General features: G+C 38.6%; 4 protein-coding genes and 3 pseudogenes across 6 annotated transcripts in view; 2 read left to right on the top strand and 5 right to left on the bottom strand.

The window, feature by feature from the left end:
- LOC143559634 (protein yippee-like At4g27745) overlaps positions 1-760 on the top strand; it is a 3243-nt gene extending 2483 nt beyond the window's left edge. Inside the window, exon 3 of the mRNA XM_077048149.1 lies at positions 360-760. Within this exon, the coding sequence (XP_076904264.1) occupies positions 360-587 (228 nt within the window). The 3' untranslated portion in view covers positions 588-760. The remainder of the gene's footprint in view (positions 1-359) is intronic.
- A 1039-nt stretch (positions 761-1799) lies between these two features.
- On the bottom strand, positions 1800-5579 carry LOC143559633 (serine/threonine-protein kinase WNK8-like). 2 transcript variants are annotated; one of them, XM_077048146.1, is made up of 7 exons: positions 5465-5579; positions 4596-4633; positions 4204-4431; positions 3895-4115; positions 3648-3805; positions 2828-3200; positions 1800-2309 (listed from the first exon to the last, which is right to left on the bottom strand). In XM_077048146.1, the coding sequence occupies exons 1-7, from the start codon at positions 5543-5545 to the stop codon at positions 1804-1806; spliced, it is 1605 nt and encodes a 534-aa protein (XP_076904261.1). In that variant the 5' UTR covers positions 5546-5579; the 3' UTR covers positions 1800-1803. The 2 variants fall into 2 exon arrangements, with proteins under 2 accessions (XP_076904261.1, XP_076904262.1); XM_077048147.1 differs by lacking the exon at positions 4596-4633 and having other exon boundaries at positions 5465-5540.
- A 1101-nt stretch (positions 5580-6680) lies between these two features.
- On the bottom strand, positions 6681-7230 carry LOC143559640 (plant UBX domain-containing protein 10 pseudogene; annotated as a pseudogene).
- Positions 7231-8778: 1548 nt separating this feature from the next.
- LOC143559619 (uncharacterized) lies at positions 8779-10606 on the bottom strand (annotated as a pseudogene). The gene is made up of 5 exons (XR_013139971.1): positions 10518-10606; positions 10367-10439; positions 9932-10103; positions 9829-9870; positions 8779-9752 (listed from the first exon to the last, which is right to left on the bottom strand). The product of XR_013139971.1 is annotated as an uncharacterized LOC143559619 (transcript).
- A 640-nt stretch (positions 10607-11246) lies between these two features.
- Positions 11247-18130, bottom strand: LOC143559639 (L-2-hydroxyglutarate dehydrogenase, mitochondrial-like). Its single transcript, XM_077048152.1, has 6 exons — positions 17981-18130; positions 15531-15559; positions 13724-14171; positions 12337-12764; positions 11469-11628; positions 11247-11366 (listed from the first exon to the last, which is right to left on the bottom strand). The coding sequence occupies exons 1-6, from the start codon at positions 18128-18130 to the stop codon at positions 11247-11249; spliced, it is 1335 nt and encodes a 444-aa protein (XP_076904267.1).
- Positions 18131-18159: 29 nt separating this feature from the next.
- On the bottom strand, positions 18160-18534 carry LOC143559638 (secreted RxLR effector protein 161-like). Its single transcript, XM_077048151.1, has one exon. It carries the CDS (start codon positions 18532-18534, stop codon positions 18160-18162), a length of 375 nt encoding a protein of 124 aa, XP_076904266.1.
- Positions 18535-29737: 11203 nt separating this feature from the next.
- On the top strand, positions 29738-68515 carry LOC143559618 ((-)-germacrene D synthase-like; annotated as a pseudogene).
- Positions 68516-72089: the final 3574 nt, after the last annotated feature.

Genomic DNA, 72089 nt, shown 5'->3' with positions numbered 1-72089 from the left:
CAGGGACGCAAACAGTAATTTTCTCTTAAAACAATTCAATAAATGACCATTTCACTCTTATCTTTCTAAAACTTATTAAATTTATGCATGCCCATCTTTAACTTTAAATTTTGATTTTTTACCAATTTATAGCTTGTTTATTGAGGATTTTAATCACAATTCAAATAAAAAATAGGGTTTAAACAAGTATAATGGAAACGGGTAGGGTGGTCACCAAGTAAAAGTTGTTTAAAGTTGGGTATATATGATATCTTTAGTTTTGGTTGGGTATATACGAAAATTTTCAAGTTTATAAGGGTATGTATGAAATCATTTTTTTTTCCTCGAATCAAAATTGTTATTATTTATTTATATGTTAGGGGAGGAACGGTAGAGCGTTTTTGTTTTCTCATGCAATGAATGTTTCAATGGGCCCGAAAGAAGATAGGAACTTGATGACTGGGCTCCACACGGTTGCTGACGTGTACTGCTTGGATTGCCGTGAGGTATTGGGCTGGAAATACGAGCGGGCTTATGAGGAATCACAAAAGTATAAGGAAGGCAAGTTTATTCTTGAGAAGTCCAAAATTGTCAAAGAGAATTGGTAGCGGTAATTGATGATTTAATGATCATATGTTTATATAATGTGTTGGTAAGTGCATGAAATGTAGTGGTGTTCAATAAGTGATTGCTGTTTTTGGCCCGATTTGTTGGCGATTCGTCTGTTCCATTGAAGCCTGTGTTTAAGATGGTAAATCAAAGGTGTATATAATGTTAAATATTTGGACATATACATGTTATCTTTCATGGTGATGCTCACTTGATTTTAGAAGCATTTTTTTATGTTATAAGTTGGTTATAATTTCAAAGTGATCTTATGATTGCAATAAATCTAAATATAGAAATGAAACATTTTTATGCAGTTAGAAAAACATTTAAAATCAAATGTACTAATTGTAAATTTGTTATGATTTAAAAATAAAAGGTTGTGTGGTTAGAAAAGACTTTAGATGACTTTCACCTTATTAAAATCTTGTAACCCATTCACCTTGTGTAACTCTTCTTCTAGCAAAAATAAATAAAATAAAAGATTTGATTGGTTTCTCCTCGAATTCTTATCTTGGCTATCGTTCTTTTGGTTTAAAATCCTTGTTCAATCCGTTTAACTCTTCTTTTAACCAAAATCTTTGACCTAAAATTGCTATTTGACTTGCTTCATCTTTGCTTAACTCATTCTTTAGCTAAAAATAAAATCTTTGTTCAACCCATCTTACCTTGTTTGACTCTTTCCAAAATCTTTATTCGACTTGTTTTACCTATATATATTCTTTTAACATTTCAGCTTGTTTAGCGCTTCTTTTAGCTAAATTCTTTTATCTGTTTCGCTTGAAATCGTCATTCAACCTGTTTCTCTTTTAGCTAAACTCTTTATGCGACCCGCTTTACCTCTATCAAGTTCTTCTTTTAACTAATATCTTTCATTTGACTCGTTTTCTTTAGCATAAAATCTATGTTCACCCGTTTCACATCAACCCTTGCTCAAATCTGTATTCGACCCATTGCATCTTGTTTAACTCATCTTTTAGCTATTGGACCCGTTTAAGATTTAACACAACCCAAAACTAGTAAACAGAAAAAAAAAACCGACACCTGTAGTTTGTACCTATTATTATTATCATTGACCTGGGAAAAAATTCGAACAATGGACCTTGCAATCAAATCAATCATCAACAAATTGATAAGTTCTAAAAACAAAACCGTAAACCCAACTGTAAATAATTCAAAACCAACGCACGAATCAAAAAACAAACCTGTGTACCAAACTCAAAAACCCGACTCTTTCTTCTTCGACATCCATCTCCTCTTTGCTTCTTCAATCGCAGCTTCACGAGACTTCTGCAACTCACTATACCAATGATGATACCGAGCTTCAATCGCATCAAGTTCTTGCTTCAAATCTTCGCACACATCTTTCTCTTCTTCACACAGTACTGAAGAATCACTGGTTATTGTTCCCGAGCTCCTCATCCAATCACCAGAATATGTAGACGAAGAATAATCCGACCCAATATTATTATTATTGTTTTCAGCCTTTGTGGGCCCACTTGCAGTTTGACCATTTTGAACAACTACAGAACCGCCACTGGAACCAGACTTCTTGAATGAGGGTTTCCATGTTGGCACGAACTTCAAGATCATGTCATCAATCAGTTCTGCTATGATAGCAACGTCTTCGTGCAGTAGGTCAAGCTGTTCAACCATTTCTTGAGCAATTGTATGCGCAGTGTCGGAATCCAGATAAAATGGGAAATGAATGTTCCTCACGCTACCTGTTAACATAAAATTAGAGAATTTAGAACATGAATAACAAAATAAATAGCATCAAATAATGGTTGTTTGGGCCGGTTTTGGGCTCAAACCGAACTGAAAACCAAGAATTCAGTTTTTGGGTTTTTGATTTTCGGTTTTTGCAACGAGTCCGGTTGCTAAAAATTTTGGGCCCAAGATAATAATTTCAGGCGTTTTTTCATTAATAATTAATTGTTATTACACATTCGGATCTAAAATTTTTAAGGCATATCATTTGTTAGTTTCTTATAATTTACTTAAAATTGGTTTTTTCCGGATTTTGGTTATAGCAAAATCAAACAAATAATAGTTTTTTTAAACATTAAATAAAATCAGATTTAACTTAAACCGGATTGTTCGGTTTTGATTTCTGTAATTTCAGTTTCTTGAGCGCCCTTCGGTTTTAATTCAAAGTGGCAACCAAACCGACCCATTTTGGTCAGAACAAAAAAAAACGATCGAAACCCATTTTAGCACATTTAAGATAAACGAATCTTACCACTAAAATCAGCAATTCTCAAAGTTAGCATGACCGAGTGATCTTCGTTCTTTTCGCCTTTCAATCTGATATCATTCCTCTCATTGAGACACTGAAGCTCAAGTATGCTAGTGTTGTTCTTCATACATGAGCTACCAGATGAAACCTTATCATTACGGTCAATGTCCATGGTAGAATCGTTGGGTGTTGGCAGGTTGACCAAGTCAAAGTTGACCGACTCGTGTACATGCTCTTTTACAATTTCAAGGTCAAGAAATGGGTCTTTCAGAAGCTCTTTTGCAGACAATCTTTGAGGCAGTGGGACCAAACACTTCTCTATGAACTCTTTCACTTGTGGATCTTTGACTTTCAAAAGACCGGCAGGCTTTATACCCTGCAACAAACAAAGACCAAGATCACACATCCACATTCTGGATAACACAATTAACACATTATGTGTGTTTGAATCAACTATAACTACTTATAGTTGTAATAAGCATACTGGTAACCGGTTATAGCTTTAATAAATATAAATGGATGCTACTTGTTTAACAAAATTCTGAATTATGAATACTAGTAACGAACAAAATGAAGTTTTTTTTTTATTTTTTGCAAATGTATAGATGCCCCACAAAATATGAGTAGATTTCTCTTAAAAATAGGTTTAAAGAAGTGGTAAACAGGTTTGTTGCAGCCGGTAATTGATATGAAACTAATTTAGCCATGAATAATCAGATAATCAAAATCAAACACTGTTTATCCAAACATTGAAACTGATTATTACAACTTTAAGTCACAATAATCATATATATACTCCCAAAACACATGGCAGGAAACTTACTGAAGTAACTTTTTTATATATTTGAGCTTGATTTCTGCATTCACTATATGGATATTCACAAGTAATCAGCTCCAGTATGCACATTCCAAACGAATAAATGTCGACTAGTTCATTATATTCCTCTTCATATAGCTCTGGAGCCATGAACTCAGGTGTTCCTGAAATCCAATTAATCAATTACAAATAAATATAAAATATTATTTTATCAACTTTACAAAAAATCCAAATGAATGCCTGTCTCAGTTACCAATCAAGCTTTTGGCAGTGGGACGCAGCATCAGGGTTGCAAGTCCTAAATCTCCAATCTTCACTTCACCATGATTTCCATTGACAAATATATTGTCACATTTTAAATCTCTATGAATAATAGGCGGTTCATGACTGTGAAGATAAGCCAACCCTTTAAGGATCTGTCTAGCCCAATTCTTGATCGCCTTCAAATCAACACTCTTATGCTTCTTTCGGTATCTAAAAGATAAAAAAAAACATAGTTTTAACCTTATTTGAATAGAGTTTAAATAAAGTATAAAACAAGAGAGACCGAACTTTAACTTACTGCCTCAAATTTCCAGAAGTGAACAATTCGGTAATCATGTTAATAGTTTTCTTCTCATCATCCACCCACGAAACATATGACTTGATTATGTTTTCATGTTTCAGTGTCTTTAACAAGTGAACCTCTGAATAAACTCTCTCCAAATGTTCGGGAGATTGCATAGCATCATCTAGCATCACTTGGTTCCAAGCAACTTCAATGCCTTCAACTTCATCGAAACCCTTATATCTGTCAACACCAAACAAATAAAACAGAAAACATAAGTATAATCATGTAAAAAACACAAAAGAATATAGACCTACATTAGCAAAAAATAAAGTTATATCTACAAGTATGATATGATGCACAAACTTATACATAAGGAAAATAGAGTATAAGTCTAGAAGTCATACACAGTCTTGAATGCTCCTCTCCCCAGCATTTCATTATACTGAATAAAGGACACAAGAAACACTAAGAAACTGGTAAATAAACAAAACAAAATAAATCATGTAACAATTCATGGCAGTGTTGTAGAACTCACTAATCGCTAGCCGGGCAGTGGGGGGTACCGACTAGTGATTAATCAGATTAGAATTTTAATATGTAATTTTCACTTTTATATTATAAACATCTTTATGTGTAACTTTTTTGTAGTAGATAGATTTTAAACCGTCCTCGACCCGTTCAGGACTGGAACTTACATGGTGTGGCTTGTTTGGCCAGAATCGCTGGGCCTGACTGCCTAGCGATTAGTTGTCCAATTAGATGAAAATTCCATAGTGAACCTCCGATTAATAGGGGAGTTCAAAACCGGATATCCGATATCCGAATTCTGGAAAAAAAATAATTACAAAAAATTTTAAAGAACTATTTTTAAAAATATTTCGGATATCCAAAATTTATAAATAATACTTATTATTTAATAACTAAAAAAATGTTTCGGCTAATTTGGATATCTGAAAATTTTCAAAATCACTATCTGAATCTGAAATTTCAAATATCCAAATATTCGTACAGTTCAGATTTGGATTCCGAATTTTTTGAACACCCCTACCGATTAGTGATAAGTCACGATTTTGACAACCATGATTCATGGCCATAATCCGGTTCATATCACACGTTTAAAAACCCAATTTAATACTGCTTCAACAAAGCTGATAAATACGTTATAACATAATAACCACAACAATCAAGTTAAACCTTATTTTATTTCTTTTAAGCTTCAACAAGTACATAAAAAAAACAAAAGAATAGGAAATGAAAGTTGAATCTTACTTACCCTCACGTATCGATTATTGGGGCATCTTTCAACAACATCAGGATCCTCAACCTCCGGTCTCAATTTCAAATCCAAACCCATATTCAACTTCTTAACCAAATCATTATTATTATTATTATTATTATTATTATCAGCCCCCACAAACCCTAATTCAGAACCCATTAATAATACCGACAATTAAACCGTAAAAGATCGAAGAAAGAGGAACAGAACCCTAATTAGAGTTGCGGGGTCTGTTCAGAGAACGCTTCGCATGCAACGGAGAACGAATCAATTGACGATCGGATCATCAAATAATTGCCGCCAAAACTCATAGGCAACAACAATGCGTGTGTACATTTATGTATGCAATCGTCTCGTTGGGATAATAACAATCTAGCCATACCGGAATACCTTCAGATCCCCAATCATTTATGTATGCAATTGCACGAATTGAAGCGGCAATTGAGGGATTTAAACGCACGAAATGAGCGTCGTGTATGCGAATTGAAGCGAATGTATTTGATGATTGAAATGCAGGCGTGAGTTATTATTATTATTATTATAAAACCCTAATCCCCAATTTTTCTTTCTAGCGATTTCAACGCGAGATTATGTTTTTTAATCTAAACTTTTAAACTTTATTGGGGATGAGTGGATTAGTAAGGTCCCTATTCTATTGGGCATAGTTCATATTTAACCCAACAACTTTCTCCTTTTTATATTTTTTCAAAATACTTGTTTTGTTTATTATGCTAAAATATCTGTTTCGTTGTAACGATTTTATATTTTATTCTTTGAATGTCTGTTGCAGGCATACATGGTTAAGGTTTTATCAGCAAGTTCAAGGGAGAGTATTGTTTAATCGAAGGTTGTTCGGATTAAAGTGAAAAGATCATGTGAGGTGAGTGGTAAATTGGTCATATAGTTATATATAGAAATGATAAAAGTGAGATAGAATATTCATGTTTAAATTGTTTAATCGATATTCCTTTGTAGAGATGTCTAAAAACGTAAAAAAATCAATTATAATAACTGGTTAAGAAGATAAAAAAGAAAGAGAATCAAATAGAATGAGTTGATCATTGAGCATAAATGCAAGAGGACGTTGGTCTCCATTTCGTACTATAGTTGCCTTACTTTTTTATTTTTATTTATTGACTTTAACAAAACAAATTATTAGAAAAACATAATTTGGTTTCCGATGCTACTCCCTGTCTAGTTGGGTAGAAAAATATCAGAAAAAGGAAGTAGACAACGACCACGTCGTATCCGGATGCTCGGGCGAGTGCAAATACACAAACAGCAGCTTAAATTCCCTCCGCGACCGCTCCAGCGCGTCCATAAACCCCTCGGTAACAAAATTCGGCCGCCTGTTTCCATACTCCCTCTCAAACTCACTCACAAAATCCCTCGCCTCGGTTACTAAAGACCTGGACGCCGATCCACCGGAGTTAGTTAATCCGATGATGTTAAGCGAGTACGATAGAACGCCGCCTACGGCCCATAAGCCGAGTCCAACGGCGCCGGAGACTAAGCCTAGGCTGCCGGAAACGATGGAGATCGGAAGCGTGATGAGCTTCCATGCTAAACCTGTAGGTGCAGGTGCATCAGTGGTGGTGGTTGGAGGAGTGACGTGTTAGAAGTCTGATGGTGACGTAATGGTGGATATGGCTTGCTGAAGGTCCCAGTCATGAGCGGAGAGGATCTCGGTGCATAAATCGGTGTCTTGGAGACCGGTGATTGCTTGGAATTGAGCGACTTTATCGCCTGTGCTGCTCATTTGCTTAATCTGTTTGATGATTGATTGATTGATTGATTATTGGATTAGGGTTTGGGTTTGGTGTCTTGGGGGATAATTTTTCTATCAACTGAAACTAAGACGGAGTGGAGTCATCATCATCATCATCATCATCATTATCATTTTAGCTTTAAATATTCATTCTAGACTTAATTATCCAAATATATCATTTGATTAGATTTTAATCACGTTATTAAATAATAATAATAATAATAATAATAGATTCTATAGATTTTTTACATTTGCATACAACATTAGGACTTAGGAGTCTTTTTGTCATGTGTTTCGTATCCAACCGGTAGTTTGTGAGATTTTATTATATTTGTAGGGGTAATGAATAAGCTAGTTGATTGTCATAAATGCACGTCGTATGGGTGTGATTCGAAATTTTTTATTGTGAAGATAAGAGATAATAGAATATTGTGATAATTTGGCGCTATTTTCAGTGACGCTAGTGTCGAGAGGTGCTCCCGTGTATTCAAGTGTTTGATCATAATCACGGTTGAAGTGGGTTCAAGATGATGTGAAAGATTAATTTTGTTTTAGTTTAATTTTCGAGGTGTTAAGACCTAGATAATTATTTGTATTTTATTTAAGTAGGTTATGTTTTATCTAATTTGGGTTTAGTATTTATTTAAACAGGTGATTGAATCTTATTATCCTAGTAAGTTTAGGATTAGGTCTTTATAAATAATTTATAAAGTTTTATTTAATTATTTTTGTGTGTTGAATAATAAAAGTGTTCTTGTGTTTGTTTCGGCATGATTTTCCAACATGTATATTACAATAACTCACTATAGTTAGGTAACGTGAACTAAGACATGTAAAATCTACCTATCCTTTATGAAGGATAAAATGAAGAATATGTTGTTGGTGAGAATTGAACTAAATACCTAACTTTTATAAAATGTTTATGGCTTACCAACTCAATTAGGATTAATTAATGTTAGTTTTCTCTTTTTCTTAATTGGTATAAATTCACAACCTTTCATTTTATTACTTTTAAAATACAAATACAAATTATTCTTACTAATTTATGTATTTTAGTAAATTATTTATATCTTATGAATCCATAAGATATGTTAATATGTATATTATTAAATTTAACTTTTTTTATTTTACTTTTTAACAACCCGTGTATTACACAGGCTCTATCCTAGTGATTTAATATAACCAAAACTCAAGACATAAGATTATCCAAATAATACAAGATGATCTTGAACATGCTTGAAGTTCAATACATGTTATTAACATGGCTTTGGGTGTATGGAATGATCTTGATATGCTTTTCTTTTTATCCAAACGACCAACAAAGCCTAACTAACAAGGTATACACATTGACAAAAGGTCATAATATCATAAGCTATTACTTATTAGTATGTAAACAACTTAACTGTTAAATAATATAAATACATAACAATGAACATTCAAAAAATTTATAAAGATAACAACAAAATGAACCATAGCTCCTGTTTCAGGTAATATAGCTGCAACCCAACTTAAAACGGCAATATCATTAACCTTAGCTCCTGTTTCAGTTCTTTGGTTTCATAGATACGCGCCAGTTTGGTTTGTCTTTTCTCAAAACTGTAGTTAGCAGTCCCGCCCAAAATTTTGGTCAAAACAAGTCCAAACCGGACTATAAACACCTGTTGCTTACAAGACCTCTTCAATTATAACCTTCCCCTTCCTCTCTTGTTTCTTCTGGTCTTTCCAACCACCCTTTGTATTATTATTATTACCTCCTAAATAGCCCATGGTTGCATTCTTCTCAGCCATCACCAAACCCACCAACGAAGACCATGCCTCGTGTGGCTGCTCATGCACCCAACACATCAAAAAGTAAACCTTTCTCTCACCAGCTTTAAGCTTCGCCTTCATTTCTGCCCGTTTCACATCCCGAGCCTTCTCCATCTTTAACCCTTCCAAACCCGCTTTCAGCATCCTATGCAAATCACAAACCAACCCATCACCACCAAGACCCAGCATGCTCGCCACATCATCAACCACCCCCAACCCCAACTGTGGCCCGCCCATGTGTCGGTAAGCAGGAGATCACGCTTGTTCTAGACAGTACGACAAGGCTTCGGTAACCGTCTCGGGTTGACCACTTTGACCCAAGACTGAAGAGACGGTCAAAACCACCATTGCTGAGTCAACCGGGTCTGATTTCCAATCTCCGTTGTATAACTTACTTAAGAGTGAAACAATAGCTATATAAGATGTCCACAAGATGAATAGCTAAAAGTGGGGACGGTTCAGTTTGTTGACCGGGGGTAATGCGGTTAGGTGGGACCTCATGGGTGTGTTCTGATAGGTCTGGCTCGGCTTTTGTCATGGGTTGGACACGTTGGGCTCCTTCACGGCTCAGAGATATGGTTCTAGCCGAGGACTTTAGCCACCATGGTTCCCATGGCTCGATCAGCTTGCTTAGCTCACCTGAAGCCACGGCTCTCTGAAAATGTTTCTTTTCTTGGTTGGTTAAATCATCAAAGCTGATTTCAAGTCCTGTTGACCAAGAAGTTGACTTAAATTGAGAGCATATGTGTTTTAAAGAGACTAAATGAATTATATCAAAACGTACCTGACATGATTTTTTGAATGGTTTCCTCTGATAATGTCGACTCTGGTGAACCTAAAAACGCATATTATTAAGTCATCTTTCAGAAAATATTTATGATACAAACAAATTAATAACTTGCCATCATCATCATTCATGCTTTCAGCTTCTTCCTCTGAATGAAACCGTTTAAGAATATCCAACATATTTTGCTTCGTGTCATCACCGGGCTCTAATTGTTGCATTTCCTCCATTACATTATCTCTCATAAAAGATTCTGTGCATCTTAGACTGTGTGACTACAAAGATTATTAAACAAAATGAACATGAATTTAGTGTACAAACGCAGGATTCAATAATACAACTAAAAAGCATAAACAAAATCATCTCAATATTGGTAGGTGGTAGTCAGGGATTGGAATTTTTATATGTAATTTTTCAAACTTATACATACATACATACACGCGTTTGATCATTTTCTGTTTCATTTTTACAAACCTCAGCATTTTGAAATCGCATACCAATTGACGATGATAAAAGAGTGATGCAAATAAAAGGTCACCTTGTAACACGGAAGTGAACAATAACGAGTGTTGCATCTAGGGCATGTATATTGGGAAAACTGTTTTTGGCATCTGCAATTGAGCATTAAAGTTATACATATGTATATTATATTATATTATATTATATAGTTGTGAAATTGAAGCACATACTCGCGACAAATGGTACGGGATGGAGGATTCAGGTGGGACGAATCGGAAGTAATGATTGTATCCGCCATTGTTTAGAAGCAAAACTGAAGAAGAAGAAGAAGACAGATGGATATGATACAGACATAAGAGTTATAAAAACTCCCATTCCCAAAGAATACCAACTTTTAAACTCTATTGTAGGTTTCTTGGGAAACGTTTGGCAGGGGTTTTGGATCATTTGGTGGTAAGGCTTTCTAGCTATAGATCATTGTTCTAGGCCAAAATATTTCATGCCCAAAGCCTATACGTAAAACCAAGAAATAGCAAATATTATAATTGAAGCTTTCAACACTGCATAGGAGAGCTTGCCTTCATGGCTTATGACTAGAGAACATATGCAACTATAGCCCATCACTTATTGCAAGTATTGAGAAATTACCAAGACAAATGATAACAAGGTTGTTATGTTAATGATATACTAAAAAGCACATCATTTCTAGAAAAATGATAAAATTAAAATGCTTGAAAAAAGCCACACTCTTGTCTTCAAAGATAAAATTGTTTTCAAGATTTAATTCTTAAAATGTTTATATCAGGTGTACAAATTTGTCATTTACATGCTGATTTCTTCAACAACCTAGCATACATACAAAACAACAAATAGATTAAAACTCAATATCAAAAAAATCAAATGGGGTCTGCACAACACAGAGAATGAGCATACATTTGGTGTTATTGGCAATTCAGGTATTAAATTAAGCTTGAAATCTTGGCAGCAACATGCTCTGCAATGGCCATACTTGACGTCAGACCAGGAGATTCAATCCCAAACAGGTTTACAAGTCCTGGTATCCCATGACACTCCTCTCCCTACAACACACATTCCGTAATCATCAATCAGTAAAACCCAAAATTCATATCAATTATGAACTGGTGTGTTTGGCTATTGAGATAACATATTCAAGTTATAACCTGAATAATAAAATCAGCAAAGCCCTCTCCTGGGCCAGAAATCTTTGGCCTGATGCCAGAATAACCGGGCTGCAGAGAATCGTCCTTCAGTAAAGGGTAATACTTCCTGATTTCTGGATAAAATTTCTTCACCCGGTCACCACATACTGTATAATCAAACCTGGAATTCACCAAGCAAGAATCATACATGTGCCACACTTTATGAACAAAGTTCCAACTAGGGGTGTAAATGAGCCAAGCCGCTCATGAGCTATTTGAGATCAGCTCGCTAAAAGCTCGAATCGAGCCGAGCTTGAACAAGTTCGAGCTAAGCTTGTGTAACAAATGAGCCTGGGCTTCCCTTATAGAGCTCGAGCTGGCTCAGAAGCCTATTTTTATACATAACACTATGATAAAAATAACTGAATAATATATATTGTGTTATATATAAAATTATATTTAAATATTTATAAAGGATAATTATAAATGTACATAAACAAGTTAATAAATAATAAACGAGTTGAGCCCAAACCAAGATTGAAAAACTATTGACGAGCCCAAGCTCTCATAAGTTTAAAAAAAACCATGCTCGAGCCTAGCTGCCTAGCTGAGCTTATTATTTGTTTAAATTTTATTTAATATATTAGATATATATATATTTTAATAATCACTATGAGATATAAAATTATGACAAAATAACTAAATAAAATAAATTATGTTTTATATATAATACATTTATAAAAAATAACTATAAATGTATATAAACTAATTAATAAAAAATAAATGAGCCCAACCCAAGCTGAGCTCGAGCTTTCGTAAGTTAAACGAGCCAAGCTAGGTTAGGTAGGCTTACACCCCTACTCCCCTAGTACCACTTATTTAAACTTACTTGTTTTGTAAGCTCGAGACATCATCTATAGGATCCAACCATTCAACATCCGGCCCAAATTTGACTTGACCATCTAGATCCAAAGTGACATGCACCCCGAGCCCACCGTCCTCGGGTATAGGATATATTAAATGTTTGAATGGTGGAACCCTAGTATTTGATAACGAGAAGTAGCATCCGCGGGCATAATAATAGGAAGGGATTACCCGGGGGTTTATGCCACTGAAACACCTGGCAACGGCTGCAGAACTCAAGCCTGCAGAGTTCACTACAAGCTTAGGGAGAAGTATAATATCAGGGTGTAGTTGGTCCCAGTTTTTAACAGATTCGGTTTCGGAAATGTGAAGATGAATTTGGTTTCCTTCAAGATGAGCGCCTACAACAGTGTTGTTGTAACAGAATGTTGTTCCATGGCTTTCGGCTTCACCCTAAACTCACAGTGGATAATATTCCTGTCAATGTATGCAAACTTGAACATGAAAATTTTAGAGTGTTGACTAGAAAATTTGATTTAGTTAAAGGTGTCAATTTAAGTTTTTAACCAATTTAATAGACAATAGGTTGATTTGAATTATGTTATACCTCTAAAGCCAAATCAGAAAATATTACTTAAAAGGAAACTGGCCAAAAAGTAGAGTTGTTCAAAAAGCTCGTGGCTCAACGAGCCGAGCTAAAGTAAAGTTCGGCTCCGGGCTCCGGTGGCTTGCTTGTTGGCCCATTTAAACTAAAGCATATATGTTTGTAGCTTAAAGCCATATGACAATTTTTAATAAAAGGCATGAAAATATATTGAGACTTTTCATTTGGCCAATTTTAATATATACAAACTATGAATATGTAGTTTATAAGCTCTATTATGTGAATGCTACTGTTATTATTTTTACTTTTTTTATATATCAGATGTCGGTTCAAATGTCAGTTTATTCGGTTTTGAATATTTTTTGGCCCTATTAGAAAACCAAACAAATCCAAATTAGAAGTCTAGCTGAACCGAATTCAACTCATTATACCAATTTATTCTGTTCAGTATCCCCTAAAACTGGTTATTAGAAGATTTGTGGAACCAAAATTGAAATTCGCAATTTGGTTCAGTTTTTTTCCAGTTACAGATGCGGTTGGTATGTGACTATGTTTAAATAAATAAAATTTTGCAAAAATTCTAAATATAAACAAGGCGGCTCGACAGGCTTTCAGCTCGCTAAGATAAACAAGCTAGGCCCAAGCTCATCCTGGCTTGAGATGGGCTTGTTTACAGCCCTAAGAAAAAATCAACTAAATTGTTTGTTCGGTGCATAAGACCTCCTAACTCGCTTTATGTAAAAAATAATATTCATATTGTAATAATAGTTTTCTAGTCATATCTAAAGCCGTAATTAGTGAAGTAAACAACGAGTGATACCAATTGTGATATGATCCCAGAAGCAGGCGACCTAATGCACTGCAACTGAGGCTCCATTGCCATTGCTTCAGAAGCCTGGATCATTTTCAGCCCTTCAACTCCATTTTCATTTCCGCGATTCAGCAAATAACTCAACTTTGGAACCTCTTCATTCCTAGTAGCCACAATCAACTTCCCAATTTGGTTATGTGGAATCTCGTGTTGTTTACAGTAACCGTCTTCCTCTGACACGAGTTTTGTGTACTGTAATAATGATACCTTGGGAGGATAATAGATGCCCGCATGAACGACTTGGCTGCTACGCGAACTGATTCCGGTGCCGAAAGTGGGAGCCGACTCCAACACCAACACATTTCTTCTTCTTCCGTAATTCAAACTCAGTTCTCTGGCTACGGCTATCCCCACAGCACCCGCCCCGATAACCACACAATCCGCCCTCTCCCATCCTTTTTCTGCCAAATTCTTCATTATTTTCATTGTCACTGCTAAACAATTGATATTAATGGAAAGTAAACATGTGATGCGTTGTTATGTTTAAAGGAAAATTATTATTAATTCCCTTCTGTTTTGATTAAAACCGATAACAAAAGAAAATTATTAAGATATAATAATTTCTCTCAAGATCTATAACCAGCAACCACTATTAAATGCCATCTTTGCCTGAATAACCGAAACAACAAAAGATAACAACCAATAACAGTATCAAAATGCATAACCAACATCTACTAACAATATCACATTTTTGCCTCAATTACCAAAAAAACACACCGCATCTAAAGATTACTAAAAAATCAGATCCATAACCAAAAACTACTAATGATACCACCATTTCCTAAACCCGCTTACTTAGTGTCCCTTATCATACCTTTCAATATACCCACACGCATATGAAGAGGACAACTAAATAATGTGTCACACCCTCAATTTTCGACTAACAGGGTTTTATCGTAAAGCACGTTACACACTAGGATCCAGCCATGTGTCATACGAAAGAACAATGTAATAATGATAGTTTAGCCTTTAATATTGCTCATCATTAATGAGAAAAATATCGTTACAGTACAAATTGCGTTGGCGAGAGCTTAAAACAAGTAAAATATTTTAATCCAGAATGCGTAACTAGGCGCCCAGACATAACGTTTCATTAAAAGCTCTGAGCATGCTTCGATTCTTGATGAAATCCGTGCATTCATGAATCACTATAAGATATGTGCCTTAGTAACTTGAGAAAGACATGCTAAAAGTGGTAACACAATGGTTGGTGAATTCACATGTTTGCATAAAATTTATTTAATAACTATTTAAACTTAACTTTTGTAATAAAAATCGAACTTTAATTATACACTCGTTAACCATAACTCATTGTTAAAGTTTAATTTTAAATAAAGATTTGTTTAAACCCTAACTAAAGAACCGAACCTATAGAATGCAATACTCGTTTTTACCATCTTCTCAAACTCATACCTAGACCTAGTTATTCTACCTAGGATTTCTCATCAACTCGTGTCAATCGGTTCGTACGCTTGAGCTCGTCTTTTACTTCTATACGCTATCATGTGAGTACATCATAACCCTTTCTTTTATCCTTTTTATTTTTTTGGGATGTGACATGTATACTTACAAACTACAAACTCGTTTATTTCATGTTTTCAAATTCAATTACGATTCATGTTAATGTCAACGTGGTTATCTTTTCATAATTATTCATACTTTACATGATACTTGCTAAATGTTTGTGTTTATTATTTTTGGTTGTTGGTGCCTTGGTGGTGGATATTCAAACACAAACACAAACTCAAGAGTGGGAAGGTCCTTGTGGCGAACCTGCGATCCTTAGTAATTTGGTTTTATGTCAAAAAGAATGGGATTAATCTATATTATATTTCATTCATTCTATGCATTTTACTTTTATGTTAGATTACACGCTATGACATATAATTCGTAACTTTTTATAATATAAATAGTAAACTTTTATGATTGCTTACCGACATTCGTGTTAAAAAAATTATATTTTCATACATGCTATAGGTTGAAGTTGCTTTCAAGATGGAAAATAACATAGTTGGACCGAAAGTTTATTTTCAATAAACTAGTTATTTGTTCAGATTTGTTTTGTAAATTCCAAGTTCTTGTAATGTGACCATTTAATGAATAATAATATGGATAAATTTTATTATCACTTTAATAGAGTTGCGAGCTACGAACAATCAATGTCTCGTCTCGACATATACCCCTTTGATTGAGGTGTTACAGTGTAGGTGCATGTTAACCTTGTTCTATAAATTATGTAGGTTGTTAAAAAAGTTGTGTAGGTATATGTTGGTTGTGTAGTGATATGTTATTTAATGGTTTTGTATGAGTAATTTCATATATTGGCTGCTTTCTTTTAAATGTAGGTGAATGTTTTTATATCGTCCGTAATTATTATGCTTTGTAAAAACTCTTTTATCTTATATTAGGGGTTTATTAATAAATATTTTTTAAGTTTATTATTAATTTGTCAAACTCATAATCTTTGTATATTCTGACGGATTTAAATATAACATAAATATATATGGCTTGACTCAATTTGTTAACCCTAAAATAACATATTATGTATGCGTCATGTATACATGACGGAGGATTTTTAATCATTTTTAACGTTTATTAAATCAATATTTTTCTTATTTTTTTAAGTATTATAAAGTGGTCTTATAAATTATACAGGATGATCAAAAAATATTAATGTTTTTTTTTCTAGATTTGATTAAAAAGTACATAAATTAATCATATACTACTCTTCTTAAAAAATAAAATGTTTAAGATGAACTAATGATTGATGATGTGCCAATCCTATGTTTTTTCCTGACCTTTTTTTCCTTCCAAAACTCCTAAACTGTTCTCGCTCGCATTTACTCTAGATATTCAGAAGTTTTTTTAAAACTAGCTAGGGCCTTATTGATACTTTTGATCACATGGGGGTTTAGTTTTCTTTTTAATCACAAATGGGGTTGTCGACGTTTGTAGTGGCGACTAAGATGGAGAGATAGGTGTGTAAGGAGGATGGCAAGAAATGTAAGAAAAGTTGGCAGGGATGAGAGTAAATTGGGTCTAGTAGTGGCGCTTAAGGGAAATTGGGTTTGGTAGTGACGGTTTGCATGCACCCTTGATCGCCACTACTAGACCCAATTTACTTTCATCCCTGCCAACTTTTCTTACATTTCTTGCCACCCTTCTTACATATCTATCTCTCCATCTTAATCGCCATTACTAACGTCGACAACCCCATTTGTGATTGTAAAGAAAACTAAACCTCCCATGTGATCAAAAGTCTCAATAATGCCTTAGTTTAAAAAAAATATATCAGATATTAATAGGTCAAAACATTTTAACAATGAGTTATAATGCTGAAATCGGGTATGTTATGCATCCCATCTATGCTAAAAAAAAGTCATTAACGCCTACGTATTATCCATCCATCTCTAGCAGCCACCGGCCACGAAAAAGTATGCTTTGTCCATCGATCTCGATTGCATCTCTCTGATAATCGGTCATGGTTTGATAGATGAACTATACAATCATACATATATACATCTGAACTCTAAAGTATATTAACTGATATGAATACATGATTCATAATCACGAATTCTAACATTTGGTGTTTCACGCAATGGTTTTCAAGTTGTGAATCGATAATCACAGGAAGCAATGCCAATGACTGATATTTAGCTGCCTCACGCAATGGTTTTCAAGTTGTGAATCGATAATCAGAAGTAAAACACAAAAACAAAATTACCAAACTTGTGAAAATATTTTTATTAATCAGAAAAACTCTCTCTCAAAAAACTGATTACAAAGAATGAATATATATAAGAATTTGATGACTCCCAATACTACTCAAACTCAAACTATCTTTATCTAATATATTTAAATAAATAAACCAACATGTTTGTTTATTCCTTAATATTGGAACAAGTTTGATTACAACTCGAACTCCCGGTTTGGCCCAACTCACTGAAACCGGTTCGATTATTCTCAACATTCACCCCATGCATTTCTTAACCGTATTCAGGAGTTCTTCAATTCCAAGCAAATCTCTCATATTCTTGAACTTGATCTTTGCTAATGCCTTCGTTAGTATATCAGCTCGTTGTTCTCTTTTCTGACGTGAACAACATCTACTTCTTCTGCTCCGTAGCATTCACGAATAAAGTGATATCGTGACTTTATATGCTTGGTTCTCTTATGGAATACGGGATTCTTTACCAATGCAATGGCTAAGGTATTATCTATCTTCAAGTTGACTTTCTGAGGTGGTTCACCTAACAACTCATCTAATAAATCTCGTAGCCAGATCGCTTGAAATGCTACATCAGTAGCTGCCATATACTCGGCCCCACAAGATGAGAGAGCCATTGTTCCTTGTTTTATTGAACATCAAGAAACTAGCTTGTTTTCATAGTAGAAAATCCAGCAGTGCTCCAACCATCATCGGGATCAATATTGTGACTACTATCACAAAACCCAATTAATCTCCCTGTACATGTACCTCCTCGTTTATATTCAATTCCGAATCCCGAAGTACCTTTCACAAACTGAAGAATCTGTTTAATAGCCAACCCATGTGATTCACAAGGACTTTGCATATATCGGCTCACCACCCCGACTGAATAAGCTAGATCAGGTCGGGTGTGAAGCAGATATCTTAAACAGCCCACCACCTTTCTATGCTCTGTTGGATCGACTTCAATCTCCTTCTCGGCCTTTGAAAATGCCATACCCGAATCCATAGGCACATGAATCAGATTACTCGTTTTCATTCCTATTTGAACCAATACTTGGAAAATAAAAGATGGATTAAATGATGGTGATAGACCTTAAGGTTCATGGGCTTGGGAGTATTTAAACACCCTTAAACCTCCCTAAAACCCTAATTTTCATCATCCTTGCCTCCATATACTCTCAAAAACACAAACAAATACTCTTATCATTTCGGACCCAGATCCGAGCTGAAGAAAGGGTAGATTTCGTGTCGAATCATCATCAAACAACAAGAAAACGCATTTGATTCACGAGTTGAATTAGATCTGAACCGAGACGAACCCAAGAGGTACGTTTTCGAATAAAAGGTTGAGTATTTGAGGTCGGATCGCTATGAAACTTGGTAGGATAGTGAATCGGACCTTAGGGTGTAGGAAAAACGTAAACTTGATCATAAACTAGTTGTTTGGAATGAATCGGGATGAGCAGGTGGTGTTCGGACCGTGTAAAAATGAGTAGATAAGGTTGTTAAGGCTGCAACTCGTTAAAAAAAGGTAAAACGGGCCTAGGAGGAATGAAAGAAAATGATTATAATTGAAAGGAACGAAAATCAGTTTTGAATTGAATTCATGAGAATTCGTTTCAATTGGAAGAAAACTCGATTCAATTCGTTTTCGAAATTCGATTCGTTTGGAAGAAACCTCGATTCGGTTCGTTTGAGATTCGATTCGTTTTGGAATTCGATTCGATTCGATTTATTTGGGATTCGATTCGTTTTGGAATTTGATTCGATTCGTTTGGGATTCGATTTGATTCGTTTGGGATTTGATTTGATTCGTTTAAAAAGTTGATTTTTCTAATGAATTTAATAAAGACTTATTAACGAAAATAAAATTTTTCCAAGTTGACCTGCTAGGGGCTTAATAAAGACTTATTATCTACAACTATTGATCACATTGGTAGAGTCTCTGGCTGGGGTTAAGCTGGTTTATTTTCGTTTAATAAAGACTTATTATCTAAAATAAAATTCGTTTAATAAAGACTTATTATCTGCATCTCTTGATCACACACGTAAACTCAACGTTATATATTATTTACCTTAACCTTTTTTAACATAAGAATAGTCTTCGCTAACCTTGACCGCTCTTTTTCCTCTTATCATACTCATTCTTCCACTATGACACGGGTTGAAAGTGAACTAAGACATGAAATGACATTTCAATAATTATCATCGTATCACATGTTATGAAAATCTAAACAAATAATATAAACTTTTCATTCAATTTAATCATTTATGAAAATTTCTTAATAAATAGTATAACAATTATAAAAAACTAACCGCTATAAATCAATATTTACATTTTTCTTCATTTTAATATAATATTTTTATAACAAAATTGCCTTTCAAATTTTCAATGGCAGTAGTAAACAATTCGAACCCTTGATTTTTCACTACAAGCGTACAACGTTTTTAACTTTCTGCAACGTGATCGTGTACGACTCTGTTTCCATAAGTATTGAATATCTGTAAAAAGAGTTAAATTTACAAAAAATAAGAAAGTAGCCTAAATAATGAAACAAAAACCAAATATAGTGATACCATGCCGTGTGACTAGGGAGAGTACTAGTGGTGTAGTGAGTGAGTTGTCAATTCAAATGTCCTGCAGTGGCGAAATTTTAAATGTAGAATCTTTTATTTATATGGAAAAAGGACATATATAGGCTTGAAGAATATGAAGGATAATAAACATATAGCTCCAAAACTAATAAACCATAGGTCGTCTAGCAACAAGAGAAGACAAATCTTGGTAGTCATATTTCCAAGAATGTAGAAAACAAATCTTTATTAAACTAAAACAAATCAGTTTAACTCCAGCCACGACTCTATCCTTTGGAGTTTGGACCTTGCTAGGGGCCCCCGCCCAGGACCTCACTACGAGGGGCGTTGTCTCCGAACCCCTGTTCGTTAGTGGCTTTAGTAACCTAGAAGTATAATTTGGTTAGAAGTAGTTAATTGGTACTTACAGATTATTAAACAGTTAGCCGTGCGCAACTAAGGAGAGGTGTTACAGTTAACTCCGAAAGAAACAGAATTCAGGTGAGTTTCTAGTCCCTTTATGTTAAATGGTTTCGGGGTTGTGTCCATACTTGTAAGAAAAGAAGTGATGTAAGATGATTGAATATAACTATGTATTGTGAGATATTGTCATATATTTTTAATTATAATTATGCTTATACAATATATGAATGTAAGAATTAGGGTGGCAGAGCCTTACAATATCCGTGTAAAAATGAGAGTGGCAGACCCTTATAATATCTGTACAAGAATTAGGGTAACAGACCTTTATAATATCTATATAAGAATTAGAGACTTAAGGTGACAGACCCTATAATATATGTGCAAGAATAAGGGTGGCAGACCCTAACAATATATGTGTAAGAATAAAAGTATAAATATGAAATGACAAAAGCATGAGAATGAAAGAAGTAAAAAGGTAAGTATAGTTTGCATGTAAGAACGGTATCTTCGGATACGAAAGTGTATGTTTAATGCGTAAGAATAGCCTGCGACTTGTTAAACTAGAACTCACTTAGCGTAGTTGATTTTTAGTATGCACACAGGTTAGTAGAATGAGGGAGCTGGCTTGAGGCAGGACATATGAAAGTGAATTGAAGTGGCTGGAATTTGAAGATAGAAGGATATTATGTTTTTATGGTTATCTTATTTAAAAAATAATAATTTTTAATGTTTAAGGATAAGAATTGAATGAATTGTAAGAAATGGTTAATTTTCTATATTTCTGTAAAAGTTTTAATTCACTTTGATATTTAAAACTATATTTATAAGTAAATTCAACTCCCAATATGAGGCACCGGAATCAAAGTCTTACAGTTTTGCAATAAAAAGATATAATTGGTTTGAGTTTGAGGATAATAAGTTTACTTTATAAACATGCGACGATGAAGAAGGCATTGCAAACCAATTCTAAGAAAGGGACGTGTTTTTTTGTTTTTAGGCATTTTTGGCTTTTCATTTTGTCTAGGGATTTTCTAAAAACGAACAAAGGTAAGGTTTTTATCAAAACTACGTTGTTTTAATGGGTTTCTTTTATTTAAGCTTAAATGTCTAACAACATCGTATTTACTTTCCTCTAAATATATTATTAAAGTGTGTTTTAATTCTTTATTATTAAATATTTATCTAAATTAATTACACGTAGTTCAAAAGTCATCTATCACTTAAATAGTTTTAAATTATAAAATTCAGATTGTACAATTATATTAAAGGTTACTTGAAATTATGAAAAACAATATACCATTTTTAATAGGGAACCACGTAATAATAACCAACTTTAAAAATATTCTAATTAGGTCACTCATTTATATTCTTCTCAAATCGGATTATTAAATCTTCAAATCTAGTCTTACCGATTTTTTTGTACGTCAAGAAAGAAATAGAGGATAAAATATGGGGTCGGAATTTGCAATATATGTAGTTAAATTTAAAAATAAAAAAATGTTAATTTAACTAAAATTTAAAAATAAAAAAACAAATTTAACGTCGCCACTCAGGGTTAACTTAAAAAAAAATAAAAAGATTTCCTATGTGAAACAAAAAAAGAAAAAAGCTAAAAAAACATATTAAAACCTTTAATTTAATAAAATATGAAAGTTAACTGACTTAATTAAAGCACTTTTAAAGTTGAATGACCTAATTGAAACACTTATAAAACTTGGTTACTATTATATGAAGTTGCCCCTCTATAATATTAAAGAACGAATATCATTCTTTTAATTAATGATTAGCAAGTTTTAGAATAATTTAGTACTAGAATAGAGCCCGTATGATACACGGATGGTTAAAAAAATACAACAAAAAAGTTAAATTTAATAATATGTATAATACATACCTTATGAATTAATAAAATATAAATAATTTTGTAACATACATAGATTAGAAAGAATAATTCGTATTTGTATTAGAAAATAAAAATAGAAGGTTGTGAATCTTTACCAATTAAGAAAATGAAAAGGTTACCATCAATTCATTTTAGTTGAGTTGATAAGTCACAAACATTATAAAAGCAAGGGAATAAGTTCGATTCCCACAAACAACATATTTTTGATTTTATCATTCATTATTTTCCATTGTATCGTTTATAAAGTGGTGGTGGTGGGTTTTTGCCGGCGGGTAGAGTGGTGGTGGTGGGTTTTTGCCGACGGGTGGAGTGGTGGTGGTTTTTGAGGTGTGTTTTTGCCGGCGGTGGAGTGATAGTGGTGGTGCCGTTGGCCGGAAAGTGGGTTTTACGTTCATGGGCGGTAGATGAATATGAAAAATATGAAGGGTTTTATGTCAAAAAACCAAATTCACTTGAAATTCATTTGAGAAGATGAATTTCAAAAAACAAAAAAATTCAACTTTTTTGATATCTCACGTAAGAGATAAAAACAACATGAAAGGTATCTGGGGAGATGGTTTTCAACCTAAACTGATCTGGACCGATTAATTTGAAGGGAAAAGCAACTTGGTAGGTGGGTTGTGGGACACTTGGAAACTTATTAGTGGGTAATGAAATCCATCGGATGGATTTCCAATGCGTCGGCTTCGATAGATTTGATGGACTATTAATGAAAGTTGCAATTTTCAAGGCCTATTTTCAGACTCTCTCTGTTATTTTGGATTATTTTCAGAATTTTACCTTTTACGTGACACCAAAGTCTTCTTGTATATCATATAGATAATTATAAAGTATATATAATAAAGGGAAAATTCACAAAATAGTCCAAAGTTAGAAAGAGATTCCGAAAATAGTCCATGAAATTTTATTATTCCAGAAATAGTCCAAGTAAATCTATCAGGCCCGATAGATTTCCAAAAAATCCTATTGATTTTCAAGGTCCAGTTAAAACGTGCCAAGTGTCCCACTCCCATCTACCCCTATTGCTTTTCACCTCAAAATCATCTTTCCAGATGGTTTCCTCTCAAAACCATCTCCCCACATTGCTTTCCTCCTTCTTTCATCTACAAAGTTGGTTTTCAACCAATCTATTATCCGGCCACCATATTATCCGACCACCATGGGTGATAATAAGCTCAGCCGCCTCTTCTTGTGCTTGACCACGGCGGCAGAAGTGGTGACATCTGTTTCAGATAATCTGAAAGAAGAAGTGGTTGAAAACCAACTTTCTTCAAGAAACCATACTTTCGATCTGATGATAATATGGTGAAAAGCGACAAAAACTGACACTTACATATCCGGATTAAAATAAAGTCATTATCCGGCGACACTTACATATCCGGATTAAAATGAAGTCATTATCCGACACTTACATATCCGGATTATCCGGCCACCATTCTTTCATCTCGTCTGCGAAGAAATCGATCTCCCCACAAGCACCATACTTTCTTCAAGAAAGCGACAAAAGGATTAAATTTCACAAGAAACATGGTGGCCGGATAATATGGTAGCCGAAAAAATGGTGGCCGGATAATGGATTGGTTGAAAACCAACTTTGGAGATGAAAGAAGGAGGAAAGCAATGTGGGGAAATGATTTTGAGAGGAAAACCATCTGGAAAGATGATTTTGAGGTGAAAAGCAATGGGGGTAGGTGGGAGTGGGACACTTGGCACGTTTTAACTGGACCTTGAAAATCAATTGGATTTTTTGGAAATCTATCGGGCTTGATAGATTTACTTGGACTATTTCTAGAATAATGAAATTTCATGGACTATTTTCGGATTCTCTCTCTAACTTTGGGCTATTTTGTGAATTTTCCCTATAATAAATGACAAACCAACTTTTCAATAATATTAAATATATCAATGTTAGTAAATATTATGATAGGTTAATATGATTTCTTAATGTTTATAAAATATTTAAGAGTTCCGAAATGAATCTCTTTCTTATCATTTTGAATACTAATTTAAAATTGAAAAAACTTTTGAAAACTTAGTGTAACAACCATTTTTTTTATAATACAGTAACACATGTTATTATCATCATATAAAAAAATCAACAAAAATATAAAATAATTTACTTATGAGTTATACCATGTGTAATGTTTTGATTGTTAGCTATGTAACACGCGTAATATATGTAACAATTAAAATGTTATGTATAATATAGCTGGTAGGAAAATTAATTTTATTTGTTGAAGATGGAACTCTACCTAACACGGACTCTAACCCTACCTCTGAAAACTCCAAAGCCAAATCCTCAACTAATGCTAAGCACAAACCCACTTCCCGTGAAGACAACTATTCTCGTCACAAACGTAAATCCAACACTGCTAGCCAAACCAACCCTTCACCCTCCGCCCAAAATGCTCCTAACAAGAAACCCTATACCGGACCTTTCCCGTTATGCTCTACTTGTAACTATCATCATCCGACCCAATCCTTGTGCCGTCTATGCACCCAATGCAATCGTTATAGCCACCTTGCAAATGTTTGTTGTACACCATCTACTCCTAAACCCCCTACTACCCATGTTTGCTACCATTGTGGAGATCCTAGTCATTTTCTCAATATGTGCCCTCACCGAACCCGTGTTCACCAATCTCAGAGAGAACTGCACCCTACTACACCACCAATGCTTATCAAGTCCAAACCCATAACTCCTACATTCTCCAAACTCTTCCTGTCAACTAAGATCTCTCCTACTTAGCTCCATCTTATCAAAACCCGTACCCCCAAGTTCAAGTTTACCAAGCCTACACCACCCAAACCTCACTAGTGTCGTCTTTCCAAGTTCAAACTACTCCATATCCGCCTGCATCGACTGCTCTAGTTATTATGGATTCAACTGCCTTAAGTGCTCCAAGTCAAGTGAATCACATCTACCGTAACTGAAGATGCTTGAAGACTCTAAAGATTTTTGTTGCTTTCCTATCTTAAGTTATCTTATCTTTTTGTTATTACGTTGTATCGACTCTTTAGTTGTTCGTGACATTTGATGATGTCAATTTGAACTATTTAAGCATTTCATTCCATGAATAAAGTTTCCTCTATCAAAATTAAACTATTAGGATCTTGTATCTCTATCTCATTACCTTATTCTCGATTATATTAATAACATCTAAATCACCAAATCTGTTTTCTTCAATTTTCAAAATTTTACTTTTAAAAGTAAAAGAGGTTTTCAAAATCTCACGATTTTATTAATTCAACTAAATATTTATTAATTATAATTTGAAATTATATTTAGAATTTTCAAAACAATTGTTTTCTTTTCAAAATTTTATTTTAAATGTTTTACAACCCACATGATGGAAGGGATTATACGGACCATCCGACGATAAGAGTAATTATGGATGCATACGTAATTATTCAAGTCCTCGCATGAAAATCATAATACGTAAAGATGTGTGTCATGATTTAGAACCTAAGGAAGCTAGGGTAACGGTACGAATGATGAGATGATAAGGACATGGTGGATACGCCGCTGGTACATCCTATATATAAGTGCCCTAATCGGATTGTTATTTGAAGCGTTGCTTCGGTTATTATAAGTTCTATGTTATGATATTTTTCATTAAAAGTATAATTGTTTTCAAAACGATGATGTTGTGATTTTCCTTAATTTCGGGATAAAATTCCCTAAAGTAGGGGAGACTATAACAACTCGGGTTTTCCAACGAACGAATTTATATCTTTTACCCGACTCGTTTTAAGTTCGGGAAATTTTAACAATAAAAAGTATAACGTTTATCTAGGAAATTCTATACAAATTATATTTATTTATTATCTATTTAATATATATAAAACTTTGGAAAATATTCATTTTTAACCCAAACGTAGACTTTAACCCTTTATTATATTCATCTTCATTTTCAAGGACTTAACTGCAAATTTTGTAAAATAATTTATAATCCATGACCCGTAATCAGTTACCCGGATCCGTTTAACCTAAACCATGAAACCGTTTAGATTACTTGAGCCTCAAATAACGATCTAAACTCGGAATTGAATCTTTATTTTGATTTTTCTTGCCATTATCGTCCTAACCGTCACACTTAATTTAGAAACAAGATCACAGAAGGATACGAATTGACTTATTAAACGAACCGCCTTAACCTAGAATCTATTTTATAACCTAGAGTCGTTTATAATTCAATTCCTCGTGCCTGCACCTCCCTAATACCAGCGCCATCTGAAGCCCCATGGTTGATTGGTTTAATTTTGTCTGCTAATACCCTGTTCCGACTCCATTATTGCCGCGACCAATGTTTTGTTGTTCTCCCTGTTCTTGTCATCAATCAGGTAATAAAATTATATGTTTGTGATCGTCTCTGAACTCTCTACAATAACCCTAACATTAATTAAACCAACATGGAGCGGATTGCACGATTGATAATCTAGGGTTTTATGATCAATTGGGTTACTTAACATTCTGTATATAAATGTCTGGTTACAACTTTAAACCAACTGACACACCAGCTCAGTTGGTTGGTGTGTGCGTGTGTTCAAGTGTTCATGTCGGCCAGCTACCAGAGCTCGAATCCCAGTAAGCATGTTTTTGTTTTCTTATTTTTGTGAGTTGTTTTTATTTGTTATAAGTATTTTAATCAATAGTAAGTAGTAATTAAATAATGTTTTGTTGAAACCGACATCCTAAAATTTAACGTTTCGTGTCAATTTGTCTCGATACAAGTTTTCGTGTAAATACACACACACACACACACACACATATATATATATTATTAATGAACCAACAATTATTTTATTAAAAACCGACGCTAATGTTAATGCTTTTCGTTGTAAAAACGTCTTTCTAAATTTCATTTATATTTAATATATATATATATATATATGTGTGTGTATATATGTAAGTGTTATTTATTTTAAAAATCATAATAAACGTATTAACGTATTTAAAAGTGTTAACTATATTTTTACCGTCGAATTTCGTTAACGATTTTAAGATATAAATTTTATTATAATTATATATTTAAACGATTATTATTATAATAGCTCTCAACTTATATTTATTCAAATTAATTATTTGTAAGTTCGATTATACGTTAATGATTTTTATAATTAAACGATACCAATAATCCGTAGAGATCAATCGTTCAATCCATAACATACCAAATCATAATTGTAAATCAACTCACATCGAAATCCCAAATCCATTATACGTATTATATAATTTATAATTCACTTATATCATTATTTAATTAGGATCCTTGTCGGTAATTCTCGAATGGCGTAATTATCGTTCTTGTTGTAAACATTCCCGTTTGGCTTAATCGATCAGGTGAGTTTTATCATTCCCCTATTTTACTCGACTTTCATAAACGTTTTGGGGACATATGCGTGTATAATACTATACATACATATCTATATATACATACATATCAAAAATAGCAAGCGTGTAATTGTGTGTGATTAATCAAATATACTTGTTATGTGCTTATGTGTTATTGTATTCATTTGTTTGACATACCCCCTTGGAGAGGGTTCTCATTCTATTGACCACCACCCGATTCGCTTGGCAACGGTCTTATCATTCTTATTTGCTCATGGTTGATTTACCGGCTGGCAATGGTTTAATCGACAACTTACTTGCCTATGGTTTGATTTCATTGCCGCATTTATTACGTCTTGCTTATTTATCATATTAACATTATTTTGGTGTCAAAACTTGGTGGTAAACTCACTCAACATATTTGTTGACAAAACTCCATTTTCTACGCATATGCAGGTTGCCTGAGTTGAAGGATGGACACTTAGAAAGACCTTAGGGTTATATTAAAGACAAACTTAAATTTAATTGATTGTATTTATTTATTTGAATTGTATTATTGTATTTGAATACTGTGTATTATTTGAATTAAATAATTAATTAGTTATTGTCACATTTTATATATGATAGTATCTTCGAGCTGTGAGCAATCGGATCACGCCCCGACATTTCCGCCTTAGGTTGGGGTGTGACAGATTGGTATCAGAGCCGAAGGTTATAAGATAGGTCGTTAGAAATTGTCCTAGACATATGTTAGGAACCCATCCTTGGTCCTCGTAGGATGTCTTTCTTAGGAAATCATAGTTGTAATCAACGTCGTCCATCGACTGCCCGTGATCACCGTTTGACTGCTAGGATCACTAAGGAGATTGCTGCTGCTATGCTTGGGATTGCTACGAGTATGCCATGGGAGGAATTCAAGGAAGCTATTGCTCTTGCTGCCTCACGTCTCGATGACCCTGTTGAAGATGGAACTCTACCTCACACGGACTCTAACACTACCTCTGAAAACTCCAAGCCAAATCCTCAACTAATGCTAAGCCCAATCCCACTTCACGTAAAGACAACTCTTCTCGTCACAAACGTAAATCCAAGGTGTTTGTTTTTATGTAACATTGTAGCTTTTGCGTTTGTTTTTAAGAGTCATGTAAAACAAGATGTTGAATCTTACACACACACATAAAATAGCCATGACCATCTTTTTGTTGAAATCAGTCAAGATTGCTCACTCACATATAGAGAAACGGTCTTAGTCACAACACCATTGGTTATGTCGTTTACCGACTATGAGCGGATTGGTTTTGTCCATTATGGGTTAATCACAATTGTAAAAAAAAAAACAAACAAACTTTGAGATAACCATAAAAATAGTATAATGGCAAATTATTTGTGAATTATTATGAACTGTTTGATAATAAACCGTATCTTTGAACCTAAAATATATCAAATTGCTATAACTTCTTTTCAACTATGCTACAATTTTTATGCCCAAATGTAGTCAACTTGTACCAAACACTTTTGACCCTTAAATCTGTAATATATTTGTTAAAAAAAATTAAACCAATTAATCAAGCTGTTAATTAGAAATTGTTAATAATATAATTTTAAGAAAATAATAATTGGTTTAATTGAGGTAATTAATAAATATCAAATAGTAATAAATGCATTAATTGTTATATTATTTAACATAAAAAATTATTAAATTAAATGAATGGTAATTAAAAAATTAATTAATTAGGTGAAATATGTATAAATGAAAATTGATTAGTTGGCATCCTATATGAATGACATATTTAAAAGTCATGTGAAACATGTGTTGCTTTAATATATTAGTTAGATTAATTGGTAATATCTTTTTATATATATAATTTTTATAATCCATCTGTTCAAGCATACAAAGAGTGACCTAGACGTCTTATCCCCTCTATATATACCCCTTTAAACTCTTCTTTACATTTACATTTCCATTGTATGCAACGTACTAGATATATATAATATATAACGCATATATATATGGCAGCAACACAAGAAAAGGTTATTCGACCCACATCCAATTTTCATCCAGGCCTATGGGGGGATACGTTTCTCATCTATCATGAGGTATGAACAAACACTTGTATATAATTCAATAACCAAGAGAACTTATCCTATCAATTTTTATAGTTATATAAATTAATAAGTGTTCAGATGTTGCATTAATACTGAATAAACATGCATTGCTTTCTTTGTCACGGAAAATAAAGAGTTGTTTGGTTCATTAAAAGACATCGATCTCATAATGGTTCATGAAACTTTGTACTGGGTAAGTTTTAGAAACACGTTAAATGATTCGGAGGCTACCTTTTAATTGGCCAAATCTCTTAATGATGCAACACAATATTGTCAAACAGCCCCTAAGTAAAAATACAAATGATATAACCAATAATTGCACTAGCTATTGTAGATCCAAACCGAAGTAGAACTTAAATTTAATGCATTTTGGAGGTTACGTAATCATCTCAAATGTCATCTTTCATGGAAAATATAATATTCTCCAAAGCTGTGATAGGGTTTGCAAGTCACGAATTAAGTTTTGTTAATATAATCAAAATTAAACTAAACGATTATACATTCATGTGTTAATGTAGCAAGAAGACCAGGCTGGGTTAGAACAAACAATCAATGGTTTAAAAGATGAAGTGAAGAAAGAAGTGCTTGTAGCTTTGAACGATCCATCACAACATGCACCATTGCTAAAACTGATTGATACGATTCAACGCCTTGGCATAGCTTACTTATTTGAAAAGGACATTGAGCAAGCATTGCAACATATTTATGATGTTTATGGTGATGACTGGAAGGGTCATAACACTTCTCTTTGGTTTCGGATTCTCCGACAACAAGGCTTTTATGTTTCCTGCGGTTTGTGCAATTAAAATCCATTTACTAGCCCTAATGCATGCATAAAAACGTAAAACATTAAAATCCGATAACCAAGTAATTAATGATTGTGAAGATCACACATAAATTAAAGATGAAATAAACTAACATCATATTTGCGGGGTTGGGTTTAATTTAAATATGTTCCGGTTAGTTTTTGATCGAGTGTGTGTAAACAAGTTTAGCTAAATGGGCTGGCTGAAGGTTGATCTAGTAGGCTCACATGTTAACCCATTTATTTATTTTTAATATGTTTTGATGTCTTAACTTTAAAAGGTCTAGCATATTTTGTTAAACTTTAATAAGAAATTTGCACCGTACGTACATATTTTTAATTTAAATTGGAGGGTTTGATCTACGCTGTTTCTCAAAATTTGTAGTTTATATAATAAATGAGAAAAATAAAACAAAAAAACGGGTTTAACAATCGTGTTCGTGTCAACTGACAAACAATCACCTGCTGAGTTAAAGTTCACGTCTTTGACACAATTTGAGGGTCATTTGACCCACCAACCAATAAACACGTACCACGTACGCATTGATCACCAGCTCTAATCTAATTATACATACATGAGAATCAATGCAGATGTTTTTAACAAGTATAAGGTGGACATCAATGGAAAGTTTGCAGAATCTATAATTGACGATGTGCAAGACACACTTGAGTTGTACGAGGCAGCGTATTTGAGGGTGCCAGGTGAAGTGGTACTCGAAGAAGCTCTCGCTTTCACAAAAACCCGCCTTGGTAACATTGCGAACCATCCGCAGTGTGATGCCATTCTTTCGAAACAAATAACGGAAGCACTCGAGAGGCCTATACGGAAGCGGGTGCCACGACTAGACGCATTAAGTTACATACCTATCTATGAACAAGACGTTTCTCATAATAAGTCTTTGCTAAAACATCTGGCCTCCATCTTTATTGATTTTAGTTAATTACACAATTGTACTGTTGTGCTTGTAGGTGGTGGAAAGGCTTTGATGTTCCAAATAACTTCCACTTTATGAGAGATCGATTGGTTGAAAGCTATTTTTGGATACTAGGTGTATACTTTGAGCCTCAATATTCTCGCGCTACACTTTTCTTAACCAAAGTGATTTCTTTGGCAACAATACTTGATGACACTTATGATGCTTTTGACGAGCTTCGTGTATTCACGGAAGCGGCGCTAAGGTATATCGATATACGCATATCTATATGATATATATATATGCATGTGTTGGCGGTTACAACCCAAATGCGACTTGAATATATATATTCATGTCGTGCTTGAAATTGTGTTGTTTCGAGTGAACCCATTTAATGTTCGCTTGTGATGAAACTTAACTTTTATTGACTTGGTAATAATTTAAACAATCAAATACTTCATCTCAAATGAAACATTTTTTTAGTTGGTGTCCTTTGATATATTGTTTTTAATCTCTCTCTCTCTCTATATATATATTACCAATTAACAAAATTGATTTTCAATATTTAGCTCGAAATTAAAGAAAACAAATGAAAATGATTGGATAATTGATAGTTAGAACTAATTAATTAATTAATTAAGCCAAGCTTTAAATTCACAGAAGACAAAGATTCAAAGTTTTTTTTTCCGGCCAATTTCAAATGGGTAACACTAGCAAGAAGCTAGACAAATTACAGCATACACCCAATTAAAACTTCAAATTTCCTCACGTAAATCTAAATACGAACATTTTTTTATAAACCATGCATCAAAAGTTTAATAAGATGATGCATTACTAAACTAGTTTAACCAGGCCGTGTTTGGATTAACGTATTTGATAAGGCAGGTTGCATTAACAGACTCAAAACTTATTTGTTATCATGTTGCGTTTTGGGTTATACATGAACGTATTAATTAAAACATGCACAAAAGATTTTAGATGAACTTAATTATATATACGTTTATTGTACGTACAGATGGTCAATTACTTGCATGGATGGTCTTCCAGATTACATGAAACTATTATACAAAAACCTCTTAGATGTTTATGAAGAAATGGAGGAAATCATGGCGAAAGAAGGAAAAGCCCATTATGTTAACTATGCCAAAGAGGCGGTTAGACTTTCATATATAATAATTATGACCATGTAGCATATATAGTACATACTGACCGACTTAAATAAAAGTTACTAATATTACATTAATTTGCCACATATATACAGATGAAAGAGCTGATTAGACATTACATGACAGAGGCTACATAGAGAAATGAGGGGTATATACCAACACTGGAGGAACATAAATCAGTTTCCTTCATGACTTGTGGCTTCAAAATGCTTACAGTTGCAGGTTTTGTTGGCATGGGTGATATCATCACGGACGAGTCATTCGAGTGGGCTCTCGGTTATCCTCCACTTATTAAAGCTTCGAGCAAAATTTGTAGGCTTATGGATGATATCGTTGGTCACAAGGTACGTATGTGCTTTTCACTAGATCGATTAACATGATGTATCGATTTGTTTGTAACTTTTACAAATAAGAAAGAATTGTAGGAAGAGCAAAACAGGGCGCATGTTGCATCTATTGTTGAAGCCTACATGAAACAACATGGTGTCAGTGAGGAGGAGTATGCCTATAATGCACTTAATCAACAAATAGAAGAAGCATGGAAAGAATTGAATCAAGAATCCCTTAAATGCATAAAGGTCTGAAGAGGTAGGTCCCAGCAGAGCCCAGTTGGTCCCGCAAGACTAACCTTGAACAGGGACGTCTGCGCAAAGGCCATCTGCTCCCGCAGGACCCACCATGCTCAGAGAACCTTACGCGCAGTACGCAAGCTGTACACGCAGGGAAAGCCTCCCAATGGTAAAGTACCCCGCCTGTTCCCGCAGTTGCGGATACAAGCCATCAGGGAAGGCTACCCGCAGACAGCAGGGCTACACGCACAAGACACTAGATACTTCAGTAGTCACATGAAGGAATGAGCAAGGAGGGAACAATCCCGCCTAAATGAGCCAGTCTGTATGATTCTGAAAGATCTTTTGTACTATACCTACCAAGGTATGGATAGGACAGACGATCTGACCAGAACAGCCCATGAGCCAATCACAGGGTGACAGCTCACCGACAACAGTGCGAGGAGGAGCACCCTCTAGTACTGTTTGTCACTATTAGCCGCTGCCTACTCACCAACCCTTACTGTAGGCATGCGCAGCCTACAGTTGGTGGAATAGTGTTACTGTTGGCCGTAACCTATTCACCAACCAGCATGGCCTGCGTACAATCCACAGTAGGTGGGACGTGCATAGTCTACAGTTGGTGGAATAGTGCAGCCGACTTTGTTACTGTTGGCCGTAACCTACCCACCAACCAGTATGGCCTGTGCATAGTCCACTGTTGGTAGAACAGGAATACTATTCAGCCGGCTGTACCTTCTAGGAAACCTACCTTCGGCTATAAATACTCCAACATCTTGGAATGGTAAGATCATCTGTTATCCAGTTATCTAGCAATCTCTTAATATACACTTATATTCAGAGCAACCTAGTCTGATTCTCACGCCGGAGGGTGGTCACAAGGAGGAACCCCCCCCTTCTCAGTGACGAGCTTACGGTGTTTGTTTTGCAGGTCTCCTGAAGAACAGCCTTCTCAGCTAGATCTCATCCGTGGGAAACATTACTTAACCCCCAGATTATCTATAATCTGTACCGGGTCACTTAGTGTTTCTTCATTGGCGCCATCCGTGCATAAAAGCTAGAACTATTTTAGTTTTTTCACAATTTCTGAAGAAATGGTTAACGTTACTCCGGTCCAAAGGCCTGTAACCGACCAAGAAACCCCGATAACAACCCCAGCAACGGGGGGGAACACCGGCGGTTATACAATCCTTACGAACACTACCCCGACTACCCAAGCCGGGGCAAGTGCAGTAAATATTCCACTGGGGTTCACCGATACCCAGCTGGAAAAACGAACGAGGGTCCCTCGCCAAACACTAGATCAAGTGAAGGCGTGGGCCGAAGCACGGCAAAGAGAATTCCAAGCCGAATTGGATGAACGCTTGCGTTCAGCTCAACAGGCCGACGAATTCGGCAGTACTCGCCAACACCTCAATATGAGCAGTGACTGCGAGTACTCAGACGACGAGTTGGAGTCCGATACCGACGCGAACCCTCGCCATAAGGCGAAAGGGAAGCGTAAGGAAACGGACTTCCAACCAAAAAGGAATTTTGGGGAAGCTTTTAAACCAATCGCGGAGAGAAACCCGCGTGACTTCTCCAAAACCTTTAGACCAACTGCTACAAATGCAGGAAAGTCAAAATTCGCAAGGGACATTGCGGAAGCAATCGCCCCGAGAAGTGCCAAACAAATGTCCAACATTGGCACTTATGATGGTCTATCCGACCCAGACGACCATTTGAACAGGTTCATTGCGGGGGCTACCGTCAGCAACTGGACGGAACCCACGTGGTGCTACATGTTCCAAATGACTCTGGTCGGAGCGGCCAGGGCATGGTTCGATCGTTTACCGATTCACCACATATATGACTGGGCGGACTTTCAGAACAAGTTCAGCCAGCACTTCAGCCAACAGAGGAAGTACACTGAAGAGCAGTGGACGATCCTCAACTGCGTGAGAGAGGAGGATGAATCTTTACTGGACTTCATCACTCGCTTCAACTCCAAAAAGCTTAGTCTCGGCAACATAAGTGAGGATCTGGTTCGCGCCGCCTTCATCCAAGGCGCCGAATACCCAGAACTTATCCGCACATTGACGGGTAAGGATGGCATGCCATCAACTTGGGATGCCATCATGACGGCGGCAAAGCGCTTTGCCGAGACGGAAAAGCAACTGGGAAGGGATCTTCCCCAGAGTACACACCTCTACACGCAGAGGACAAGAGAGAACAATGTCCGGATCGCCCGGCAGAACAAAAAGAGGAGGCTAGGTATTTGGCAGTCAAGGGTAAACTTTGACACCTCATCCAGCTCTCGCCCTCTTGTTGGCGGAAGGGATAACACACACCCTTCAAACCGAAAACACCGGTGGACGCCACTCACGAAGAGCGTCACGGAGATATTTGCCACGGAAAAATTGCCATGGCCAAAAGCCCCATTGATCCGGCAGAAACCTAATGCGGATCAAAGCAAATCCTGTGATTTCCACGGGACAAAGGGTCATGGTACTGAAGAGTGCACATCCTTGAAGGATATTATTGAGACATTTGTCAAGGATGGAAGACTTGCACATCTCGTGGCATCAATCAGGAAGGGAGGAAGGAATGACAACCAGTACAGAGGTAACGGACGGAAGCCCGTCGACATCAGCATCAACATGGTTCATGTTAAGGTCAGAGGAAGAAAAAGGCGAGTGATAGAACCATGCGCGTGGAAGGAAGCTGAGGTGCGCTTCCCGCGAGTGCCAGGAGGCCCCAGCAAAGAAGGCCCCGTCGTCATCAGAAGCCAGCTGGGGCATTACATCACTTCCCGCACTCTTGCTGACAACGGCGCTTCGTCGACAGTGATGTACAGGCAGTTCTTTGATAAGCTGGATGATGAAGATAAAGAACGCTTGGAAACGGTCTACGCTTCAATGGAAGGGTTTGACGGCAGTACAGAAACCCCTGGGTATCCTATCTTTCCCCGTTACTCTTACTGATGGGAATCATTCACGCACAGAAGACGTGGATTTTGTCGTGATGAAAAAGCCACACCACACGTACGACATCCTATTCGGAAGAGACGGGATGGCAAGATTCAATGCCGTGGTATCTTCAGTCCACGGCATGATGGGATGGCCAACAGCTGAGGGTGTAGCGATGATCTCTGGCATTCCCCAGGTATGCATTGCATCTGTCTCATCTAAACCCAAACCGAAAAAGGCTAAACCAACCATCACTGAACCGGAAAAATGGGCCTTCAATGGCAAATACCCCGACCAGGCCGTTACCATTGGACCAACAATCGTTGATCCCACCCGCACATTACTCAAACGCTTACTGCAGAAAAACGCTGACATCTTTGCGTGGGCACCAGCTGACATGACTGGTGTACCCCGAAGTAAGGCGGAGCATAAGCTCAAGTGCGATCCGGCTGTTACGCAAGTCGTACAAAAGCGCAGAGTAATGGGGCCTGAACAAACTAACGCGTGTAGAACCCAAGTCAAGGAACTCCTTGACGCAGGCATCGTACGCGTTAGTAGATATCAAACATGGGTTACAAATCCCGTAATGGTACCGAAGAATGACAAACAATGGCGCATGTGCATAGATTTCAAAGATTTGAACAAAGCATGCCCCAAAGATTGTTATCCGTTACCAGAAATTGATCTCAAGGTGGATTCGTTGGCACCATTTCGCCTTAAATGCTTCTTGGATGCGTATAAGGGGTACCACCAAATCCACATGGCCATAGATGACCAGGACAAAACCGCATTTCGGACGCCCGATGGTACATTTTGTTATAAAATGATGCCATTCGGACTTAAGAATGCAGGGTCCACGTACCAACGACTAATGGACAAAGAGTTTCATGCCCAAATTGGGAGAAACTTGGAAGTCTATATGGATGATTTGGTCATCAAAAGCCTCGAGCCAGAAGCGATGTTGAAAGACATTGAAGAAACTTTCAACACGCTCCGAAAAATAAACATGAAGCTCAACCCGAGCAAGTGTTCATTTGGGATGGAAGAAGGGAAGTTCTTGGGAGTCATTGTTACTAAAGATGGCTTCAGAGCGAACCCTGAAAAGGTCGAAGCCATTGTTAAAATGGAATCACCTACCACCATCAAACAGGCTCAGACACTGAATGGACGACTAGTCGCACTTAATCGCTTCTTGGCAAACCATGCGGATAAGTCGTTTCCTTTCGTGTCAACATTGAGAAACTGCTTGAAGAAAACGCACTTCCGCTGGACACCAGAAGCGGAAGCAGCTTTTCAGGAGATTCGGTCACGCTTGATCGAACTTCCAACACTTACAGCACCACAAGCAGGAGAGGAGTTAATCCTATACCTTTCCGCAACAGATAGAGCAACCGGGGCAGTCCTGCTAGTAGAACGAAAGGGCATCCAGATGCCAATCTATTATGTTAGCCGTGTACTAACAGACGTAGAAACCCGGTACTCTACCCTCGAAAAATTAGTCTTAGCACTTATACACGCTTCACGCAGGTTAAGACGATATTTCCAGGGTCACCCAATTACCATTCTCACCAACTTCAAACTCTCAAACGTTCTAGGCAAACCCGAATTATCGGGACGTCTAGCCAAATGGGCAATTGAATTGGGAGAATATGCAATTAAGTACAAGCCAAGACCAGCCATAAAAGGCCAGGTCCTGGCCGATTTTATTGCAGAAGTCCCCACTTCGCGGGAGAAAGAGTGCCAGGAGGAGGCTCAACCCTCCCCAGCACAGGACATCAATGATGTCTGGCGACTCTACACTGATGGAGCCGCCAGTAACGAGGGTTCAGGCGCAGGGTTAAAATTAACCAACCCAGCAGGCCAAGAATATACTTACGCTATTCGGTTGGATTTTCCAAGTACGAATAACGAAGCCGAATATGAAGCATTCTTGGCCGGTTTGAGAATTGCGCGTAAGATGGGAGTGAAAAACTTGGAAGCCCACGTGGATTCCATGCTGGTGGCCAACCAAATAAATGGGACGTACACGGCTGTGAACGACACAATGGCCCTGTACCTCGCCCAGGCAAAAACCCTCATGCGTGATTTTAATGATTGTAAAGTCATACACGTCAAGCGCAGCGAAAACAAATCTGCGGATGCGTTAAGCAAGCTTGCGTCACTAGCCTTCACCCATTTGGGAAAGGACATCCGCATTGAACTCCTCGAAGCACCATCAGTCCCGCACAAGGAAATTTGTGTCATCCAAACCGGTACAGAAACGTGGATGACACCGATAATAAATTACCTTGCAGCAGGAACACTACCGGAGTAAAAAACACAGGCAAGAAAACTACGCTGTAAAGCACTAAATTATCAACTTATCAATGACATCCTTTACAGACGTAACTTTCTTGGCCCACTCTTAAGATGCGTGGACAACCAAGATGCTGATTACCTCCTAAGGGAAGTACACAAAGGCATCTGTGGGGTACACGCAGGTCCCCGCGCTGTTGTAGCCAAGCTAAACAACGCGGGATACTTTTGGCCGGGGATGCATACGGATGCACTGGCATACATCAGAAAATGCAGGTCTTGCCAGCTTTACGCACCCAACACGCACCGCCCGAAGAATGAACTTGTTCCAGTCACTTCTTCATGGCCATTTCAGAAATGGGCCATCGATGTGACAGGCCCATTTCCCACGGCAGCAGGAAATGTTCAGTTCCTAGTGGTAGCCATCGACTACTTCACCAAGTGGATAGAAGCAAAACCTTTAGCCCAAACAACCGCAAAACATATCAAAAAATTTATTTGGGAATTTATTATTTGTCGTTTTGGACTTCCACAGAATTTGGTGAGCGATAACGGCACCAACTTTGCTGACAAGAAGCTACAACAGTGGCTAAAAGAACTTCAAATCACCCACACCTTTACCTCAGTGGCACACCCGCAAGGTAATGGTGAGGTGGAAAGAGCAAACAAGAGCATCGTCGATGGCATAAAGAAGAGACTCTTGAAACACAGATCCGGCTGGGTGGACGAGCTTCCGCACGTCCTTTGGGCAAACAGAACGCTGAAGAAGGCCAGTACGGGAGAAACCCCGTTCAGTCTCACTTATGGCACTGAAGCCATGGTCCCAGTCGAAATTGGTTTACCCTCACCAAGGGTCTTGATCCAGCCAGAAGACAATGATGCGGAAAGACGGTTAGAACTTATGCTAGCCGAGGAACGCAGAGACTTAGCCGCAGTGCGTGAAGAGAACTACAAACGACAAATGCAAAAGTACTACAACACGCGGGTAAAACTCTGCAACTTCAAGATAGGAGACTACATACTGCGTAACAACGAGGCTTCAAACCAAGAGCGCCCGGGAAAGCTTGCCCCGGTTTGGGAAGGGCCATACATTATCAAAGAAGTCCTGGGAAAGGGCGCATACCGGCTCGAAAGGCTCGATGGCACTCCCATCCCAAGAACATGGAATGGAGCTCAATTACGCAAATGTTATATGTAGATCAATTCCAAAACTTGTAAAGAAAAGGCCTAGAGCCACTTCTAATGGAAATGATTCTCCTTTCATAATGTGTTTACCTTTATCCTTATGAACTTCCCGCTAGTGCCGGTATTTACCGCATAAACGGGGAGAAGTAAGTCGTTACGTGTGTAAGGCGGCAAAACCCGCATAAACACAACGTTAAGGGAAACCTACACGCAGGTATGATGTAAGTAAAGTTTAGCCATCCTTGTAAGTGCAAGTGACGGTCCTACCCGCACAATCACGAACAAAGAAGCAAAACTTCAACCTATCATCTACCACGTTCAAAGGTTATCCTAAAAAAAAAAAAAAAAAAAAAAAAAAAAAAATGAGGAAAACCTACACGCAGGTCAGATATGGGTAAAGTTTAGCCATCCTACTAAGTGCAAGTGACGGTCATACCCGCACAATCACGAAAGAGGAAGCAAAACTTCACACCTATTATCTACCACGTTCAAAGGTTAACTTATCCTCAAATAAGGTAAACCTACACGCAGGTCAGATGGTAAAGTTTAGCCATCCTACTACGTGCAAGTGACGGTCCTACCCGCACAATCACGGAAGAGGAAGCAAAACTTCACACCTATCTACCACGTTCAAAGGTTAACTTATTCTAAACACTTGGAAAATTGCTAATTTAAACTTAAGTATGTAAGTCATATAACGTTTATAAAGCAAGGAATCCAATGAATCAAGCGGTCTTAGCCGCGCAAAGATTTACATTTCATAAATATTCGTTACAAGAATGGCCGGGTAACTACCTGCCTACAAGAAAGTAAATCTATACAAACTAAATCTATCCTAGTAGCGGTAAGGGATCTTCAGGATCAGGCTTCAGGGCCACTTCCACTTGGACCAGCGCCGTCAGTAGAGCGTGGCTGTTCAAGATAAGCCTTAAGGATAGGTAGCCCGTCATCAGCAGCAGCAATTTCATTCACCTTCTCCACCACCGGATGCGGGAAGGCGGCGTATTGATTTACTGCTTGGTCATATATGGATTCAGTATCTACATTGTACAAAGGGAAGTTGGATGGCGGGACGCCTTTCTCAACAAACCTTAGACCAAGCAGGAAGCCGACCCGTTCCCCATCCTCGTGAGAAGCGTTGAGGGCTGCGCTCATTGCATCGTCGTAAGACGTCTCTGAAAAGACCCGATGCACAACCTGCATAAGAAAATATACAAGTGTCAACACCCTATCTACAAAGAAAAGCGTGAAGACATGAAAGACTTACCTGAGACAACGCTTCTCGAAGAAGCCATTCCTTGGCAACCAGAGCTTCTTTAAGGGCGGCTTGAGCTTGGGTGCAGGCGCGTTCGGCTTCGCTTTTGTTAAGGTTGGCAAGTAGCACTTCCTTTGCGGCAGCCTCTTCGACGCCCTTAAGCTTCCGCTCTGTATGGTCAAGCACGCCCCTCTGGTCCAAGATCTCCTGGAGCTTTTTGGCATCTTCCATCGCCAAGGCATCATGAGCGCGTTGGAGAGCCTCTAATTTGGCCTTGAGCTCCTCGTTCTCCACGCGTAAAGGCTCAGCAACGGCTTCAGCCTTGGTGGCCCTCTCGGTCGCGTTCCTCGCAGTCTCCTTAGCTAGCCGAAGCTGTTCGTTAACAGCTTGGGCAGCCTTGGAGCGGGCCTCGAGTCGCGCTTGAACCTCAACCTCGAGGGCCTTGAAGGCCTTCTCCTTCTCCGTAGCAGCTGCGGACAGCTTTTGGTTCTCCTCCCGAAGAGCCCGCGCTTGGGATACTTCCTTGGCATGAGCTGCTTTCAACTTGTCATTTTCACGACAAAGCAGCTCGACGCGCGGCTGCATCCGGGCTTGGAGAACTCGAAGCTCGTTGGTTAGCCTACCCTCCTGGTAGCTAGCCATGGCTTCCCCCAACGCACCATGGGGAGCAGCGTGGCGAGCCCATTCCACGCACTCCACAGGGGTGCGAAGGGTTGTTCCTCGGCGTATGTTCCATCGAGGAACATACACTTCATTGGAATCCGAAACTGCAGAAAACAAAAAGCAGTTAGGAAAAGATGATAAAATATATAAGTAAAAAAGGGCCAAAGGAACCCTATGCACCTGTAGGGTCAATTACAGGCCGATAGCCGCCGAACCCATCACCTGAACCCAATGGAAATCCATCCAAGAGGTCAGGCAGATGGGAAGGTGGCGGAAAGATGCGAGAAGCCCCACGCGTACCTGAAGGACCGGCCGTCGTTGCCGATGACGGGGGCATGGTAACAGCCGCCGTAGTCGCCGCCGCGGTCGCTGCCGCAGAATCCGCGGCAAAAGTAACCGCCGGCTCTGTGAAGGATGCTGTAAAAATTGCACTCACAGCCGGCGGTGACGTCATCTCGGCTGGAACAGTCGGCTCAGAATGAGCAACTGAACCAGCGGAAGCAGGCGCTGGCGCCTGGGTCGACGCCTCAAGTAGGCTGACCAAGCCTACCGTCATTGGCGGAGAGGTTGTACTCGGCCCCTCACCCTGGAATGCGCCAACATCCACACCTGCGTAAAGAAGAAAAGTGTTAAAAAGACTTGAAGATTAAACTACGAAGATAAAAGCTAAGAGAGTTGTACTTACAGGGTTTCTTCAGCTTGAACGTACGGACGGGCGGGGAAGAACCCGATGGAGCCGGTCTCTTGATGCCGGTCACCGTCGTCGTCATTGGTTCTCCAGAGGTAACAGTCGTAGCCTCCGGAACAGTGGTCTTCTCACCACCGGGCTTCCCCCCCGCCTCTTCACTATCTGACTCAGTGTCAGATAGGAGCACTGGATCGGCTGTGGAGGCCGCCTTCTCCTTCCCTTTCCCGCCGGCAGCCCGCTTCTTCCGCACTAACGAAGGACCATCTGCGGATTCCTCAGAAGAAGACAGGGTGTAAGGAATTCCAGCAGCGGGTACAGCACTGAGGGGTGGAGGAGAGAATAACGCCTTACCTGGCCGCCGGTGGCTCAGGATCTCGTGGCCCAGCGGATAAACCTCCACAAACCGATCCGCTGTTTGCTCCAGGATGGGCAACTCGTTCTCATCAAGAGCACGAGTACCCATCCGCACAGGATCGTCAGCTTCCCGCGGGTACAGGAGCGACTCCAAATTGTTCCCCTCTGAAAGAAAAGAAACAGTTAGAAGACAAACTCATATCAGCAAGAAAGACAAGACATACCATAAGGAGTAGAGTTCAAACCGTATTCGGGAAGGATGGGAACCTGAGACGCCTCCTTCCACACCCGGCTCATCCCCAGCATCACCATCCCGGACTCCGCAAACCGGTAAACCGGAGATTGGACCAGGGATATCTTCGAGAACCATTCCGCCTCCTGGTAGTTGGGGGCGTGAAGGCTCGGAATTGCTTGGCCATTTTTAAACTTCATGGCAAGGGGGACGGCGCGGGCGGATATGTAGAAGAACTCCCGCTTCCACGATCGGAGACTGCGCTCGGTCGCACAAATCTTTAAACCCTTGATACGGTGTAACGATTCCGGCAAATCCAGGTATACCCTAGCCGGAATATACTATTTACGTGTTATTTAATATTGATTATATGAGTTATAGCACATTGACACGAATATATATGGTTCACAGTATGAATCATACTCAATTATATAGTGAATCGTATTGGGATTACAATCAATCATTGATCGGTTATTGAAACCCGAACGAATCGGGAATTACATTATAGACGAAGTATATAATGTTTAGTGATATTTACGAGGTATTAATGCTTCGGGATAAGTAAATTATAGCACAGAAAAAGGATTTCGATTTAATGGTATATCGGTACGCTAAACGAAACCTTTAACACCAAACCAAGCAAGAGACGATCAATCAAGCCGAAAAAGATGCGTAATTATTAATAATATGATGTTTTAATGTCATGGTTTAAGTTTTTAAAGTTTTTAAGTCGGTTTTATGTAAATTTTTATTTTGACCCGAAAAACGACCATTTTAATTTCGTTTCAAGCCGAAATACGAGTTTAAACGAGAAACGAACTGAGCCAGATTATCCACAACATTATCCGGATTGCGTAATCCGAATATGTGGCTTAGAATTGATGTGTGGGGCCCACCCCCATCCACCCTTGGGACCGATCGGCCCTTATTATTATTATTATCATTCATTTCTTTTTTTTTTAACACATTTCAACAATAAACACTCTCAAATCTCTCAAATCCTTTCAACATTCATTCAAAACCCTTGATCCAAACCAAGATTTTGAAGGTATAAGCATGTTATATTGCATAATCTTTGATGTTATTTACTTAGTTTGAGTTATTTTTGCAAGAACAAAAGGGTTCCAAGTGACATATGGGTGAAAACCCGAGATGGAACCGGTTCTTGTGTGATCAAAGGATGTATACAAGTTATACAAAGGATCTTGATCCAAGTAATTAGTTAAAAGTGTTTAGAATAGATTTTTACGGTTAGAATCTTTGTTTTTACATAAAAACCGACACTATGAAAGAAATGGTTTGATTGTTGGTATAGTTTGCTTGGTATTGTGTTATTGTGCTTGTAAGTGTTGTATCTAGCGGCTAGCAAAGGCTAGAAACCGAGATCCTTGCGATCAAAAGCTAGAAAACACAAAAGAGTTCGGTTTTCGTGTGTATGAGAAATTTGGACAGATTTTCGTGTGCTTAGAGTCGGGTCACGAAATTTCACAGAGATGATCTACACATGAAAATATGAGATCTGTGAATTTTTGGTAATTTTTGGATAAAATATGAATATTTGGTGAATTTAATGCTCGGTTTTGGCCAAAAATAGTGAAAAATAGCAAAACATGATGAAAAATTCTGGAAAATTTAAGATAAGCTTTTTATCACATATAAAAGTCACCCACAAAATTTGAGCTCAGTTGGAAAAGTCTAAGTAGGCTTTTCGGTGAAACGAGTTCTAGGGCTTTCTAGCTCGGTTTTGGGTGAAAAGGGCTTGAAAAATGAGTTTTAAAATCTGGAAAAAATTCCAGAAAGTTATGAGGATGACAAGGATCATCCCAGAAAAATTTGGTATTTTTCTAAAGTGTTTTGGTATTTTTGACATATTTAGTATTTTAATAAGATTTGAAAATAGATAAATATATGTAAGTTTACGAAAATAAATCTGGAAAAATTCCAGAAAGTTATGAGGATGACAAGGATCATCCCAGAAAAATTTGGTATTTTTCTAAAGTGTTTTGGTATTTTTGACATATTTAGTATTTTAATAAGATTTGAAAATAGATAAATATATGTAAATTTACGAAAATAAATCTGGAAAAATTCCAGAAAGTTATGAGGATGACAAGGATCATCCCAGAAAAATTTGGTATTTTTCTAAAGTGTTTTGGTATTTTTGACATATTTAGTATTTTAATGAGATTTAAAAATAGGTAAATAAATGCAAATATAGGAAAATAAATCTGGAAAATTTTATAAAATGTTCTTTCTGTCAAAATAAGTTTTGAGCAAAATTTCAAGACCCGAGACTAAACGGGTAATTATTTGTGCTAAAATGAACATAAAAACAATTAGTTAAAGCTTAAAACGTGTAAACCGGCAAAGTTCGCATAAGCGAGCTGACTGGTACACGAAAAACTTTAAAATAGACCATTTTCATAAATCTAAGTAAATTAAGTAAAAATAAATCATCCGAAAATAATTCGGATGATTTGGGTAATTGTACCCGATGTTACCGTTTCCGACACCGAAATACCGGAAACGGGCCCCGCGGCCAAACGGGGTGTCAAACCGAGCTATAATTTCATCACTTTAACTAAATTGACTGTCAAACTCTAAGCAATGTCACAATCTGAGTCCTTAGAAGTGTCACGGGGTTAACATTGTCCCCGAATCGAGTACAGTACTGGGTTAACAGTGTTCCCAGATGTACCGATTTATACATATTTAAGTTATGGGAATTGTATAGTAACGGCTAGATATTATATTACAGATCCAGGCACGTAGCTGTTCCTTAAATTACTCACCAACTCACAACAAGGTGAGTTTTCACGAGCCCCTTTTAATGAATTGTCTTAATTATATTTTCCCGGGGCGGAAAACATGTCTTATTTAAAGTATTTAAGTACATACCGATCGTATGGAAATACTTGTACATTTATATATATATGGGCTGATGCATAGAATATATAAAATGTTTATAATGTATTATTGTTCTGGGGTAACATAGTTCCCAGGGGTTATTGTTGTTCTGGGGTAACATAGTTCCCAGGGGTTATTATTGTTCTGGGGTAACATAGTTCCCAGGGGTTATTATTGTTCTGGGGTAACATAGTTCCCAGGGGTTATTATTATTCTGGGGTAACATAGTTCCCAGGGGTTATTATTGTTCTGGGGTAACATAGTTCCCAGGGGTTATTATTATTCTGGGGTAACATAGTTCCCAGGGGTTATTATTATTCTGGGGTAACATAGTTCCCAGGGGTTATTGTTGTTCTGGGGTAACATAGTTCCCAGGGGTTGTTATTGTTCTGGGGTAACATAGTTCCCAGGGGTATTTATTGTTCTGGGGTAACATAGTTCCCAGAAAGATATGGGAAATGTTCTGGGGTAACAAAGTTCCCAGCATGATTATATTGTTAATAAATGATTATTAAAATGATTTGTCAGTGTTTATTTAAATTAGTGAAACTCACCAACTATTCGTAGTTGACCCGTTTTCTTTACATGTTTTCTAGGTATGCCCAAGTTGGATTGATTGATGTTTGCTTAACTATCTGTGCTACCTGTTGGAAGCTTGCTGCTCTTTGTTTTGTAATGAATTTATTAATGTCTTATCGGTAAAATATGTGTGTAACACCTAGACAGTAATGAAACTCGCAACGATGTAATATGTTATAAATTAATGTAGTGGTATTTTCTTTATAAGCAATGCTGTTGATATCAGATGTGTCTGTTGCATCCCGTGTACGTTTCCGCTGCGGTTACGGGGTGTTACAGAACTTGGTATCAGAGCCATTGGTTATAAAGAATTAGGATGTCTGAAAAAGATACCTAAAATATAACCAGTAGCTCAAGTATTATAGGATCTGAATATCAACTAATAATATATTGTGACGAGATCGGGATGAACTTGGATGGACAAGTGGGTTATTATGGTCCGGAACATAATAACAGACTTGTCTGCACGAGGAAATTCAGGGGAAGTCACGGGGGACTTAAATAGGTAAAATTGGCAACATATGTGTAAATATATGATAATATTATTATGTGGTAAAGTTGTATAAATAAGTATGTGTTAATTTAATTATGAATTACACTACGAAAAGGACTATATGTTTGTTAACTTGTGTGCAGGTATAATGGCAAGAACACCTAGTGTGTCGACGGAAGAGGACCCGGAAGAGGCTAGTTCCGGGGCCTCTGGAAGCCCAAGTGTAGCACCCAGCTCCGAGCCTTCGGAGGCTAGTCATAGTACTTCTAGACAGACCACCCCAGCTAGGAGTGCTAGTGTACCCTCCCCTGCTAGGGTTACCAGGTCTCCTACCCCGCCCGCACCACAGACCACCCCGATTCCCCTCAGGCGCGGTCCTCGCCTCACGGCGCGGATCAGTGCCCCGTATGTTCCGCCCACTGCTACCCCACCCAGATCCACATACCACCAGGGCGAGTCTTCCCGCCCCCAACCCGAGCCTGCAACCCTACCTGTGTGGGGTCTGCCAAGGCAGGAGCGGGACTTGGCGGCTTGGCTACGTGTTCTCACCGAGCAGGTGAACGAGCACTCTGCCGCCCTGGTCGTGGGGGTACAGAGGCGGGCGTACCTCGGGGACAGCATACTGGACCACCAGTATGCTATTAACCAGTTAAAAAGGGAGTGCTCATACTCCCACTGGTTGATCGAGCAGATGGAAACCCGATTGCGGGTTATGATGGCGGTGCTGGTGGTGCTGGTGGCGGTGTTGGTGGGGTTGGTTTACCACCATGTGTAGACGTGTTGGATGGTAGAATTTTGAACCGCTTTTTGATACTCCGTGTAAGTAGTTAGTGGTGATACTAACACGGAGTGAATCTTGTTTAGTTATAGTACAACCACTGGCCCATAGGGGGTCTCTTGTAGGGCATATCATTATCGATACTTTTGGGTATCATCCAAGCACTGACCCATTGCGGGTTATGTCGAGGATGATACCAACATAGGCCCTTTGTATTAAATCTTAGTTGTGTAATGTTGACTGAAAGTATGTAAATTGATGTTTGTGTAATATGAATCAATGTTTATTAATGAATGAAGTATGTATTGTGTTTTATATTTTGAGATGGTATTGATTATATATATTTCTTTTATGATTGTGTAGAATGGCACCGAAACGATCAACGAAAGTATCGGAAGTAGATGTGAGCCGTTTGATTGCTCAACAGTTGGAGGCGGCGATACCGGATATAGTATCGCGCATCGCCGCCAGTATTAATAACTCGACCAATCCAACCCCTCCGAGCAATCAAACGCCCATAAATAATGATGGGGAACAAAACGCTAATCCTCCAAGGAATGACAACACTATGCCGAGTACTGACGCACCGCCTACGGTGGTCGCTACCGACAGTAATGGCCCAATCCCTACTGTAGAGACCAACCGCACTGGACCATCCAGGGGTTGTTCAATCAAGGACTTTATGTTATGCAAGCCTTTAGAATTTAACGGGTCGGAAGGACCGAATGGGTTAGTGAAATGGTTAGAGAAAATAGAATCAGTGGTAAATATCAGCAACTGTCCCGAGGATTGTGTCGTTAAGTACGCCACCTGTACGTTCACAGACCATGCCTTGACATGGTGGAACACCATAGTACAGACTCGAGGTCAGGCGGCGACAAACCGCATGACCTGGGCAGAGCTTAAGGATCTTGTTTTGAAACATTTCTGCCCAAAGAATGAATTGCAGAAACTGGAACATGAGTTGTGGAACCTAGAGATGCATGGGGCGGACCACTTGGGATATACCAACCGGTTTAATGAACTGTCACGATTAGTGCCGTGGTTGGTCACCCCAGAGTCAAAGAGGGTGGAACGTTATATTTGGGGACTTACTCCAGTAGTGAGGAGTATAGTTAACGCGGGAGGGCACCAGACGTATGAGGGTGCAGTGACACAGGCTGGTATTGTCACGTATGATTTCTTGAGGAGCGGATCGATAAAGGCGACGGGAGAGTCGGCTGGGGGAAAGCGAGGTACGTATGACAATAGGATCCGAGAGAAGCAGCAAAACAAACGAGCTAGGCCCGCTGCCCAGAGCTATGCCATGACTAGTTCGGGCGGAAGGCAAGAACCGCAGAGGGGAACGTTTCCTAAATGCGGGAAATGTGGTTACCACCATAGTGGCGTGTGCAAGGAGGTGGTGTGCCACCGGTGTGGCAGGGTTGGACACTACGCACCAAATTGTAAGACAAATCTGAACAACCTGAACCGTCAACCACAACCTATTCGGGCGCAACCATTTAGAACTCAACCAGCCCGACAGCAGAACCCGCAAGGAAACCAGATGGTGACCACTAGCCGTGCTTGCTACGAATGCGGCAGCACGGATCACTTCAAAAGGAACTGCCCGAAACTGAATCAGGAAGGAAACGGGAGACAACTCGCGGGTCAGCCATCGGCGTCCAATCCGGCGCGAGGCCGGGCATTTGTGATGGGAGCGAACGAGGCGCGCCAGGACCCCAGCGTAGTGACAGGTACCTTCCTCGTCTCTGATCATTACGCTTCTGTATTATTTGATACAGGCGCCGATAGAAGTTTTGTCTCCGTTAGATTCCTTTCGATAGCAAACCTTCCTATTGGTGAAACCATAGAACCCTACACCGTAGAGGTTGCTAACGGTAAAACCATGATAGTTAATCGGATTGTTCGGAATTGCCCTTTTATTCTAAGCGAACAATCCTTCCTGATTGACTTGTTACCGGTAGAATTGGGTAGTTTTGACGTGATAGTGGGAATGGATTGGTTGGCTCGTAATAGGGTAGAAATAAACTGTGAAAAGAAAACAGTCAAGATCCGGGTGTCGGATGACGAGGAGGTATTAGTGCAGGGAGAAAAATCCGGCACCATGATACCATTTATATCCCACCTCAAGGTGTTGAAATATATACGTCAGGGATGTGTGGCGTATCTAGCGAGCCTGACGGCCGCTGATTCTGAGGAAAAACGGGTGGACGATATTCCCGTGGTACGCGAATTTCCACAAGTTTTTCCAGAGGAACTTCCTGGATTACCGCCAACCCGGCAAGTCGAATTCAGAATCGACTTATTACCTCAAGCCGGCCCTGTTGCTAAGGCCCCTTACAGACTTGCACCGTCCGAGATGCAAGAACTATCCAACCAGTTGCAGGAATTGTTGGATAAGGGGTTTATACGTCCCAGTTATTCCCCGTGGGGTGCACCTGTACTATTTGTGAAAAAGAAGGACGGAAGCCTTCGAATGTGCATTGACTACAGGGAATTGAACAAATTAACCATCAAAAATAGATATCCTCTTCCCCGAATCGATGATTTGTTCGACCAACTACAAGGTGCGAGCTATTTCTCAAAAATTGATCTTAGATCGGGATACCACCAAGTTAGAATTCAAGAGGAGGATATCCCAAAAACCGCGTTTCGGACTCGCTACGGCCACTACGAATTTTTAGTTATGCCTTTTGGGCTAACAAATGCGCCGGCGGTGTTCATGGATCTCATGAACCGAGTCTGTAAACCCTATCTTGACAAGTTCGTCATTGTATTTATTGACGATATTTTGATATACTCGAAGAGTAAAGAGGAGCACGAGCAACACTTAAAGTTAGTTTTAGAGCTCCTGGATCAGGAGAAGTTATATGCAAAATTCTCCAAGTGTAACTTCTGGTTACAAGAGGTGCAATTCCTCGGTCATGTTATAAACCACCAAAGAATACACGTTGATCCGAGTAAGGTTGAAGCTATTAAGAATTGGCAAGCGCCTAAATCTCCGAAAGAAATCCGCCAATTCTTAGGCTTAGCCGGATACTATCGTCGATTTATTGAGAATTTTTCCAGCATTGCCCAACCTTTAACCCTGCTGACCCAAAAGGATCGAAGGTATGATTGGGGTGAAGAGCAGGAAGCGGCGTTTCAAACGCTAAAGCAAAGATTGTGCCAAGCGCCAATCTTAAGTCTCCCCGACGGAGACGATGGATTTGTTGTATATTGTGACGCATCCCGTAGAGGGTTAGGATGCGTGTTAATGCAAAATAAAAAGGTCATAGCCTATGCGTCTCGACAGTTAAAAGTTCATGAGAAAAACTACACTACCCATGACTTGGAACTGGGAGCAGTCATCTTTGCACTTAAAATCTGGAGACACTATCTCTACGGTACAAAGTGCACCATATTCACTGATCATAAAAGTTTGCAACACATATTCGATCAGAAAGAACTGAATATGAGGCAACGAAGATGGGTCGAGTTGCTGAGTGACTATGACTGTGACATACGATATCACCCCGGCAAGGCTAACGTTGTAGCCGATGCCTTGAGTAGAAAGGATCGAGTCAAGCCACTACGTGTGCGAGCGTTGGGGATGATAGTTCAGTCAAACCTTTCAGATTTAATTCGAGTCGCTCAACTCGAGGCGTTGAAAGAGGGCCAATTGGATAAAGAAGGACTTTACGAGAATGAGAAGAATTTCGAACAGCGTGTGGACGAAATTCTTTATTTCAAAAATCGGATTTGGATCCCGACCCTCCATGACCTTCGTGATTTGATCATGGATGAAGCACATAAATCGAAATATTCCATACATCCGGGATCAGATAAAATGTACAAGGATGTGAGAGAATTTTACTGGTGGCCAGGTATGAAAAAGGATATAGCCACATACGTCGTCAAGTGTACGACGTGTGCGAGAGTTAAGGCGGAACACCAGAAACCCTCGGGAATGCTACATCAGCCGGAAATTCCCGAATGGAAGTGGGAGCAGATCACAATGGATTTTGTGACACATCTCCCCAAGACACCCCGAGGTCATGATGCGATTTGGGTAATCGTGGATCGGTTAACCAAATCGGCACATTTTATTCCAATTAGGAATACTTTTAACACTGAGAGACTTGCGCAAATTTATATAAATGAAATAGTGTCTCGTCATGGCATCCCCATCTCGATCATCTCCGATAGGGATAGCCATTTCACCTCCAAACTTTGGCAAGCTGTCCAAGAAGCATTGGGAACACGTATTGACCTAAGCACAGCCTACCACCCTCAGACCGATGGTCAGTCTGAGAGGACCATTCAAACTTTGGAGGATTTGCTTCGTGCCTGCGTACTGGACTTTAAGGGAAATTGGGACCAACATCTCCCACTCGTTGAATTTTCCTATAATAACAGTTATCACAGCAGTATAAAGGCAGCACCTTATGAAGCATTGTATGGGCGGAAGTGCCGATCACCACTTTGCTGGTCTGAAGTGGGAGACCCGCAGATCATTAGATCGGATCTGGTCCAGGAGACGACCAGCAAGATTCTTGAGATTAAGAACAACCTGAAAGCCGCGCGGGATCGGCAGAAGAGTTATGCTGATACCCGTCGAAAACCGTTGTCATTTGAGAAGGGTGAAAAGGTATACTTGAAAGTATCACCCTGGAAAGGAGTGGTCAGATTTGGAAAGGCGGGGAAGTTGGCCCCTAGATACATTGGACCATTCAACATTACTGCAAAGATCGGTCCGGTAGCTTACCGACTAGAACTGCCTGAGGAACTAAGTGCAGTTCATAACGTGTTTCATGTGTCGAATTTGAAAAGATGTCTGGCGGATGAGACATCGGTGTTACCCTTAGAGGGTGTTCAAATAAGTGATAGGCTCAACTTCGTAGAGGAGCCCATCGAAATAGTAGACGGTAAGATCAAGCAACTTAGACACAATAAGATCTCGTTGGTCAAAGTTAGATGGAATTCGCAACGAGGCCCAGAATTTACTTGGGAACGAAAGGATGAATTCCGGAAGAAATACCCCCACCTATTTCCTCAAAAGGAAGTAGTTGACGCATAAAATTTCGAGGACGAAATTTTTATAACGGGGGGAGAATGTAACGATTCCGGCAAATCCAGGTATACCCTAGCCGGAATATACTATTTACGTGTTATTTAATATTGATTATATGAGTTATAGCACATTGACACGAATATATATGGTTCACAGTATGAATCATACTCAATTATATAGTGAATCGTATTGGGATTACAATCAATCATTGATCGGTTATTGAAACCCGAACGAATCGGGAATTACATTATAGACGAAGTATATAATGTTTAGTGATATTTACGAGGTATTAATGCTTCGGGATAAGTAAATTATAGCACAGAAAAAGGATTTCGATTTAATGGTATATCGGTACGCTAAACGAAACCTTTAACACCAAACCAAGCAAGAGACGATCAATCAAGCCGAAAAAGATGCGTAATTATTAATAATATGATGTTTTAATGTCATGGTTTAAGTTTTTAAAGTTTTTAAGTCGGTTTTATGTAAATTTTTATTTTGACCCGAAAAACGACCATTTTAATTTCGTTTCAAGCCGAAATACGAGTTTAAACGAGAAACGAACTGAGCCAGATTATCCACAACATTATCCGGATTGCGTAATCCGAATATGTGGCTTAGAATTGATGTGTGGGGCCCACCCCCATCCACCCTTGGGACCGATCGGCCCTTATTATTATTATTATCATTCATTTCTTTTTTTTTTAACACATTTCAACAATAAACACTCTCAAATCTCTCAAATCCTTTCAACATTCATTCAAAACCCTTGATCCAAACCAAGATTTTGAAGGTATAAGCATGTTATATTGCATAATCTTTGATGTTATTTACTTAGTTTGAGTTATTTTTGCAAGAACAAAAGGGTTCCAAGTGACATATGGGTGAAAACCCGAGATGGAACCGGTTCTTGTGTGATCAAAGGATGTATACAAGTTATACAAAGGATCTTGATCCAAGTAATTAGTTAAAAGTGTTTAGAATAGATTTTTACGGTTAGAATCTTTGTTTTTACATAAAAACCGACACTATGAAAGAAATGGTTTGATTGTTGGTATAGTTTGCTTGGTATTGTGTTATTGTGCTTGTAAGTGTTGTATCTAGCGGCTAGCAAAGGCTAGAAACCGAGATCCTTGCGATCAAAAGCTAGAAAACACAAAAGAGTTCGGTTTTCGTGTGTATGAGAAATTTGGACAGATTTTCGTGTGCTTAGAGTCGGGTCACGAAATTTCACAGAGATGATCTACACATGAAAATATGAGATCTGTGAATTTTTGGTAATTTTTGGATAAAATATGAATATTTGGTGAATTTAATGCTCGGTTTTGGCCAAAAATAGTGAAAAATAGCAAAACATGATGAAAAATTCTGGAAAATTTAAGATAAGCTTTTTATCACATATAAAAGTCACCCACAAAATTTGAGCTCAGTTGGAAAAGTCTAAGTAGGCTTTTCGGTGAAACGAGTTCTAGGGCTTTCTAGCTCGGTTTTGGGTGAAAAGGGCTTGAAAAATGAGTTTTAAAATCTGGAAAAAATTCCAGAAAGTTATGAGGATGACAAGGATCATCCCAGAAAAATTTGGTATTTTTCTAAAGTGTTTTGGTATTTTTGACATATTTAGTATTTTAATAAGATTTGAAAATAGATAAATATATGTAAGTTTACGAAAATAAATCTGGAAAAATTCCAGAAAGTTATGAGGATGACAAGGATCATCCCAGAAAAATTTGGTATTTTTCTAAAGTGTTTTGGTATTTTTGACATATTTAGTATTTTAATAAGATTTGAAAATAGATAAATATATGTAAATTTACGAAAATAAATCTGGAAAAATTCCAGAAAGTTATGAGGATGACAAGGATCATCCCAGAAAAATTTGGTATTTTTCTAAAGTGTTTTGGTATTTTTGACATATTTAGTATTTTAATGAGATTTAAAAATAGGTAAATAAATGCAAATATAGGAAAATAAATCTGGAAAATTTTATAAAATGTTCTTTCTGTCAAAATAAGTTTTGAGCAAAATTTCAAGACCCGAGACTAAACGGGTAATTATTTGTGCTAAAATGAACATAAAAACAATTAGTTAAAGCTTAAAACGTGTAAACCGGCAAAGTTCGCATAAGCGAGCTGACTGGTACACGAAAAACTTTAAAATAGACCATTTTCATAAATCTAAGTAAATTAAGTAAAAATAAATCATCCGAAAATAATTCGGATGATTTGGGTAATTGTACCCGATGTTACCGTTTCCGACACCGAAATACCGGAAACGGGCCCCGCGGCCAAACGGGGTGTCAAACCGAGCTATAATTTCATCACTTTAACTAAATTGACTGTCAAACTCTAAGCAATGTCACAATCTGAGTCCTTAGAAGTGTCACGGGGTTAACATTGTCCCCGAATCGAGTACAGTACTGGGTTAACAGTGTTCCCAGATGTACCGATTTATACATATTTAAGTTATGGGAATTGTATAGTAACGGCTAGATATTATATTACAGATCCAGGCACGTAGCTGTTCCTTAAATTACTCACCAACTCACAACAAGGTGAGTTTTCACGAGCCCCTTTTAATGAATTGTCTTAATTATATTTTCCCGGGGCGGAAAACATGTCTTATTTAAAGTATTTAAGTACATACCGATCGTATGGAAATACTTGTACATTTATATATATATGGGCTGATGCATAGAATATATAAAATGTTTATAATGTATTATTGTTCTGGGGTAACATAGTTCCCAGGGGTTATTGTTGTTCTGGGGTAACATAGTTCCCAGGGGTTATTATTGTTCTGGGGTAACATAGTTCCCAGGGGTTATTATTGTTCTGGGGTAACATAGTTCCCAGGGGTTATTATTATTCTGGGGTAACATAGTTCCCAGGGGTTATTATTGTTCTGGGGTAACATAGTTCCCAGGGGTTATTATTATTCTGGGGTAACATAGTTCCCAGGGGTTATTATTATTCTGGGGTAACATAGTTCCCAGGGGTTATTGTTGTTCTGGGGTAACATAGTTCCCAGGGGTTGTTATTGTTCTGGGGTAACATAGTTCCCAGGGGTATTTATTGTTCTGGGGTAACATAGTTCCCAGAAAGATATGGGAAATGTTCTGGGGTAACAAAGTTCCCAGCATGATTATATTGTTAATAAATGATTATTAAAATGATTTGTCAGTGTTTATTTAAATTAGTGAAACTCACCAACTATTCGTAGTTGACCCGTTTTCTTTACATGTTTTCTAGGTATGCCCAAGTTGGATTGATTGATGTTTGCTTAACTATCTGTGCTACCTGTTGGAAGCTTGCTGCTCTTTGTTTTGTAATGAATTTATTAATGTCTTATCGGTAAAATATGTGTGTAACACCTAGACAGTAATGAAACTCGCAACGATGTAATATGTTATAAATTAATGTAGTGGTATTTTCTTTATAAGCAATGCTGTTGATATCAGATGTGTCTGTTGCATCCCGTGTACGTTTCCGCTGCGGTTACGGGGTGTTACAGAACTTGGTATCAGAGCCATTGGTTATAAAGAATTAGGATGTCTGAAAAAGATACCTAAAATATAACCAGTAGCTCAAGTATTATAGGATCTGAATATCAACTAATAATATATTGTGACGAGATCGGGATGAACTTGGATGGACAAGTGGGTTATTATGGTCCGGAACATAATAACAGACTTGTCTGCACGAGGAAATTCAGGGGAAGTCACGGGGGACTTAAATAGGTAAAATTGGCAACATATGTGTAAATATATGATAATATTATTATGTGGTAAAGTTGTATAAATAAGTATGTGTTAATTTAATTATGAATTACACTACGAAAAGGACTATATGTTTGTTAACTTGTGTGCAGGTATAATGGCAAGAACACCTAGTGTGTCGACGGAAGAGGACCCGGAAGAGGCTAGTTCCGGGGCCTCTGGAAGCCCAAGTGTAGCACCCAGCTCCGAGCCTTCGGAGGCTAGTCATAGTACTTCTAGACAGACCACCCCAGCTAGGAGTGCTAGTGTACCCTCCCCTGCTAGGGTTACCAGGTCTCCTACCCCGCCCGCACCACAGACCACCCCGATTCCCCTCAGGCGCGGTCCTCGCCTCACGGCGCGGATCAGTGCCCCGTATGTTCCGCCCACTGCTACCCCACCCAGATCCACATACCACCAGGGCGAGTCTTCCCGCCCCCAACCCGAGCCTGCAACCCTACCTGTGTGGGGTCTGCCAAGGCAGGAGCGGGACTTGGCGGCTTGGCTACGTGTTCTCACCGAGCAGGTGAACGAGCACTCTGCCGCCCTGGTCGTGGGGGTACAGAGGCGGGCGTACCTCGGGGACAGCATACTGGACCACCAGTATGCTATTAACCAGTTAAAAAGGGAGTGCTCATACTCCCACTGGTTGATCGAGCAGATGGAAACCCGATTGCGGGTTATGATGGCGGTGCTGGTGGTGCTGGTGGCGGTGTTGGTGGGGTTGGTTTACCACCATGTGTAGACGTGTTGGATGGTAGAATTTTGAACCGCTTTTTGATACTCCGTGTAAGTAGTTAGTGGTGATACTAACACGGAGTGAATCTTGTTTAGTTATAGTACAACCACTGGCCCATAGGGGGTCTCTTGTAGGGCATATCATTATCGATACTTTTGGGTATCATCCAAGCACTGACCCATTGCGGGTTATGTCGAGGATGATACCAACATAGGCCCTTTGTATTAAATCTTAGTTGTGTAATGTTGACTGAAAGTATGTAAATTGATGTTTGTGTAATATGAATCAATGTTTATTAATGAATGAAGTATGTATTGTGTTTTATATTTTGAGATGGTATTGATTATATATATTTCTTTTATGATTGTGTAGAATGGCACCGAAACGATCAACGAAAGTATCGGAAGTAGATGTGAGCCGTTTGATTGCTCAACAGTTGGAGGCGGCGATACCGGATATAGTATCGCGCATCGCCGCCAGTATTAATAACTCGACCAATCCAACCCCTCCGAGCAATCAAACGCCCATAAATAATGATGGGGAACAAAACGCTAATCCTCCAAGGAATGACAACACTATGCCGAGTACTGACGCACCGCCTACGGTGGTCGCTACCGACAGTAATGGCCCAATCCCTACTGTAGAGACCAACCGCACTGGACCATCCAGGGGTTGTTCAATCAAGGACTTTATGTTATGCAAGCCTTTAGAATTTAACGGGTCGGAAGGACCGAATGGGTTAGTGAAATGGTTAGAGAAAATAGAATCAGTGGTAAATATCAGCAACTGTCCCGAGGATTGTGTCGTTAAGTACGCCACCTGTACGTTCACAGACCATGCCTTGACATGGTGGAACACCATAGTACAGACTCGAGGTCAGGCGGCGACAAACCGCATGACCTGGGCAGAGCTTAAGGATCTTGTTTTGAAACATTTCTGCCCAAAGAATGAATTGCAGAAACTGGAACATGAGTTGTGGAACCTAGAGATGCATGGGGCGGACCACTTGGGATATACCAACCGGTTTAATGAACTGTCACGATTAGTGCCGTGGTTGGTCACCCCAGAGTCAAAGAGGGTGGAACGTTATATTTGGGGACTTACTCCAGTAGTGAGGAGTATAGTTAACGCGGGAGGGCACCAGACGTATGAGGGTGCAGTGACACAGGCTGGTATTGTCACGTATGATTTCTTGAGGAGCGGATCGATAAAGGCGACGGGAGAGTCGGCTGGGGGAAAGCGAGGTACGTATGACAATAGGATCCGAGAGAAGCAGCAAAACAAACGAGCTAGGCCCGCTGCCCAGAGCTATGCCATGACTAGTTCGGGCGGAAGGCAAGAACCGCAGAGGGGAACGTTTCCTAAATGCGGGAAATGTGGTTACCACCATAGTGGCGTGTGCAAGGAGGTGGTGTGCCACCGGTGTGGCAGGGTTGGACACTACGCACCAAATTGTAAGACAAATCTGAACAACCTGAACCGTCAACCACAACCTATTCGGGCGCAACCATTTAGAACTCAACCAGCCCGACAGCAGAACCCGCAAGGAAACCAGATGGTGACCACTAGCCGTGCTTGCTACGAATGCGGCAGCACGGATCACTTCAAAAGGAACTGCCCGAAACTGAATCAGGAAGGAAACGGGAGACAACTCGCGGGTCAGCCATCGGCGTCCAATCCGGCGCGAGGCCGGGCATTTGTGATGGGAGCGAACGAGGCGCGCCAGGACCCCAGCGTAGTGACAGGTACCTTCCTCGTCTCTGATCATTACGCTTCTGTATTATTTGATACAGGCGCCGATAGAAGTTTTGTCTCCGTTAGATTCCTTTCGATAGCAAACCTTCCTATTGGTGAAACCATAGAACCCTACACCGTAGAGGTTGCTAACGGTAAAACCATGATAGTTAATCGGATTGTTCGGAATTGCCCTTTTATTCTAAGCGAACAATCCTTCCTGATTGACTTGTTACCGGTAGAATTGGGTAGTTTTGACGTGATAGTGGGAATGGATTGGTTGGCTCGTAATAGGGTAGAAATAAACTGTGAAAAGAAAACAGTCAAGATCCGGGTGTCGGATGACGAGGAGGTATTAGTGCAGGGAGAAAAATCCGGCACCATGATACCATTTATATCCCACCTCAAGGTGTTGAAATATATACGTCAGGGATGTGTGGCGTATCTAGCGAGCCTGACGGCCGCTGATTCTGAGGAAAAACGGGTGGACGATATTCCCGTGGTACGCGAATTTCCACAAGTTTTTCCAGAGGAACTTCCTGGATTACCGCCAACCCGGCAAGTCGAATTCAGAATCGACTTATTACCTCAAGCCGGCCCTGTTGCTAAGGCCCCTTACAGACTTGCACCGTCCGAGATGCAAGAACTATCCAACCAGTTGCAGGAATTGTTGGATAAGGGGTTTATACGTCCCAGTTATTCCCCGTGGGGTGCACCTGTACTATTTGTGAAAAAGAAGGACGGAAGCCTTCGAATGTGCATTGACTACAGGGAATTGAACAAATTAACCATCAAAAATAGATATCCTCTTCCCCGAATCGATGATTTGTTCGACCAACTACAAGGTGCGAGCTATTTCTCAAAAATTGATCTTAGATCGGGATACCACCAAGTTAGAATTCAAGAGGAGGATATCCCAAAAACCGCGTTTCGGACTCGCTACGGCCACTACGAATTTTTAGTTATGCCTTTTGGGCTAACAAATGCGCCGGCGGTGTTCATGGATCTCATGAACCGAGTCTGTAAACCCTATCTTGACAAGTTCGTCATTGTATTTATTGACGATATTTTGATATACTCGAAGAGTAAAGAGGAGCACGAGCAACACTTAAAGTTAGTTTTAGAGCTCCTGGATCAGGAGAAGTTATATGCAAAATTCTCCAAGTGTAACTTCTGGTTACAAGAGGTGCAATTCCTCGGTCATGTTATAAACCACCAAAGAATACACGTTGATCCGAGTAAGGTTGAAGCTATTAAGAATTGGCAAGCGCCTAAATCTCCGAAAGAAATCCGCCAATTCTTAGGCTTAGCCGGATACTATCGTCGATTTATTGAGAATTTTTCCAGCATTGCCCAACCTTTAACCCTGCTGACCCAAAAGGATCGAAGGTATGATTGGGGTGAAGAGCAGGAAGCGGCGTTTCAAACGCTAAAGCAAAGATTGTGCCAAGCGCCAATCTTAAGTCTCCCCGACGGAGACGATGGATTTGTTGTATATTGTGACGCATCCCGTAGAGGGTTAGGATGCGTGTTAATGCAAAATAAAAAGGTCATAGCCTATGCGTCTCGACAGTTAAAAGTTCATGAGAAAAACTACACTACCCATGACTTGGAACTGGGAGCAGTCATCTTTGCACTTAAAATCTGGAGACACTATCTCTACGGTACAAAGTGCACCATATTCACTGATCATAAAAGTTTGCAACACATATTCGATCAGAAAGAACTGAATATGAGGCAACGAAGATGGGTCGAGTTGCTGAGTGACTATGACTGTGACATACGATATCACCCCGGCAAGGCTAACGTTGTAGCCGATGCCTTGAGTAGAAAGGATCGAGTCAAGCCACTACGTGTGCGAGCGTTGGGGATGATAGTTCAGTCAAACCTTTCAGATTTAATTCGAGTCGCTCAACGCGAGGCGTTGAAAGAGGGCCAATTGGATAAAGAAGGACTTTACGAGAATGAGAAGAATTTCGAACAGCGTGTGGACGAAATTCTTTATTTCAAAAATCGGATTTGGATCCCGACCCTCCATGACCTTCGTGATTTGATCATGGATGAAGCACATAAATCGAAATATTCCATACATCCGGGATCAGATAAAATGTACAAGGATGTGAGAGAATTTTACTGGTGGCCAGGTATGAAAAAGGATATAGCCACATACGTCGTCAAGTGTACGACGTGTGCGAGAGTTAAGGCGGAACACCAGAAACCCTCGGGAATGCTACATCAGCCGGAAATTCCCGAATGGAAGTGGGAGCAGATCACAATGGATTTTGTGACACATCTCCCCAAGACACCCCGAGGTCATGATGCGATTTGGGTAATCGTGGATCGGTTAACCAAATCGGCACATTTTATTCCAATTAGGAATACTTTTAACACTGAGAGACTTGCGCAAATTTATATAAATGAAATAGTGTCTCGTCATGGCATCCCCATCTCGATCATCTCCGATAGGGATAGCCATTTCACCTCCAAACTTTGGCAAGCTGTCCAAGAAGCATTGGGAACACGTATTGACCTAAGCACAGCCTACCACCCTCAGACCGATGGTCAGTCTGAGAGGACCATTCAAACTTTGGAGGATTTGCTTCGTGCCTGCGTACTGGACTTTAAGGGAAATTGGGACCAACATCTCCCACTCGTTGAATTTTCCTATAATAACAGTTATCACAGCAGTATAAAGGCAGCACCTTATGAAGCATTGTATGGGCGGAAGTGCCGATCACCACTTTGCTGGTCTGAAGTGGGAGACCCGCAGATCATTAGATCGGATCTGGTCCAGGAGACGACCAGCAAGATTCTTGAGATTAAGAACAACCTGAAAGCCGCGCGGGATCGGCAGAAGAGTTATGCTGATACCCGTCGAAAACCGTTGTCATTTGAGAAGGGTGAAAAGGTATACTTGAAAGTATCACCCTGGAAAGGAGTGGTCAGATTTGGAAAGGCGGGGAAGTTGGCCCCTAGATACATTGGACCATTCAACATTACTGCAAAGATCGGTCCGGTAGCTTACCGACTAGAACTGCCTGAGGAACTAAGTGCAGTTCATAACGTGTTTCATGTGTCGAATTTGAAAAGATGTCTGGCGGATGAGACATCGGTGTTACCCTTAGAGGGTGTTCAAATAAGTGATAGGCTCAACTTCGTAGAGGAGCCCATCGAAATAGTAGACGGTAAGATCAAGCAACTTAGACACAATAAGATCTCGTTGGTCAAAGTTAGATGGAATTCGCAACGAGGCCCAGAATTTACTTGGGAACGAAAGGATGAATTCCGGAAGAAATACCCCCACCTATTTCCTCAAAAGGAAGTAGTTGACGCATAAAATTTCGAGGACGAAATTTTTATAACGGGGGGAGAATGTAACGATTCCGGCAAATCCAGGTATACCCTAGCCGGAATATACTATTTACGTGTTATTTAATATTGATTATATGAGTTATAGCACATTGACACGAATATATATGGTTCACAGTATGAATCATACTCAATTATATAGTGAATCGTATTGGGATTACAATCAATCATTGATCGGTTATTGAAACCCGAACGAATCGGGAATTACATTATAGACGAAGTATATAATGTTTAGTGATATTTACGAGGTATTAATGCTTCGGGATAAGTAAATTATAGCACAGAAAAAGGATTTCGATTTAATGGTATATCGGTACGCTAAACGAAACCTTTAACACCAAACCAAGCAAGAGACGATCAATCAAGCCGAAAAAGATGCGTAATTATTAATAATATGATGTTTTAATGTCATGGTTTAAGTTTTTAAAGTTTTTAAGTCGGTTTTATGTAAATTTTTATTTTGACCCGAAAAACGACCATTTTAATTTCGTTTCAAGCCGAAATACGAGTTTAAACGAGAAACGAACTGAGCCAGATTATCCACAACATTATCCGGATTGCGTAATCCGAATATGTGGCTTAGAATTGATGTGTGGGGCCCACCCCCATCCACCCTTGGGACCGATCGGCCCTTATTATTATTATTATCATTCATTTCTTTTTTTTTTAACACATTTCAACAATAAACACTCTCAAATCTCTCAAATCCTTTCAACATTCATTCAAAACCCTTGATCCAAACCAAGATTTTGAAGGTATAAGCATGTTATATTGCATAATCTTTGATGTTATTTACTTAGTTTGAGTTATTTTTGCAAGAACAAAAGGGTTCCAAGTGACATATGGGTGAAAACCCGAGATGGAACCGGTTCTTGTGTGATCAAAGGATGTATACAAGTTATACAAAGGATCTTGATCCAAGTAATTAGTTAAAAGTGTTTAGAATAGATTTTTACGGTTAGAATCTTTGTTTTTACATAAAAACCGACACTATGAAAGAAATGGTTTGATTGTTGGTATAGTTTGCTTGGTATTGTGTTATTGTGCTTGTAAGTGTTGTATCTAGCGGCTAGCAAAGGCTAGAAACCGAGATCCTTGCGATCAAAAGCTAGAAAACACAAAAGAGTTCGGTTTTCGTGTGTATGAGAAATTTGGACAGATTTTCGTGTGCTTAGAGTCGGGTCACGAAATTTCACAGAGATGATCTACACATGAAAATATGAGATCTGTGAATTTTTGGTAATTTTTGGATAAAATATGAATATTTGGTGAATTTAATGCTCGGTTTTGGCCAAAAATAGTGAAAAATAGCAAAACATGATGAAAAATTCTGGAAAATTTAAGATAAGCTTTTTATCACATATAAAAGTCACCCACAAAATTTGAGCTCAGTTGGAAAAGTCTAAGTAGGCTTTTCGGTGAAACGAGTTCTAGGGCTTTCTAGCTCGGTTTTGGGTGAAAAGGGCTTGAAAAATGAGTTTTAAAATCTGGAAAAAATTCCAGAAAGTTATGAGGATGACAAGGATCATCCCAGAAAAATTTGGTATTTTTCTAAAGTGTTTTGGTATTTTTGACATATTTAGTATTTTAATAAGATTTGAAAATAGATAAATATATGTAAGTTTACGAAAATAAATCTGGAAAAATTCCAGAAAGTTATGAGGATGACAAGGATCATCCCAGAAAAATTTGGTATTTTTCTAAAGTGTTTTGGTATTTTTGACATATTTAGTATTTTAATAAGATTTGAAAATAGATAAATATATGTAAATTTACGAAAATAAATCTGGAAAAATTCCAGAAAGTTATGAGGATGACAAGGATCATCCCAGAAAAATTTGGTATTTTTCTAAAGTGTTTTGGTATTTTTGACATATTTAGTATTTTAATGAGATTTAAAAATAGGTAAATAAATGCAAATATAGGAAAATAAATCTGGAAAATTTTATAAAATGTTCTTTCTGTCAAAATAAGTTTTGAGCAAAATTTCAAGACCCGAGACTAAACGGGTAATTATTTGTGCTAAAATGAACATAAAAACAATTAGTTAAAGCTTAAAACGTGTAAACCGGCAAAGTTCGCATAAGCGAGCTGACTGGTACACGAAAAACTTTAAAATAGACCATTTTCATAAATCTAAGTAAATTAAGTAAAAATAAATCATCCGAAAATAATTCGGATGATTTGGGTAATTGTACCCGATGTTACCGTTTCCGACACCGAAATACCGGAAACGGGCCCCGCGGCCAAACGGGGTGTCAAACCGAGCTATAATTTCATCACTTTAACTAAATTGACTGTCAAACTCTAAGCAATGTCACAATCTGAGTCCTTAGAAGTGTCACGGGGTTAACATTGTCCCCGAATCGAGTACAGTACTGGGTTAACAGTGTTCCCAGATGTACCGATTTATACATATTTAAGTTATGGGAATTGTATAGTAACGGCTAGATATTATATTACAGATCCAGGCACGTAGCTGTTCCTTAAATTACTCACCAACTCACAACAAGGTGAGTTTTCACGAGCCCCTTTTAATGAATTGTCTTAATTATATTTTCCCGGGGCGGAAAACATGTCTTATTTAAAGTATTTAAGTACATACCGATCGTATGGAAATACTTGTACATTTATATATATATGGGCTGATGCATAGAATATATAAAATGTTTATAATGTATTATTGTTCTGGGGTAACATAGTTCCCAGGGGTTATTGTTGTTCTGGGGTAACATAGTTCCCAGGGGTTATTATTGTTCTGGGGTAACATAGTTCCCAGGGGTTATTATTGTTCTGGGGTAACATAGTTCCCAGGGGTTATTATTATTCTGGGGTAACATAGTTCCCAGGGGTTATTATTGTTCTGGGGTAACATAGTTCCCAGGGGTTATTATTATTCTGGGGTAACATAGTTCCCAGGGGTTATTATTATTCTGGGGTAACATAGTTCCCAGGGGTTATTGTTGTTCTGGGGTAACATAGTTCCCAGGGGTTGTTATTGTTCTGGGGTAACATAGTTCCCAGGGGTATTTATTGTTCTGGGGTAACATAGTTCCCAGAAAGATATGGGAAATGTTCTGGGGTAACAAAGTTCCCAGCATGATTATATTGTTAATAAATGATTATTAAAATGATTTGTCAGTGTTTATTTAAATTAGTGAAACTCACCAACTATTCGTAGTTGACCCGTTTTCTTTACATGTTTTCTAGGTATGCCCAAGTTGGATTGATTGATGTTTGCTTAACTATCTGTGCTACCTGTTGGAAGCTTGCTGCTCTTTGTTTTGTAATGAATTTATTAATGTCTTATCGGTAAAATATGTGTGTAACACCTAGACAGTAATGAAACTCGCAACGATGTAATATGTTATAAATTAATGTAGTGGTATTTTCTTTATAAGCAATGCTGTTGATATCAGATGTGTCTGTTGCATCCCGTGTACGTTTCCGCTGCGGTTACGGGGTGTTACATACGGGTTGTCAGGGTGTACCACCCCTGGATGCACCTCCAAGTATAGAAGGTCATCAGGCGGTCCACATGGGGCTCGATGCCCAGAATCCGGCACACCCACTCGAAGTGGCGAATCTTGGCGACCGCCATAGGGTGCAGCTCGGTCAAATGAACACCGTGCCTCTCAAGGACACGGTAAACAAACTTTGTCAATGGGAACCTAAGATTCCCATAGACAAAGAATGCTGCATAAACCCCGATCTTGCCTCTGGGGGCATCGTACACGGTCTGGTGGGATTCAGGAAACTCAGGCTCGAGAGGATCGAGCATGAACTTCCTAACAACATACCGGTACTGATCGCCGGGCAGAGCACACTGGCACTCGCCAGCAGTACTCCTATCATCGGTCGTAGGCTCGAAATCATGTGAAGACATCTTGCAAAAGGAAGAAAACGATTTCAGGGGAATGCTCGACTAATTAGAGTATTCACCGGAAATCGCTGTAAAGATGAAGAGAAAATGTGAAAGTATGAATTGGAAAGGATCCTCCACCCCCTTTATATACTAATCGCAATTAATGCGGAGGAGAGAGAAATTGAAGGTGCAATGAAACTATGACGCGTGGCAAAAAGCAACCTGGCAACAGCTGTCAAAAGGACGCGTGCCAATAATTTCGCGGCCACGCGCCCGAAAAATCGCGCCCACGCGCCTAAAAAAGCATCTGGAATGACCATGTACTGTCACGTCACCATAACTTCCTGCACGTCCTGACACAGTCAGAAGAAACAGTCGCACGACGTTTCAGATGTTTGGACTGTTCTTATCCTTACCAACCTTTCGAATTTCAAAATTCAAAATTCAAAAAGATTCAAAAGTAAGCGGGAAAATACCCCTTACCTTGGCAACCAAGTAACCATAAGACGGATGCGGGTACAGTGTTAAGGCAAAACCCTTCACATACCTAGCACCCGCAGGGAATTGAAGCCAAGAAAACCCCGGCAACAAAGTAACTATAAGGCAGGTGCGGGTACAGTGTTAAGGCAAAACCCTTCACATACCTAGCACCCGCAGGGAATTGACGCCAGGGGTACCTTGAAAGTAAAGTAACTGTAAGACGAGCGCGGGTACAGTGTTAAGGCAAAACCCTTCACATACCTAGCGCTCCGCAGGGAATTGAAACCAAGAAGGATCTTTTGGGCAATGCTTGTGGAAACGGAAATAACATCCCCGCATAGCGGGAACGTCGAGAACTACATTGTTTGAGGCTCCAGGATGGAATTGGTGGTTTAAACATAATTGATCACTATGTTCAAAACCACTAAAACCTCAAGGAGAATCCACACAAGTGAGACTCAACGCTCCTGACTTGCGAGAAGGTTACATACCTACCCGCATCATACCCAAAGATCAAGCAAAAAAAATCGGGAATTTTTGCAAGTGACATTAGGAAATCCGCGGGAAGAATCCCCACGGAGAACCTTAAAACTAAAAACCTTTTCAAAACCCCTTGCTTAAAGTCCAAAAGTTCACCTCACTTTATTGAACATTCATGAGAAGAACATTGGACTGGGGGGACTTGAAGAGGTAGGTCCCAGCAGAGCCCAGTTGGTCCCGCAAGACTAACCTAGAACAGGGACGTCTGCGCAAAGGCCATCTGCTCCCGCAGGACCCACCATGCTCAGAGAACCTTACGCGCAGTACGCAAGCTGTACACGCAGGGAAAGCCTCCCAATGGTAAAGTACCCCGCCTGTTCCCGCAGTTGCGGATACAAGCCATCAGGGAAGGCTACCCGCAGACAGCAGGGCTACACGCACAAGACACTAGATACTTCAGTAGTCACATGAAGGAATGAGCAAGGCGGGAACAATCCCGCCTAAATGAGCCAGTCTGTATGATTCTGAAAGATCTTTTGTACTATACCTACCAAGGTATGGATAGGACAGACGATCTGACCAGAACAGCCCATGAGCCAATCACAGGGTGACAGCTCACCGACAACAGTGCGAGGAGGAGCACCCTCTAGTACTGTTTGTCACTATTAGCCGCTGCCTACTCACCAACCCTTACTGTAGGCATGCGCAGCCTACAGTTGGTGGAATAGTGTTACTGTTGGCCGTAACCTATTCACCAACCAGCATGGCCTGCGTACAATCCACAGTAGGTGGGACGTGCATAGTCTACAGTTGGTGGAATAGTGCAGCCGACTTTGTTACTGTTGGCCGTAACCTACCCACCAACCAGTATGGCCTGTGCATAGTCCACTGTTGGTAGAACAGGAATACTATTCAGCCGGCTGTACCTTCTAGGAAACCTACCTTCGGCTATAAATACTCCAACATCTTGGAATGGTAAAATCATCTGTTATCCAGTTATCTAGCAATCTCTTAATATACACTTATATTCAGAGCAACCTAGTCTGATTCTCACGCCGGAGGGTGGTCACAAGGAGGAACCCCCCCCTTCTCAGTGACGAGCTTACGGTGTTTGTTTTGCAGGTCTCCTGAAGAACAGCCTTCTCAGCTAGATCTCATCCGTGGGAAACATTACTTAACCCCCAGATTATCTATAATCTGTACCGGGCCACTTAGTGTTTCTTCAAGGTCGTTCCTCTGCCTCTTATAATGCGTGTGATTAACCTCGCACGCGTAATGGATACCCTCTACAAATATGATGATACTTACACACGTGTCGGAAAAGAGCTGAAAGGAAGCATCAAGTCCTTGTTCATTGATGCTATGCGTGTTTAAATTTCTACTTGATATCAAATAATTGGTTCATCTTTGTATTGATGAATCGGGTAATAAGATGTGTTTGTAATATGTTAAGTGTCTGGTTTGATGTAAAATAAAGTTGTCGGTTTGTCTTTGTAAAAATGAACTGTGCAATAATATATGTTTTATTGCAACATATTGTGCCATTGTGGTTTGATTAAGGCTGGCCCAACAAGCTTAAAAAGTAAAGCTAAGCCATTAAAGCATTCATATTCAATTCATCCATTAAATTATCTGAATGAAGTTTTTATAACATACTGAATGGTTTAGGGTGTTACGAATAGAGGAGAGATAACACAATTATTTTTTTGTATGTTTGAAATTTACTGCTCATGTCATATAATTTTTTAATATATTTTGAATGTGATTGTAAGTGAAGGAAAGAGAAATGGTAATGGAAAAGATATAAAAAAATATTATTAATTGAAAAGGAGAGAGAAAATGTAATGTTTTTAAATGTAATTTTGGATTTGAAAATAGTGGAATGGATGAGAATGCTCTTAGAGCATTCACATCGTATCCATCAAAAACTATGAGCGGAGTTTTTATAATTTATGAAGTGGTTTAGGGTGTCGTGAGTTGAATACAGAGAAAATGTAGTGATTTTTCTGTATATTTGAAAAGCTGCTAATCACGTCATATAATTTTTTAATATATTTTAAAAGTAGTTGTGAGTGAAGGAAATATAAATGATAATGATAAAGGTGTAAAAAAGTATTATTCAAACATTTTTTTTTTGTCAATTAGGTCTCTAAAGTTTTAAGAGATTCCAATCCTATGTTTTCTTACCCACCTGATAAGTAAAAAATAGATAATGATGACAAAAAGGAAAAACTTCACTTACCTATTATGTTTTCAATTCGCTAACCTTCAACCAACTAGTTTTATATCCGTCCGGTGGACGAGATATCTTAATGTCATAATCACATGTATTCTTTTTATTTTCATTCTGAACGAAACAATATTTTATAAAATATGTCAAAATTGATGAACTATTTAATTTATGTGGGAGATATAAAAAGTTCAGAAAACAAAAACAATTCTTTCATCTATTTAGGAGATAAGAAGATCAGGTAGCTAATCCCAAGATTTAACCAATGTTTTTACCTAACGGACCCAACATATGTTTGCTTCCATCCAAAGTCATCACAATCATAAATTAATAAAATCAACGTGAGCAAGACAAACAAAAATATAAAAAGTTAAAAACCCCACATCAAGAAAGGAGCATTATTCATACATTAGGAATAAATGGACAGAGCTATGAGCAGCCCAATTAGACGACCAAATTCTTATTCGTCAATAAAACCATGATACACTTTTAGGTGAAAGATGGTATATGTTAGGACCTATATTACACAATAGAAGTTTAGTCATAAGCTACACACACTTAGAAAAATCTTCATGTCCTATATGATCACTTATTCCCACACCAACTCAGCGGTTAATGATTTAATCTAAACTAAAAAGTCATTCAACTTTCAGAAACAAAAAAAAATGTGATGCCTTTACTCACTTCATTGTCTCATCAAAACAGGATGGTGCCTTATTGTTTGATATCCATAAAAAATCGCAAAGTTTCCGCACATCATACACATAGTTTAGCTTTTAATGGTTGATCGTTAAACACATCATTTTTTAAAAACAATCCATCTCCTATAATCATGGAACCCTCATCCAAACAACCTATGATTCATTTGATTATGCTAAAGTGTAGAAATTCAAACAAAATCATATAAAAGTAAAATAGAGCAATGGATAGTGATAACCGTCGTTTGAGTCATGCAAAAACCTAATTAACCTAAGCAGTTAGGGTAAGTCAGGTATCGTATCCACCAGGAGTATGTGGTCAGTGTGAAGTGAAATCAATTTCTAAACTTATGAAGTAATTCAATTAAAGTGCTGATCACACTAGCAAATGGTTTATATGTTGTAACAAGCAAACAAGTAATCACGTGTTCAATCAATCAACAAAGACAAATCACACCCGGGAATCCAAGTAATTAACCTAACAGCAAACTCATGCAACTTAACAGATTAACAATCACTGATCAATACCGATTGACTAACTAGATAAACCTTAGGCATCAACGCTTACTAACACACGACACTAGTTATCAAACAGTCCCTACCAGTGTGACTCAACTAAGGGAAAGCGTATGCTTCATCACATTCAACTACTCAAAAACAATCCTATAAGCAATTATCATAGCAACTGGCACAATAATCGTTCTGATTGAAATAAACCTAAACCGACTGAGTGCACAATAATACTAGACATCAATACTCATAGATTAATCAAAGATCATTACAATCAATTTGTTCTAAATACATGAGAAAAACTGAAAGATACAATACTCTACATCCCGGGTATGACTCGAAGAAACTAGCAGTGCATCGGCATCTCTCGGGCTTCGGTTATGATCTGGTAGGCCATGTATGATACTTAGAGATGATTGGAAGTGATGGGAGCTCTCTCTTCTGCTCTGAAAATCGCCTGGAAGGTGAAGAATGGCCTTTAGGGTCGTCAAGAACGTAATATAAAACAAACCCTAACGTTCACGATTCTGGGGACCATCGCGTAGCGCGATGGCCTCCTCTCCTGGTCCCAAAATCAACGCAGGAACTTACAGGGCATCGCTTAGCGCGATGCCCCACCTTCAACACCCATCGCCCTACGCGATGGGCCTCTTTTCTCAGCAACTTCGTTTAACTGCCTTGGTAAGCGTGCTGGACATCCCGGGTCTTCCTTCCATGCTCATACAGGTCCAAATTAAACGCGTTAAGTACCTGTGACCTGACACACAATAAGCATGTATGAAGTACCAAAGTTCCTAAAATAAACGAGTAAAACAAATACGTTAACCCAAATAAATATGTACAAATAAACCAAGCATTAGATAGTATCACTTACCAGCATCCAAATCTTTATGCTGAGATGAAGATAATTGTTGGTTTCAGTTACTAATCCCATTTTCTAGTCCCTTACAAACATCCAAAATAAAAATCATTAAAAATATACTACAAAAGTGCATTATTCAAAGCGTAGCAAATATGGTAAACAGAAAATAGCAACAAAAAAAAAAAAAAAAACCCATACGGCATGGATAACTTCAGGGCTAAGATCACCAGCATATATGTTGAAGTGACCTACAAAATCAAGATAGAGATATCGCAAACTAATAAAATTATTGAGTTATAAGGTAATATTATTTTATTACATTAATAAACCTGATGTGTCGTCTTCTTGGCTACTGCATATGCCCAGTTAAGGCTGCCTAAACCTGTAAAAACTATATGTTTACAAAAGCAATTAATATTGACTAATAACAATATTGGAAAACATATATTAAGGTTGTTACTTACAGATGCCTCCCATTAAGAGTCACGATGATCAAAATAAACCATAAAATCGTATGATGACTGAAATCCAAGTAAAAAAGAACCAAAAGTATGAGATTCCGTCAATTTGAGATTAAAACTCACTTCAAAATTAGAACAATAACAAATTATTGTATGATTCCTTCAATAATGATGAAAACATTTGTCA

This window comes from Bidens hawaiensis, unplaced genomic scaffold (assembly GCF_021521415.1).
Source record: "Bidens hawaiensis isolate Kalapana, Puna unplaced genomic scaffold, B.hawaiensis_p1.1 tig00019953_1, whole genome shotgun sequence".
NCBI classification, from domain to species: Eukaryota; Viridiplantae; Streptophyta; class Magnoliopsida; order Asterales; family Asteraceae; genus Bidens; species Bidens hawaiensis.
Note: the sequence above shows the minus strand (reverse complement) of the source record. Positions and strands in the feature narration are given on the sequence as shown.

Coding starts and splice junctions, on each gene's coding strand:
- LOC143559633 (XM_077048146.1), bottom strand. CDS start 5,545: ATGGGTTTGGATTTGAAATTGAGACCGGAGGTTGAGGATCCTGATGTT. Junction 4,116..4,203: donor ACTTCTGGAAATTTGAGGCA/GTAAGTTAAAGT, acceptor TTTATCTTTTAG/ATACCGAAAGAAGCATAAGA. Junction 2,310..2,827: donor GAGAATTGCTGATTTTAGTG/GTAAGATTCGTT, acceptor TTATGTTAACAG/GTAGCGTGAGGAACATTCAT.
- LOC143559639 (XM_077048152.1), bottom strand. CDS start 18,130: ATGGCTCTCTCATCTTGTGGGGCCGAGTATATGGCAGCTACTGATGTA. Junction 15,560..17,980: donor ATACCTTAGCCATTGCATTG/GTAAAGAATCCC, acceptor TAAGGATCGCAG/GTTCGCCACAAGGACCTTCC. Junction 12,765..13,723: donor CACAATTGGTATCACTCGTT/GTTTACTTCACT, acceptor CTGTGAGTTTAG/GGTGAAGCCGAAAGCCATGG.
- LOC143559638 (XM_077048151.1), bottom strand. CDS start 18,534: ATGAAAACGAGTAATCTGATTCATGTGCCTATGGATTCGGGTATGGCA.